The following is a 72,089-nucleotide window of genomic DNA, read 5'->3' on the forward strand; positions in this document are numbered from 1 at the left end:
TAATTATGTTCTCTGGTTTTCTGATCACCCTGCACCAGAAACATGATGCATTATAATATACTTCATAGGATAAGCATACCTTATTTTATTGCACTTTGTTTTATTATGCTTTGCAGATATTTGGGTTTTTTTTCTCATAAGTTGAGGGTTTGTGGCAATCTTATAATCAAACAAATCTATTAACATGATTTTTCCAACAGCAAATCATCAATTTATATCTTTGTGACACATTTTGCTAATTTTCATAAAGTTTTAATCTTTTTCATCATTGTTATATTCACTATGTTGAGCTGTGATCAGTGACTTTTCATATTACTATTGTAATTGTTTGGGGGTGTCACAAATTATGCCCATATAAGATATCAAACTTATTACATGTTATTTGTCTACTGAGTGCCCCACGAACCACTTTTTCCCGTCTCTCTCCCTCTCCTCTGGCCTATTCCTGAGAAACAACGTTAAAATTAAACCAGTTAATAACCTTACAAAGCTCTCTAAATGTTCAAGTGAAAGAGAGAGTACCACATGTTTCACTTTAAATCAAAAGTTAGAAATTATTAAGATAAGTGAGGAAGGCATGTTGAAAGCTGAGATAGGCTGAAATCTAGGCCTCTCACAGCAGTTAACCTAGTCATGAATACAGAAACAAAAAGTTATTGAAAGAAATTACAAGTATTACTCTAGTGAATGTACAAACGGCAAGAAGAAATGGCAAGAATTATCGCTGATGTGAAGAAAATTTAATCTAGATAGATCAAAGCAGCCACAAACATTCCTTAAACCAAAGCCTAATCCAGAGAAAGACTCTAGCTCTTTTGAATATGTGAAGCCTGAAATATGTTGAGGAAGCTGCAGAAAAAAAGTTGGAAGCTAGCAGACATTGGCTCATGAAACTTAGTAAAAGAAGCTATCACCATAACAAAAAAGTGCAAAGTAAAGCAGCAGGTGCTGATGTAGAAATTGCAGAAAATTATCCAAACAATCTAGCCAAGATAATTGGTGAAGATTAACACACCAAACCACAGATTTTCAACGTAGACAAAATTGCCCTTTATTGAAAAAATACGTCACTTGAGTCTTTAATAGTGAAAGATAAGAAGCCAATGCCTGGCTTTAAAGCTTTAAAGCACAGGCTGACCCTTTTGTTAGTGTGTAATTCAACTGGTGACTTTAAGTTGAAGACAATGTTTATTTATCAGGAAGTCTAACAGCCCTTGAGAATTATGATAAATCTGCTTTGTGTCTGCTGTATAAACAGAATGACAAAGCCTAGATGACAGCACATCTGTTTATAGCATGATTTACTGAATATTTTAAGCCCAGTATTGAGATCTATTGCTCAGAAAATAAAGACTCCTCTCAAAATTTTACCTCTCAATGACAAGGCGCATGCTAACGCAAGAGCTGTGATCAAAATGTACAAGGAGATTAATGTTATTTTCATGCCTGATAACATTACATCTATTTTGCAACCCATGGATCAAGGTATAATTTTGACTTTCAAGTTTTATCATTTAAGAAATACATTTTTTAAGGATATTGCTATCTTAAATTGTAATTCCTGTGATTGATATGGGCTGAGTAAATTGAAAACCTTCTGTAAAGTATTTACCATTTTAGAAGATATTTGAAGCAGTCATAACTTATGAGACCAGGTTAAAATAACCTTAAAAGGAGTTTTGAAGAAGTTGATTTATTTATTACAATTCCTATGAATGACTTTGAAGAGTTCAAAACTTCAGTTAAAGAAACAACTGCAGGTGTGGTGAAAATAGCAAAAGTACTAGAACTAGGATTAGAGCCTGAAGATGTAACTGAATTGTTGCAATCTCATGATGAAACTTGAATCGATGAGAATTTGCTTCTGCATTGGAGAAGAAAGTGGTTTCCTGAGATAAAATTTGCTCCTGGTGAAAATGCTCTGAACATTGTTGAGATGACAACAAAGTATTTGGAATGTTACATAAACATGCTTGATCAATCAGCAGCAGAGTTTGAGAGAATGAACTTCAACTTTGAAAGAAGTTCTACTATGGGTAAAATGCTGTCAGACACCATTGCATGCTAAAGAGAACTCTTTCATAAAAGGAAGTGTCAATCAATGTGACAAATGTTATTGAATTAGTTTAAGAAAATGCCACAGCCATCTCAATCTTTAGAAACCACTCTTATGATTAGTCAGCAGCCATCAATAAGGAGGCAAAAATCTTCCAGGAACAAAAAGATTACCACGGGGCTTAAAGATCAGATGATTGTTAGCATTTTTACAATAAATGTTTTCAATTGAGGTGTGTACATTATTTTTTAGATATCATGTTATTTGCACACTTAATAGACTCTCTAATACTGTAAACATAACTTTTATATGTACTGGGAAACCACACCATTTGTGTGATTGAGTTTATTGCAATGTTCACTATATTGCAATTGTCTGGAACTAAGACCCTAATATCTCTGAAGTTTACATGTAGATTTTTCATGTTTGTTACCTCCCACCTAGCGGATAGTCTACATGAGAAAAATGATTGATAATTCGTATTATTCTTAATTATCAGAAACATTCAAACTTAGGTTGTGTATAATGTGTTTTTGATTGTGTGTATGTGTGTGAAGTAAATATGATGATTTCTAATTTCTTATTTTTTCTCACTAGTAACCTAGATATTAAATGTAAACCTATATTATTTGTTTTAATTTTCATATTCTAGAAGGCTGAAACATTTTTAACAGATATATTTGCATCTTTTTCCATGTCTCAATAAACATCAGTTAATTACTCACCAACCAATGATGTTTTCCTCAGGAACACATCATCTCTAAATCTTGGATAAAAAAGGCTATATATGCCCGTTAAATCATCAGTGTTATAGTCTTCTTGCTCAAATCATTAATATACTACACTTGCTGCATCATTTGATATATCAGTTCCTGAAAGAACAGTGACAAAATTTCTGTGATGTGGGTAATTGTTATACTCTGCTTATAATTGAGAAAATTCCTGCTTTATAGAATTTAAGGTGATCATGTTAGCTACCTTCATAAAACAAATTATTATAGTTTCCTAGTGTCATGGGATCCTCAGGATATCGCTTCACCAGCCAGAACCCTCTGTGTGTGGTGGCACTTTCTGCCTAACTATTGCTTGCACCTGCTGGACTCATTCTACCCACTTGGCCCAGCAGGCTGCGCTTGGCTCTTGCTACCAGCCTGGATCCCACACCTGCCAACATCAAGCTAGGCATGAAGTACTGAGGCATGTGTAGAAGAATGAGTGCAAGGTCCAGCCACTGTGCACAGCCAGGCATGTTGGCTGTTGCAGAGAGGTGGGCAGCTCCAGGCACCAGCACAGGTACCAGTTCTGTGTGAAGCTGCAGCTGGACCAGACGTACTGCACACAGCTTCTGCTGCAGTCACCCACATCTGGATGAGGGGAATGTGGTGGCACCTGGAAGCTTGGAGACATCAGGAACTGCAGAGCCCCAAAGAGGTTGTCACGTCCCTGGCTGGGGAGACCTTCGGTCTGGGCTCCCCAAAGAGCTACAGCTCTTCTCTCTTTCTTGTCACCTGCAATATGACAAGTAGGGAACATGTTTCAGGCTGGTTTGTGTTACAGATGTTTCAGTCGCACCTTTAGGTGGTTCCTGAGTTCTTGTCCTATGTCCAGGAAGAATTAGGTACACAGTCAAATGGTGGGTGAGCAAAGCAGAGAAGAGCTTCATTGAGTGACATAATAGCTCTCAGGAGACCCTAAGTGGGTAGCTCCTTTCCACAGTCCGGTCATCCCAGTGTCTGTTAGAGTCTGACTGTATCTGGAGGTTTTTATGGGCTCAGAAGGGAGGAACTGCTTGCCAATTGGTCCATGGGCTGAACATGAGTGGGCGTGGAAAGGGCACCATAATTTCTTACTTCCAGCAGCAGCCTTCATCTTCAACTGACATATCAGCCCCTAGGCTTTAGGGTGCCCCTAGCTTGAAGATGGGGCTTCATCAGGGATCTGCCTCTTACCACCCAGGAGTCTGTCTGTCTCCTGTGCCATGAACAAGTCATCTATGGCACTCAGGCTGTTAATACCGAGGGGCACCTGCAGGATGGTGCTGAGCCATCCTCAGTCCCCATTTAGCTGCCTTCCTGTGTTCGTCTGTGCTCAAAGTCTGGAGGAGGCTGAGGTGTCATGGGGCTGGTGTGTCAGCCTTGCCCCAAGCATGCACATGTCCAGCCACATCACAATAGTGCCCAGGCTTGGACACAACTTTGCTCTACCCCAGACTGGGTTCCGGGAGTAAGGAGAAGCCAGGCAGCGGGAGCTGGCACTTCTGAGCTTTCAGGAGCAGGGGGACTTCCTGAACCCCCATGAATACAGGGATGCCCAAGTCTGTAGCCACAGCTGGGCAGCTGCAGCAGCATCTGGGAGCACGGTGCTACCACCCTGCCAACTCAGAAAAGGATGGGGCTCCTGCCTGTTCCTGTTTCCTACTGAGTCCGTGGAGCATGCAGCCTCAGCAGTACTTCCCAACTCCAGCAGTGGCTGTGTTGTACGGGCTGAGAGCTGTCATCAATAGTGAATTAAATATTTTGTTATTACTTTTCATTACTTTTTAAATTTTTGGTAATGTTTTTGCATTAAAATCAGTCATTTTCTAATGTCTGTAAATGTGTCAAGTATATGTGATATATTGTGATACATATGTGTGTGAAAAATATATGTGATATATTTTTCTTAAGTTTGCTTCAAGGAAGCAAAGTCATTCATAGGAATTGTAATAAATAAATCAACTTCTTCAAAACTCCTTTTAATGTTATTTTAACCTGGTCTCATAAGTTATGACTACATCAAATATCTTCTAAAATGGTAAATACTTTACAGAAGGGAATTGAACAATGAGAATACTTGGACACAGGAAGGGGAATATCACACACTGGGGCCTGTCGTGGGTTGTGGGAGTGGGGAGGGATAGCATTAGCAGATATACCTAATGTAAATGACAAGTTAATGGGTGCAGCACACCAACATGGCACATGTATACATATGTAACAAACCTGCACATTGTGCACATGTACCCTAGAACTTAAAGTATAATTTAAAAAAAGCATATGCAAAATTTTAAAGATTTTGACATTTATTCATTTATTCAGATTTCAATTTCAATGCCTAGATTTCATTCTAGGCATTAGGGATAGTAATAAAAAAAATTAAAAAAAAATAAAATAAAACCCCATCATCTCAGCCCCAAAGCTTCTTAAGGTGATAAGTAAATTCAGCAAATGCTCAGGATATAAAATCAATATGCAAAAATCACTGGCATTCTTATGCATCAACAGCAGGGAAGCAGAGAGCCAAATTATTAATGAACTCCCATTCACAATTGCCACAAAAAAGAATAAAATACCTAGTAATATAGTTAATAAGGAGAGTGAAGGAACTCTTCAAGGAGAACTACAAACCACTGCTTCAAATAAATCAGAGAGGACACAAATAGAAAAACTTTCCATGCTCATGGATAGGAAAAATCAGTGTTTTGAAAATGGCCGTATTGCCCAAAGTAATTTAGAGATTCAATGCTATTCTTATTAAACTATCACTTGCACTGTACACAGAACTAGAGAAAACTATTTTAAAATTTATATGAAAAGAAAAAAGAGACCAAGGCAATCTTAACCAAAAAGAGCAAAGCTGGAGGCATCACACTACCTGTCTTCAAACTATACTACAAGGCTACAGTAACCAAAACAGCATTGTACTGGTACAAGAGCAGACACATAGACCAATGGAACAGAATAGAGAACTCAGAAATAAGACTGCACACCTACAACCATCTGATCTTCAACAAACTTGACAGAATAAAATAATAAAGAAAGGACTCCCTATATAATAAATGATGTGGGGAGTGCTGGCTAGCCATATGCAGAAAATTGAGACTGGACACCTTCTTTACGTCATTTACAAAAATCAACTCAAGATGGATTAAAGATTTAAATGTAAAACCCCAAACTGCAAAAACTCTAGAAGAAAATCTAGGGAATACTGCTCAAGACATAGGCACATGCAAAGATTTTATGATGAAAACACCCAAATCAATTGCAGCAAAAGCAAAAATTGGCAAATGGAATCTGATTAAACTAAATAGGTTTTGCACAGCAAAAGAAACTACCATCAGCGTGAACACACAACCTACAGAATGGGAGAAATTTTTTGCCATCTATCCACCTGACAAAGTTCTCATATCCAGATTCTACAAGGAACTTAAACAAATTTACAAGAGAAAAACAAACAACCCCAGCAATAAGTGGGCAAAGAACACGAACATACACTTTCAAAAGAAGACATATATAGGACCAACAAACGTGAAAAAAAGCTCAACTTTGTTGATCGTTAAAGAAATACAAATTAAAACCACAATGAGACATCATTTCATACCAGTCCAAATGGCTATTATACAAAAGTCAAACAAAACAAAACAAAACAAACAAACAAACAAACAAAACAGATGCTGGTGAAGTTGCAGAGAAAAAAATGGTTTTACACTGTTGGTTGGAGTATAAATTACTTCAACCATCGTGGAAGACAGTGTGGCATTTCCTCAAAGACCTAGAGGCAGAATGGCCATTTGAGCCAGCAATTTCCTTACTGGACATATACACGTTAAGTCACAAAGCAAATGTTAACAAATTTAAGATTGAAATCATATCAACTATGGTTTCCAGCCATCTAGAATAAAACTCAAAATCAATAGTGGAAATAAAAGTAGAATAGTCAAACTTACATAAAAAATAAACAACACACTGTCGAATAAGCAATACATAAAAGAGCAAGTGAAAAAGAAAATTAGATAAAAAATTTGAGATAAGTGAAAATAAAAACACAACATACCAAAATTTACAGGATGCAGCAAAAACACCCCTAAGAGGGAAGTTTATAGTAGTCACAACCATATTAAAAAAGAAAAAAACAAGATATCCAAATTATCAGGCTAACATTACACATAAAGGAGCCAAGAAGGAACAAACTAAGCCCAACGTTGGCAGAAAAAAAAGAAATAAGATATATTTGAGCTGAAATACATGTAATTAAGAATGGAAAAATGGAAAATAAATCAACAAATCTAAGATGAGGTTTTTTTTTGAAAAGATAAAATTGTCAAATAGCTAGACTAAAAAGAAAAATAGAATAATCAAATAAAATAAAAAATGAAAGAGGCATTGCAACTAATGCCTCAGAATAGAAAAGATTATAAAAGCCTACTATGAACAATTATTAACCAACAAACTGGACAACGTAGAAGAAATTGATATATTCATAAGAACGTATAACCTACTAAGACTGAGTCATGAATAAATATATTTTCAGAACCTAACAATAATGAATAAGGAGATTGAATTAGTAATCAAAACTTGCCAACAAAGAAAAGCCAGCACCAGATGGCTTCACTACCGAACACTTGAAAAATAATTAATGCTTTTTCTTTATAATCTTTTCCAAAAATCTGAAAAGAAAAAGATACTTTCAAACTCATTTTATGAGGGCAGCATTATACTGATAACAAACCCAGACAAACACGTGACAAAAATAGAATGAGAAGAAGAAGATAAAAAACAGTCCAATATTGTTAATAAACATAGATGAAAAATTCCTCAACAGAAAATTGGGAAACTTAATTCCACAGCATATTAAGAGGTTCATTCATCATGACTAAATGAAATTTATCCCTAGAATGAAGGATTGTTGAACATACAAAAATCAGCAAATGTGATACACATTAACAGAATGATGAATGAAGACCACACAAACATCTCGGCAGATGCAGACAGAGCATTTGACACAACTGAACAATAGTTTATGAATAAAAAAGAAAAAAGTCTCTCAACAAAATAGAAATAGAAGGAAATTACCTTAAAATAAGAAAGAACAGCTGAGCACGGTGGCTCAAGCCTGTAATCCCAGCACTTTGAGAGGCCTAGACGGGTGGATCACCTGAGTTCAGGAGTTTGAGACCAGCCTGGTCAACTTGGTGAAATCCCATCTCTACTAAAATACAAAAATTAGCCAGCGTGGTGGCATGCACTTGTAATCCCAGCTACTCGGGAGGGTAAGGGAGGAGAATTGCTTGAACCTGGGAGGCAGAGGTTGCAGTGAGCCTACCTAGTTTGTGCCACTGCACTCCAGCCTGGATGATAGAGCGAGACTGTCTCAAAAAAAAAAAAAAAAGAAAGAATATTTATGAAAAGCCCACAGCTTATCATAGTCAATAGTAAACAACAACAACCAAAACAAACTGAAATGTTCTTATCTAATATCAGGACAAGGCAAGGACCCTACTCTTGCTACTTCTATTCCACATAGTACTGGAGTACCAGCTGAAACCATTAGACAATAAAAATAAATAAAAGTCTATAACACAGAAAGGAAAATCACCTCTGTTTGAAGATGACATGATATTATATGTGAAAAACCCTAAGTACTCCCCAAAATACTCTTAAAACTAATAATTCAGTAAATTTGCAGAATACAAAATCAACATACAACAATCAGTTATCTTTCTGTATACTAACAAAAAATAATTAGAAAAAGAAATTAAGAAAAAGAATCCTATACAGAAACAAGTATATAGAAATAAACAAGGAGGTGAAAGTGTTATCAAAAACTACAAAACATTGATGAATGCAATTAAAAATACACTATTTTGGAAAGGTATGTTGACAGAAAAACAATACTGTTTAAACATTCATGCTATCTGAAGCAATTCACTAATTCAATATAATTCCTATTAAAAGACCCATGACATTTTTTATAAAATTAGATATTATTTTTAAATTCATAATGAGCCATGACTGCTCATTAAAGACTCATGAAGGAGCCGAAACAATCTTGAGGAGAAAGTCTAACAAAGCTGGAGGCATCACATTTTCTTATATCAAAATATATTAAATGCTACAATAATTAATATAGTCTGCTGTTCAAATTAAGACAGATATATAGACCTATGTCACAGAATAGAGAGCCCAAAAATAAAGCCACAAATATACAGTCAACTGATCTTCAACAAGAATGCCAAGTACATTCAATGAGGAATGTCAGTCTCTTAAATAAATGGTACTATGAACACTGGATATCCACAAAAGATAAATAAAATTTTATCCTTACTATTCACTACACAAAAAATCTACTCAAAATAGATAAAAGTCTTAAACATACGACTTGAAACTATAGACTTCCCAGAAGAAAATATAAAGCAAAAGCTTCATAACATTGGTCTGGACAATTTTTTTGAATATGATCTGAAAAATACAGACAACAAAGCAAATACAAACAGGTGGAATTGTGTGAAACAAAAAAAAAAATTCTACACAGCAAAGAAAACAGTCAACAGTGTATAAAGGCAATCTATGAAACAGGAGACATACTGTCAAGATATGTATCTGATAAGGGGTTAAAAACCAAAATATTTATATAACTGTGACAATAACAAAAAGCAAAAAAAAGAAACCCAAATTAATAAATGAAAAAATAAATGGAAAAATACCTGAAAAAACATTTCTCCAAGGAAGTTACACACATGGCCAATCAGCTGTATGATAAAATGCTCAATATAATTAATCATCAGAAAAATCTGAACCGTGATGATATATGAATTCACAACTCTTAGGATGTATTTTTTAGCACAGATGCACACAAGCAAACACACACAATTGTTGGCTTGGATATGGAGAAATCAGAACTCTTGTACACTGTAGGTGAGAATATAAAATATTGCAGACACTATGGAAGCAATGTAGAGGTTCTTAAGAAATTAAAAATAGAAATTCCACATGGTGAACCCCATCTGTACTAAAAATACAAAAATTAGACAGGCGGTAGGGGCATGCGCCTGTAATCCCAGCTACTCATGAGGCTGACGCAGGAGAATCGCTTCAGCCTGGGAGGCGGAGGTTGCAGTGAGCCGAGATCCTGCCACTGCATTGCCAGTCTGGGTAGCAGAGTGAGACCCTGTCTCAAAAAAAAAAAAAAAAATAGAAATTCCATATGATCTAACAATCCTGCCATATGTGACAACATAAAAAAACCTTCAGAAAATAATATTAAGTGAAATAACACAGAGGCAAACACTGCATGCTTCCACTTCTGTAAGGCATCTAAACCAGTCAAACTCATAGAATCAGAGAGTAGCATGTTGGCTTCCAGTGACTAGGAAAAGAGAGACTTGGGAGTTGCTGTTCAATGAGTATAAAGTTTTAGTGAAACAAGATGCATAAATTCTAGAGATCTGCTGCACAATGTTGTGGCTATACTTAACAGTATTGTATTTTACACTTAAAATATATGCTTTTTATTTTAAGTTCAGGGGTGCATGTACAGGTTTATATAGGTAAACTTATGTCATGGGGTTTGCTGTGCATAATATTTTATCACCCGGGTATTAAGCCTAGTGCCCTGTAGTTATTTTTTCTGATCCTCTCCCTCCTCCCGCTCTTCAGCCTCAAATAGACCCTAGTGTCTTTTGTTCCCTTCTATGTGTCCATGTGTTCTCATCATTCAGCTGCCACTTACAGATAAGGACCTGCAGTATTTGGTTTTCTGCTCCTGCGTTAGTTTGTTGAGAATAATGACATCCAACTCCATCCATGTCCCTGCAAAGGACATAATCTCATTCTTTTTTTCCTGGCTGCATTGAATTCTATAGTGTATAGGTACCACATATTCTTTATCCAGTCTATCACTGATGAGCATTTAGACTGATTCCATGTCTTTGCTATTGTGAACAGTGCTGCAATAAACATGTGCATACATGTTTCTTTATAATAGAATTGTTTACATTTCTTTGGCTGTATACTTAGTAATGGGATTGCTGGGTCAAATGGTATTTCTGTCTTTAGGCCTTTGAGGAATCACCACACTGTCTTCCATGATGATTGAGTTAATTTATGCTCCCCAAAGTATATAGTGTTTATTTTTCTCCCCAATCTCTCCAACATCTTTTTTTTAATTTATTTTTTATTTTTTAATAATAGCCATTCTAACTGGTGTGAGTTGGTATCTCGTTGTGGTTTTAATTTGCATTTGTCTAATAATCAGTGATGCTCAGCTATTTTTTCAAATGATTGCTGGATGCAGGTATATCTTCTTTTGAAAAGTGTCTGTTTATATCCTTTGCCCACTTTTTAATTTTTTTCTAGTAAATTTGTTTAAGTCTCTTATAGATGATGAATGTTAGATTTTAGCCAGATGCATAGTTTACAAAAAAGTCTTCCACTCTGTAGGTTGTTTGTTTAATCTGTTGATATTTTCTTTTGCTGTGCAAAAGTTCTTTAGTTAGATGTCATTTGTCAATTTTTGCTTTTATTGTAATTGCTTTTGGAGTTTCATCATGAAATATTTGCCCGTGTCTATATTCTGAATGCTATTGCATAGTTTGTCTTCCAGGGTTTTTATAGTTTTGGGTTTTACATTTAAGTCTTTAATCCATCTTGAGTTGATTTTTGTATATGGTGTAAGGACGGGATCCAGTTCTAGTCTTCTACATGTGGCTTTGTACAGTATGGCCATCTTAACAATATTGACTGTTCCTATTCATGAGCATGGAATGTTTTTCTATTTGTTTGTGTCATATCTAATTTCTTTCGGCAGTAGTTGTTTGTTTGTTTGGTTGGTTATTTTGGAGATCTTTCACCTATCTATATTCCTTGGTATTTTATTCTTTTTGTGGCAACTGTGAATGAGAGTTTGTTTCTGATTTGGATCTTGGCTTGGCTCTTGCTGGTGCATAGAAATGCCAGTGATTTCTGCACATTGAATTTTCATCCTGAGACTTCTCTGAAATTATCACCTTAAAAAGCTTTTGGCCCGAGACGATGGAGTTTTCTAGATATAGGATTATGTCATCTGCAAATAAAGATAATTTGATTTCCTCTCTTTCTATTTGAATACACTTTATTTCTTTCGCTCGCCTGATGGCCCTGACAAGAACTTCCAATACTATGTTGATTAGGAGTGGTGAGAGGGCATCCTTGTCTTGTGCAGGTTTTCAAGGGAAATCTCTCCAGCTTTTGCCCATTCAGTATGATGTTGACTGTGGGTTTGTCATAGATGTCTCTTTTTATTTTGAGGTATGTTCCTTCAATACCTAGCTCATAAAGAGTTTTTAACATAAATGAATGCTGAATTTTATCGAAGGCCTCTTCTGCATCTATTGAGATAATCATGTAGATTTTGTATTTAGTTCTGTTTATATGAAGAGTCACATTTATTTATTTCCATAGGCTGAGTCAACCTTGCATCCTGGGGATAATGCCTACTTGATCATGGTGGATAAGCTTTTTGATATGCTGTTGAATTCAGCTTGCCAGTGTGTTGTTGAGGATATTTGTATTGAGGTTTACCAAGGATATTGGCTTGAAGTTTTCATTTTTTGTTACATCTCTGCCAGGTTTTGGTGTTAGGATGATGCTGGCCTCATAAAATGACTTAGGGAGGAGTCCCTTTTCCACAATTCTTTGAAATAGGTTTAGTAGAAATAATACCAGGTCTTCTTTTTTATGTCTGGCACCATTTAGCTGTGAATCTATCTGGTCCTAGGCTTTGTTTGGGTGGTAGGCTATTTATTACAGCTTCAATTTTAGAACTTGTTATTGGTCTGTTCAGCAATTCAATTTCTTCTGGGTTTAGTCTTTGGAGGGTATATAATTCCAGGAACCATTTCTTCTACATTTTGTAGTTCTTGTGCATAGAGTTGTTCATAATATTCTCTGATGGTTGTTTTTATTTCTGTCAAGTCTGTGCTAATCTCCTCCTTGTCATTTCTGATTGTGTTTATTTGAATCTTCTTTTTTCTTTATTATTGTAGCTAGAATTCTATTTTGTTAATTTGTTTCAAAAAAAGTACTGAGATTCTTGATTCATTATTCGTTTGAATGCTTTTTATTGTGTCTGTATCTCTTTCAGTTCATCTCTGATTTTCATTATTTCTTGCTTCTGCTAGCTTTGGAATTTTTTTGCTCTTGGTTCTCTTGTCCTTTTAGTTGTGATTTTCAGGTTGTTAATTTGAGATTTTTCTAGCTTTCCGATGCGGGCATTTAGTCCTATACATTTTCCTCTTAACACTGCTTGGGTTTATCCTAGAGATTTTGGCATGTTGTATCTTTGTTCTCATTAGCTTCAAAGATCTTCTTGATTTCTGTCTTAATTTCATTATTTGCCCAAAAGTCATTCAGGAGTCATTCAGGAGCAGTCATTATTTGCCCAAAAGTCATTCAATGTAATTGTATGGTTTTGAGTAAATTTCTTAGTCTTGATTTCTAAGTTGATTGGACTGTAGTCCAAGAGATTATTTGTTACACTTTCAATTCTTTTGTGTTTTCTAAAGAGTGTTTCACTTCTGATTGTGCAATCAATTAAAGAGAAAGTGTCCTGTGGCAATGAGAAAAATGTATATTCTTCTGTTTGGGGTGGAGAGTTCTGTAGATATCTATCAGGTTTATTTGATCTACTGCTGAGTTCATATCCTAAATATTTGCTAGTTTTCTGCCTTGATGATATGTTTAATATTGCCACGGGGGAATTAAAGTGTCCCACTATTATTGTGTGGGAGTCTAAGTCTCTTTGCAGGTCTGTAAGAACTTGCTTTAAGAATCTGGGTGCTCCTGTGTTGGGTGCATTTATATTTAGGATAATTAGATCTTCTTGTTGAATTAAACTCTTTACCATTATGCAGTGTTCTTCTCTTTTTTTTTTTGTTTAAATTCTGTTTTGTCAGAAAGTAGGTTTGAAATATGTTTTTTTTTTCTGTTTTCTCTCTGTTTGGTAGATTTTTCTCCATTCATTTATTTTGAGCCTATGTATGCCATTGCAGGTGAGATTGGTTTCTTAAATACAGCATACCAATGGGTCTTGGTTCTTTAACCAGCTTACCACTCTATATTTTTTGATTAGGTCATTTAGCCCATATACATTTAAGGTTAATATTGATATGTGTGGATTTGATCCTGCCACCATGATGTTAGCTGGTTATTTTGTAGACTTGTGTATGTGGTTGATTTATAGTGTCACTAGTATGTGTACTTCAGTGTGCTTTTGTAATGGTTGGAAATGTTTTCTTTTTTTTCTTCTACATTTAAGAAAGCTTTTGTACCTTAAGAAGCTTTTGTAAGGCAGGTGTGGTGGTAACAGATTCCTTCAGCCTTTGCTTGTCTAAAAAATATCTTATTTTTCCTTTACTTATTTGGCCAGATGTTGAATAATGGCCCCCAATCTCTTCTGGCTTATAGGGTTTCAGCTGAGAGGTACACTGTTAGTTTTATGGGCTTCCCTTTGTAGGTGACCTGATCTTTCTCACTATCTTTCTGTAACGTTTGTTTTTTTTTCATTTCTACCAAGAAGAATCTATAATTATGTATCTTGATGATAATCTTCTCATGGAGTATCTTACTGGGGTTCTCTGCATTTTCTGAATTTGAATGTTGGTCTCTCTAGCTAGGTAGGGAAAGTTCTCAGGGATGGTACCTGAAATATGGTTTCCAGGTTGATTCCATTGTCCCCATATCTTTCAGGCACTCCAGTTAGTTGTAGATTTAGTCTCTTTACAAAATCTCATATTTTTTGGAGCTTTCGTTCATTCCTTTTCATTCTTTCTTTTTCTATTTTTGTCTGCCTATCTTAATTCAGAAAGCCAGTCTTCAAGCTCTGAGATTTTTTTCTTTGTTTGGTCTATTCTGCTATTAATACTTGTGATTTCATTATGAAATTCATGTGGTATCATTTCCAGCTCTATCAGATTGGTTACATTCTTCTTTATACTGGTTACTTTGTAAAGTAGAGTTCTTTATACTATATTTTGCTCCTATGATAATTATCATTTTTGACTTTCTTGCTTTTGGGTTACAATATACTTGTTTAGCTTAGTGAACTGCATTTCTATCCATATTCTGAATTTTACTTCTGTCATATCAGCCATCTTAGCCTCAGCCTGGTTCTGAACCCTTGCTGGAGAGGTGATGTGGTCATTGGATGAGAGAAGGTACTGTGGCTTTTTGAGTTTTCAGCATTCTTGCAATAATTTTTTACCTTTGTGGGCCTGTCATCAATTTTTGAGGTTGCTGACCTTTGCTTATTTTTCTTTTTTATCTTATTTAATTACCTTGAGGGTTCATTGTGATATAAGGTGAATTCAGCCAATTGGCTTTGTTTCTGGAAGATTTTGGTGGACCAACGTTCTGTTCTCAACTCCTGGACCACGTGGTTTAACTCCAGTGGACTTCTATTGGGTCTCAACTTTGTTTTCTGGCTCCTCAAGGTTTTGAGTCTTCTGAGCTGCAGTGGCCCAGGTGAAGCAGCTGCAGCAGAGTACTAGTGAATGCAGAGGTGTCTGCCTCACTATGGTTGCTCATCACGAAGGCTGAAGCAAGGCAACTGGAGGAGAAGTGGAAGGCCCCTGCTGGAGACTGTGTGCTGTTACAGTGGAGGTGGTGTTGGATTAGGGTGGGTTGCTGGGCAGCACAATTCTGAGTCTCTTCTCTGTGCTCCACAAGTTAAGAGTGATCACTTAGGTTATGGGAGGATTTCCTGTTCTCTGTGCAGCTTTAGCACAAGGGTGGGGGACTGGCAGGGTCAGGGCTGTCTGGTTCTGTGCCTGCCAAGGCTACGTCTGCAGATGCTGTCAGTAGGGGGGAGGGGTGCAGTAGGAGGGTGTACTGCACTCCTGTGTGCTGCTGGGGCAAGTAAAGCTAAACTCACTCATGCAGATTTGCATCAGCACAATGGCATGGGAAGTTGCTGTGGACTCAGGAGAAGTTGCAGTCTTGGGAGAGAATATGTAGACTGGGTGCATGGCTATAGGGGTCACCTTGCTGGAGTTCTCCAATCAGGCACAGTCCACTGCTGCAGAAGCTATGGTGTGAGCCCCCAGGGCACCAAGGACTACCCTGTAAGCAGTCATGGCCAGGCTGGGGCCCTGGGTAAGGGCAGAAGTCCAAGGAAGGCTCAAGTTGAACCAGCCTTGTCTGATGTGCAGAATTGCCCTGAAAAGACCAGCTTTGCCAGTTCCCCTAGGGCTAAAGTCTGTTATGTGACCAAGTTGAGCCTAAAGAGATGGCCATTGATGGCCACACTTTGCTATAGATGCTCCCACACCAACCCCTCTTGGCTTCACATCAGCTGGCTTACTGTTCCACTACTTTGCTTGTCTCCTGGAGGATCCATACCAAAGAGGTGCTGGTCAGTAATCACTCAATGCAATCATCCCAGGATGGAGACGCTGTTCTGTGGGCCCAAGTCAGGGGTTCCCTGTTTTGTGAGTAGCAGTGTGATGTGTGGGATCCATGGGAGATGGTTGGGCCTCCTCTTCCTGAATCAACTGGAGCTTGTTGGGGGTGTGAGTATGGCATTTAGGGTCTTTGCTCCTTTGGTAGTCTGAGGGTAGCAAGGTAAATTCCACCACAGAAGCTGTGGCAGAGAGGCTTTCAGGGGCCCCTGGAGGCTCTGTCCAGGGAGTTTCCAAGTCTCTAATAGCTCAATAGTTCTGGCAGGGAGTGGCTAGAGGCCCAGGTTTGGGAGATCTGCCTGGTGAGGAGATATGGGAACAGGCAACCACATTACAATCTGGTCACTTTTCTGTAGGGCTGCTGCAGTATGCTGGGGGCCCACTCCAGTCCCTAGTTGCCTCAGATTTTCCAGTACCTGAAGGTATTACCAGTGAAATCTGAGAAACGGCAAAGATGGCAGCCTGCCCTTTTTCCGAATAGCTCTGCACCAGGGAGGTACAGACCTGTTGCTGGCCCAAACACACCTCTAAGAGGTGTCTGGAGACCCCAGTTGGGAGGTCTAACACAGTCAGAAGGACTGTGTTAATACCTTGGTGATGGGTTGATAGCTGCAGCAAAATACCATGGCACATATTTACCTATGTAACAAACCTTCACATCCTGGACATGTATCCTGGAACTTAAAATAAAACAAATACAATGAACAACAACAACAAAAATAAATTATTAATAAATGACAACTGAACGAAGAAAAGAAAGAAAGAAAGAGAGAAAAGAAGGAAGGAAGGAAGGAAGGGAAAGAGAGACAAGGCAGGATGATGTCCCACCCAGGAGAAATGCAGAGCCAAATGAACCTCCCAGGGAAGTGATGAGTCAATGTGAAGCCCCAGGTAACATGCTTCTCCCACAGATCACTGCAACCCTCGAGTCAGGAAGTTCCCTCATCAGCCCACTCCACCAGGGCCTTAAGTGTGACACACAGAGCTATGTGGAGTCTAAGTAGAGCAGCTGACCACATTTTCATAGAGCAGCTGTACTGTGCTGGGGGTACATATCAGCCCCTGGTCACCTTGGAACCTCCAAACCTCAAAGGCAGGATTGGTTAGGTTGCCCAAACAGCAAAGATGACAGCCTGCCCCTTCCCCAGAAGCTCTATACTAACCCTATACCTGAAAACTCTGTCAGCTGAGAAACACCAGTGGCGGTACCCAAAATCCCTGTTGGGAGACTCTGCCCAGTGATGAGGAGCAGGGTCAGGGATCCACTTAAAAAAGCAGTCTGCTCACACATTTTTGTAGGGCTGCTTTGCTGTGCTGGGCTATCACTTTCACCCCAGTCATCTTGGACTCTTCAAAGCCTCCAAGTTGAAATTGCTAAGTCGCCCAAACAGCAAAGATGGCAGCCCACACCTCTTGCAAGCCCTCTCCCAGGGTGTTTTCAAATCTCTAGTGGCAGGAGAACACTGATTGGGGTCGCTAGAAGCCCCTGTTTGGAGGTCCTGCCCATTGGGGAGGAACAGGATCTGGAACCTGCTTAAAGAAGCAGTCTGGCCAAGTTTAGGTAGAGTAGATTTGCAACAGCTGAGGGATTCCTTCCACCCGCCCCCCGCCCAGTCCATCTGGACTCTCCAAAGCTCAAAGGGCAGAACAGCTAAGTTGCTCAAACAGTAAAAATGGCAGTCCTCACTGCACACTACCCCTCTGCACCCAACCCCAAGCTCCATCCCCGGTAGGCACAACACTGCTACCATGACTGTCTGGAATTCCAAGCCAGTGGGTCTTATCCTGTGAGGTGTTGTGAGGGTGGTGCTTGCAGACTGTCACTGCTTGGCCGCCTGAATTCAACCTCTTTGCTAGGAATATGGTCACATTCCTAACCTCCCACTTTGCCAGAGCTACAGCTACTTTTGCCAGGAAGCCCAGAAAGCTGGGGTATCTAAAACTCCCAGGTCTCTACACATGCCTGAGCTGCTCCTCTGCCTAAACTCCATGTAGCTCTGTGTGTCACACTTAAGGCCCTGGTGGAGTGGGTTCATGAGGGGACTTCCTGACCCAAGGGTTGCAGAGATCTGTGGGAGAAGCATGTTACCTGGAGTTGCACATTCACTCATCACTTCCCTGGATCAGGGAGGTTTGCTTGGCTCTGCATTGCTCCTGGATGGACCATCATCCTGCTTGCTTTCTTTTCTTTCTTTCCTTTCTTTCTTTCTTTCTTGCTTGCTTGCTTGCTTGCTTTTTCTTTCTTTTTCTTTCTTTCTTCTTTCTTTCCTTTCCTTTTTTTCTTTCTTTCTTTCTTGCTTGCTTTCTTGCTTTCTTTCTTTTCTTCCTTTCTTCCTTTCTTCTTCCTTTCCTTGTTCAAAGGTCATTTATTAATAATTTATTTTTGTTGTTGTTCTTCATTGTATTTGTTTTGTCTTAAGTTCCAGGATGCATGTCCAGGATGTGCAGGTTTGTTACATAGGTAAATATGTGCCATGGTGGTTTGCTGCAGCTATCAACCCATCACCGAGGTATTAAGCCCAGAATGCATTAGCTATTTATCCTGATGCCCTCCCTTCCCTATCCCAACAGGCCCCAGTGTGTGTTGTTCCCCTCCATGTGTCCATGTGTTCTCATTATTCAGTTCCCACTTATAAGTGAAAACATGTGGTATTTGGTTGTCTGGTTCTGTGTTAGTTTGCTGAGGATAATGGCTTCTAGCTGCATCCATGTCCCTGCAGTGGACATGATCTCATTCTTGTTTGTGTCTTCATAATAATCCACAGTGTATATGTACCACATTTTCTTTATCCAGTCTATCATTGATGGGCATTTGGGTTGATTCTATCTCTTTGCTATTGTGAATAGTGCAGCAATGAACATATGTGTGCATGTATCTTTAAAATACAATAATTTATATTCTTTGGGTATATACTCAGTAATTGGATTATGACAATATTAACCTTAAAAGTAAATGGGCTAAATGCCCCAATTAAAAAATACTGAATGACAAGCTGGATAAAGAGTCAGGACCCATCAGCATGCTGTATGCAACAGACCCATCTCACTTGCAAAGACACACATAGGCTCAAAATAAAGGGATGGAGGAAAATTTACCAAGCAAATAGAAAGCAGAAAGAAGCAGGTCTTGCTATCCTAATTTCTGACAAAACAGACTTTAAACCAAAAAGATCAAGAAAGATAAAGAAGGCTATTACATAATGGTAAAGGGTTCAATTCAACAAGAAGAGCTAACTATCCTAAATATATATGCACCCAATACAGAAGCACCCAGACTCATGAAGCAAGTTCTTAGAGACTTACAAAGAGACTTAGACTCCCACACAATAATTGTGGGAGACTTTAACACCCCACTGTCAATATTAGACAGAGTTTCAAAACAGAAAATTAACAACAATGTTCAGGACTTGAACTCAACTCTGGATCAAGTGGACGTGACAGATATCTACATAATTCCTCACCCAGAAACAACAGAATATACATTGTTCTTTGTACCACATTGCACTTACTCTAAAATCAATCACAGAAATGGAAGTAAAACACTCCTTAGCAAATGAAAATAACTGAAATCATAATAAGCAGTGTCTCCGACCACAGCACAATCAAATCGGAACCCAAGATTAAGAAAATCACTTAAAACCCCACAACTACAGGGAAATTGAACAACCTGCTCTTGAATGACTCCTGAGTAAGTAATGAAATTAAGGCAGAAATCAAGAAGTTCTTTCAAACCAGTGAGAACAAAAAGACAATATAACAGAATCTCTGAGATGCGGCTAAAGCATTGCTAAGCGGGAAATTTAAAGGACTAAATTCCCACGTCAAAAAGCTTGACAGTCCTCAAATTGACACATATATTGCAACTAAAGGAACTAGAGAGCCAAGTGCAAACAAACCCCAAAGCTAGCAGAAGACAAGAAATAACTAAGATCAGAGTGGTGCTGAAGGAGATAGAGACATGAAAAACTATTCAAAAAATCAACAAATCCAGGAGATGTTTCTTGAAAAAATAAAATAAAATAGACAGCAGTCTAGACTAATAAAGAGGAAAAGAGAGAAGAATCAAATAGACACAATAAAAAATGATAAAAGGGGATATGACCACTGACTCCATAGAAACACAAACCACCATCAGAGAATACTATAAACACTTCTATGCAAATAAACTAGAAAATCTAGAAGTAGATAAATTCCTTGACACATACACCCTCCCAAAGATGAACTGAGAATAAGATGAGACCTATAACAAGTTCTGAAATGGAGGCAGTAATAAATACCCTACCAATCAACCAAAAAAAAAAAAAAAGCCCAATATCAGATGGATTCATAGCTGCCTTGTCTTTCTCCATTCTCTGTGTATCAGTTGCTTCCTTGATTAGTCCCAAGGCAAGTATCTGAATGTTTCAGCTGAAGGTGCTGTATTTACTCACTCCATCTGTTTCTCTCCACAAGAGCCATGCATATGAGCTGCTTCTAGTTGGCCATCTTGCCCACTCCCCCACTTATAATAATTTTCAAGAGTATACCTCATATTAAGTGATTTTGCTAACACAAGAAATACTTCTGAGATGTTGCAGATTTGGTTCCAGGCTACTACAATAAAGCAAAACATGCAATAAAGTGAGTCACACAATTTGTTTTGGTTTCTCTGGCACATAAAAGTTATGTTTACACATTGCTGCAGTCTATTAATTCTGTAGTGGTATTAAATTCAAAAAAAGTATACACCTTAATTAAAAACACTTCATTGCTGAAAGTAGTAACACTCATCTCAGCCTTCAGTGAGTTGTAAACTTTTTTCATGGTGGAGAGTCTTGCATCAATGTTGATGGCTACTAACTCATCAGAGTAGTGACTGCTAGTAGTTGGCGTGACTGTGGCACTTTCTTAAGGGTAAGAAAACAATGGCATATGCCACATCCACTAACCCTTCTTTTCACAAAAGATTTCTGTTTAGCATACATTTTTGTTTGATAGCAATTTTCCCATAGTGGTACTTCTTTCAAAACTGGAATCAATCCTCTGAAAGTCTAATGCTGCTTTATTAAGTAAATTTAAGTCATATTCTAAATCTATTGTTGTCATTTCAGCAATGTTCACATAATCTTCACCAGGAGTAGATTCAATCTCAAGAAACAACTTTCTTTTCTCTTCCATAAGAAGTAACTCCTCATGTATTTGTTTTATCACGAGATTGCAGCAATTTACTTACGTCTTCAAGTTCCACTTCTAATTTGAGTTATCTTTCTATTTCCACCACATCTGCAGTTATTTCCTCCACTGAAGTCTTTGTTATAGGGCCAACAGGTTCATATGCCCACTCTGCAATAATAGACCAATTACAATGAGACATTATGTTTTGCAACAAAGAAAGAGTATAATAATTGGAGGGCACTGAGAAGGAAGATAGTTGGAGGCCCTCAAACTTACCTCCTCAAGGAAATCTGGGCTGGAGTTTTTAAGGGGATAATGGAGGGTGATGGACTGAGAAACTGGAGTCATAGATTAGTCAGGATAATGAAGATAAAATCAGTAGGAGTTGGAAACTGCATTCTTTGCTGAGTCAGCTCCTTGTGGGGTCCTTGAGATCAGCTGGCATCAGGGAGGTCCCTCAGACCAGCTGAGTCAGTAGTTTCATCAGTATGCTGGACCTGAAGGAATACCTCAAAGAGAAAACCACATTTCAAAATGTTTAAGTTATTATCTATAGAACAGTTAAGATGAACTTTAATCTTGTAACAATGTCTGCATAATTCTAAGACAATAGCCAAAAAACTATTAGGAAGTGAGTCAGAGAGCAAGCTAATGTAATAATTAATACTGAATGTACTACAGGCTTGGTTTACTTTTGTTTTTTTTTCTCCTCCCTTTGCCCTTGATTAATTCAACAAAGTCTATAGGAATAGTTTCATCTTGAAACTCTCTAAATCATACATGATGGTTGTAAGAATCAACACGTAAATGCTATATCATAAATGAACCTTTAAAATATTATGCTAAGTAAAATAAGCCAGCCATAAAATATCACATATTGTATGATTCCATGTATTTAAAAAATGTCCAGAATAGGCAAATCTATAGAGACAGAAATTCAAGTAGCAGTTGCCCAGGATAGGACAAATGCAGAAAGAAGGGGTAGGGAGTAAAAGGCTAAAGATTATAGGGTTTATTTTTAGGAGATAAGAGTTCTCTAAAATTGACTCTTACGGTAGAAGCACAATTCTGTGAATATACTATGAAACATTAAATTTTACACAATAATTGATAATTTGTATGATATCTGAATTATATGTCAGCAAATTTACAAAAGTTTTTGAACCACATTTAGCTATTTTATCTTTAGTTCTGTGTCAAAGAGACTGCAGGAACATGAGCCTCTCACTGCTACTCTTATGCACACTATTCTGAAATATGTTACATGAGTCAGGTGATGTGTCCATCCAAGATCATTGATATTAGCTGAATTACAGCACTTAAAAATCTAGGGCTGGGTGCGGTGGCTCACGCCTGTAATCCCAGCACTTTGGGAGGCCAAGGAGGGCAGATCACAAGGTCAGGGGTTCGAGACCATCCTGCCGAATACAGTGAAACCCCGTCTCTACTAAAAATACAAAAAAATTAGCTGGGCCCGGTGGCAGGTGCCTGTCTGTAGTCCCAGCTACTCAGGAGGCTGAGGCAGGAGAGTGGTGTGAACCTGGGAGGAGGAGCTTGCAGTGAGCTCTCAAAAAAAAAAAAAAAAATCCAAAAAGAGCATTAAACTCACTTGTGTAAACAGGTCACCTACCTTTTATTTGTCTCTTTGTCATCTACATGCTCAGACTGTTAATATAATGTATTTACTTTGAAGTGTAAAAGTTACATTTTAACTTCTTGACTGATTTATACTGGATGTCATCATGAGAAATGACAGAAAGGAGCAGCAACTGGAAAACAAGCATTGCATTGCATCAGGATGTCTATGAAATGGACTTCAGCTCTTCTGCTGATACAGCTGAGCTGTTACTTTAGCTCTGGGAGTTGTGGAAAGGTGCTGGTGTGGCCCACAGAATTCAGCCACTGGATGAATATGAAGACAATCCTGGATGAACTTGTCCAGAGAGGTCATGAGGTGACTGTATTGGCATCTTCAGCTTCCATTTCTTTTGATCCCAGCAGCCCATCTACTCTTAAATTTGAAGTTTATCCTGTATCTTTAACTAAAACTGAGTTTGAGGATATTATCAAGCAGCTGGTTAAGAGATGGGCAGAACTTCCAAAAGACACATTTTGGTCATATTTTTCACAAGTACAGGAAATCATGTGGACATTTAGTGACATACTTAGAAAGTTCTGTAAGGATATAGTTTCAAATAAGAAACTTATGAAGAAACTACAGGAGTCAAGATTTGATGTTGTTCTTGCAGATGCTGTTTTCCCCTTTGGTGAGCTGCTGGCCGAGTTACTTAAAATACCCTTTGTCTACAGCCTCCGCTTCTCTCCTGGCTACGCAATTGAAAAGCATAGTGGAGGACTTCTGTTCCCTCCTTCCTATGTGCCTGTTGTTATGTCAGAACTAAGTGACCAAATGACTTTCATAGAGAGGGTAAAAAATATGATCTATGTGCTTTATTTTGAATTTTGGTTCCAAATATTTGACATGAAGAAGTGGGATCAGTTCTACAGTGAAGTTCTAGGTAAGTAACTTTTTCGATTGGTAACATGAAGATCTAACTTTCTTGTACCTTTGAAGCTGAGTTTGTATAAAGCCATAAAGTCAGGGTAGTGGGGTATTTTTGTAATGAATTTATCAAATGAAATTGTAAGATGATCTACCAAACTCACAAGCACTATAGAAAATGTAAATTATAGGATCAGTTAAAACTCTGTGGCCATCACTCATACAGAAGACTCCAGGAAGTCATAAACCTGTATATTAGTGCACCTAAGATTTCTTTAAGCAATCACATATCTGTTTTATTATACATTTTTTCACCTTAAAAAAAAAGTCAGACTTATTCAGAAACATCTTGCTGAATGCATACTGGTAGATTGAGTAGTTACACATTTTTCTAGAACTATCTATATAACATTGCAGAAATTGTTTTTTCTTGTATATCTCAGTCTCATTATTTAGTAATTGCAATATGTACCCATGTTACTAGAAGGTTTCCTCCACAGTTGAGAGAAATGATGTCTCCATTTCAGAATCAAAAACCAATGCATGTTATTTGAAGTTTCCAGTGTTTCTATTCTCCTTCACTAAAGGATTGGAAACCACTCATTTTAAGGCTAATCATCTTGTCAAAGTGTGAACATTAAGTTACAACTGTATAGTTTTTTTTGAAACTATGTCTCGTTATTTAAAAATATGAGCCAAATTAAGGTTGAATGCAAATTTCTGTTTCAATAAGTTCTCAAAATTTTCTAGCTGTAATTTGCAAACATATTTACCTAAAAACTAATATTATTATGAGGTTAGCATGACTCAAAAGCAGTAGTAGGTACAAGGATTTCAGCCATCATTTCAAAATAATCAACAGTTAACTTGAAGAACCAAAGATAAAAGATTAGATTAATGAATGGGAAATTAGACTATTTGTTAGAAAATTGTTTTTATGGGTATGGTAGAATTAATTGATCACGGAGCTCAAAGAGTGGTTTATACGTATATCTGCTACTATCGAAGGTTTACAAAATAAAGAAATGGAGATTAATTCTCTATGGCTTGTTTGTGATTGTGAATATACTGATGTGACATGAGGGATGCAGTTTTCCCTCATGATTCTCTCACCACTTTGCCTTTCTTGTAAATACACATGGATAAAATATATAATACATAAAAATTAAATTATGCCTATATATGAATGTATGTATATTTTTTTCAAGGCACAAACACTTTGCCTACATTTTTGCCCACGTTATTCTAACTTCTTTCAGAAAATTACCTAGTTTAATTATCTTGTGTCATCTATCTTTTCTTTTTTTTTTCCCCCCATCAGGAAGACCCACTACGTTATCTGAGACAATGGCAAAAGCTGACATATGGCTTATTCGAAACTACTGGGATTTTCAATTTCCTCACCCACTCTTACCAAATGTTGAGTTCGTTGGAGGACTCCACTGCAAACCTGCCAAACCCCTACCGAAGGTAAACTATTACTGTTTGTTTTTTCTGCTTTGAAGTTTCAGTACGAATGGTTCTATATTCATTCAAAGTGTTTGACTTACACTGGAAGAAAGATGGAAGTGGGAAGAGTAAAGCAGATACCAATTAGAAACTGACGTACATGTTGATACTATCACAAGTTTATGAATTTCATCATTATTACCAATAAAGAGGGATACTAAAGAGACTTTGAAAATAGGGTTGGTAAATTAAAGCTTTGATTATGCAACATATAAGAAGGTACTGGCCATTCATTCAAAGAATATTTATAAAGAGATTAGCACACACCACAGGTAAGTGTATGGGACCCAGTTTCTATCCCAACACACCTTACATTCTATTTTGAAAGATAGAATATATGCAAGTAATAAAAACTGTGTAAAAACTATTATCTCCAGAGAAAACCCAATGCTAAGGAAGCATCCAGTGTAGATAATAGAGAGTATCCTGGAGTCACTGATATTAATAATTTAGATGAGAGCTGAACTATATGCAGGAATAGGTAAAAGAATGAAGAAGAGAAATAAACACAAAAAGAAAAGCAGGTAAAGTGTTCAGGACAGTTCTCAAGACTCAAAGTTTAGTTTGCAAGGAAGATACTGAGGAAGAATCAGATGATGCTGATAGGCAAGATAAGAGCCAGATACTCCTCAGGAGTTGAAATATTTATTAAGCACATTTAGGGACTACTAAAAAGAGCTAAGAAAAGAAAATATGTGATAAGATTATATTTTTTAAAAAAAGATTCCAAGATGTTCGATGGATTAAATTGTGGAAGGGCCAAACTAGAAAGAGCTGACCATTGAGGAAATTTTGTATGAATTCAGGTAGCAGATGATGGAAAAATGGACTAGAAAGTGGATAGAATTACCTATGCCTACTTTTACAGTAATATGACTAACTTCATATTGTGTTGTGTGGAAAAAAGTTAATACAAATAAACCACTTAAAATGTCTCTGGCATATAGTTAGTGATTCAGAAATATTGTTTTGCAATTATGGTTATTTTTGTTATTACTAATACTATGAATTACTTAACATGTGTAAGTCACTTGAGATATTATTCCTCGTTTAATAGAAACTAATTATTCAGCATTTCAAGATTATATTCTCTAACAAAGTCCTATGGTCTTCTATATGACAGATACCCTGTAGACTTGTTTAAAATAAGATATCAGTTTTGACAGTAAGATGAGCAAACTGAAATTGTAAAATTCTACCACAAGTGACAAGGATCTTCATCAGTATTCTAACTTATAAGAAAATAATCCCTTACCGATGTAAATGTGTGATTCTATTAATATTTGCAGCCAGACCCAGTGTTCACTTGATTTTACTAAAGCATTTGAATCATTCTGCGTTGAGATCCCAGAGGTTTACATCTTAGCCTAAACATACCCTATTAGAGCAGGTGTTTTCTGCCTTAAGACAAGCAACCCAGTAAAGCTTCCTGGGATAGCTTGTGTCTCAACATCATAGGTGCCTGACAGAGAAGCACAGAAAAAATGAACAACGCATGTATAATAAAGACCAAATAATTTCTACCACTCGTATCTGAATCGTGCCCTCAGTTTACAATAACAAAAGAATTCTGTCATCATATAACATTATATTCTTTATGGAGGAATATAAGAATGTAATATATTTTAAATTGATATCACCCTTCTAAGAAATAGGTAGAAAGTAAGCATTTTTCTTACATTATGTAATCTCTTAAGAGATAATTTTTGCCTACCTCCTTATTAACAGCAACATGAAACTGATATTTTATTCCATGGTTAAAATCCAATATCTTTGTTGAATGCAAATTGTATAGGCTTTATATGGTAACTCTCTAAAGAGACAAAAGCTGACATAAGACTAATGAAAATTCTGTCCCACCCTATCCTACTCTTGAAAGATTTCCCCACTCACATTAAGGGAAACTGACAGTGCCAGTAAGAGGGGGAAGAGAGTACGAGATGTAGAGGGATAAGAAAAAGATTGAGTCATAGTACATGTGATAATTACTAATACTAGTTGTTGTTACTAACTTGTAGAAAGCTTTGAATGCAAGTCAATGGTTGTGAAAGCCATTCTCTAATTGTTTATTATGTAAAATAACTGCAAACCCAATTTGCTTTCTATTCAATTAAATATTAGATTCTCAGATAATTTATGCATACTTTAAGAGAAAAGGACACTTGGCAAATGTATTAAGTATTAAAAATGCATATAGCCATTGGTTTTGTAATATATTCACATGAAATCATACAGAGAAAAAATAAATCAAGATGTACATATTTAATATTTATGGAAAATATTCACAAAATAAACATCAAAAGTAATCAAACATCTGAAATTAAGGAATAATTAAAAACATATACTAGATGCATACTATAGCATTACAATAATTTTATCAATAAAATATTCAATTACAGTCAGCTATAATACAAGTAAGGTGAGGTAGAAAATTATAGATATTACAGGCTGACACGTTTTTTGTAGGAGGAAAACGTATATACAATCAGAATAAAATTGTCTAAATAAATGTCACAAGTGTACATTGAGCTATAAAGATAGAACAAAAGCCATGATGAAAACATATGTAGTTTACAAGGTGACATCTATCGACAAAAATTTTAGAAAAAAATTATTTTCTTTTTAGAACTTGCACTACTTTTATAAAATACCTTACATACATAGTGTATTATTATTTTAAAGTTGTCACAGAATGGGAAACAACCAGTCCACATCAATAATGAATCCCCTTTAGGGATTATATTAGTTTAACACTGGGTGGATGAAGGCGGCTCTGGACATCAAGCCACGGAAACAAAACACTGAACGTAAGTTACATCAAATGTGGCTACAGGTAACTGCAATTACGCACAATACCCGGATATCCTATGTATTACCTTGAATAGCAGAACAATGACTCTAACATCATTAACACTGATGTCTTAAGATTAAAAATCATATTTTAAAAAATGCTCAGCCATATGTGGTCTGCAAATAAACATTTGGAATCTTTTTTCTTTGTTTTGTAGAGAATACTTAAGAAAAAGTTTTACCCCAATGATTAAATCTGAAAGTATTTAAATTTCAAAATTGGCGTACATTGGGGAACACAGGTCAGAATGATTCCCAGTAAATTCCAGCCAAGTACATCTTCACTAAGATTTTTATGTAGTGTGGGTGATCTACTCAAGAGGGTGACCAAATCTCTGCAGAAAGTTCTGGCAGTCTCTCGCATTCTGGTGCAAGTGCTGCTGCCTCTGAGACACAGCAAAATGATGATGAGAATTCCTCACATGCAGTTATAAATAGCACATCAATTTAACAGTGTGATTTCAGGGAAAAATTGTTCCACTTAAACAATCACCTGAAAAATATAATCATTCGACTATGTAACTACATACTGTACGATTCTGTATTACAAATGAGAATACAGAATTATTTATAGAAATTTATAGAAATTCCAAACCACAACAGCAGACTCCATAATGTCAGTGATTCTTAACCACCACCTTTTACAGCTACTTTTTTTTCTCTTTTGAAAAAAGACTGGAAAACTCTGACAAACTTTAAGTGAAGTGTAAAGGATTATAGAATAAGATAAATGTAGGTTTACGTAATCCCAGCTGTGAGTAACTTTTCCTCAGTGCTCAGAGTCAGGGAAGTCAACCACTAATGACTTCAAACTAAAATAATTCTGTAGAAAACCTGCCTAAAATAAGCATATGTGATTTAGCGAGCAACAATATAGCATTAAAGCCAACTGCTGCCACTTTAAAGAACCTATATTAGTACTTATAATATGATAAGTGAAGAGTTTGGGTATCTCCTCAAATACTGTGTAATAGCTCTATTTCATTTCTCCCTTTCACAAATGCACACACATACACACACACATATTTACACAAAGACCCTTAACAGAGGCAACCTATATCATATTATACATATTGCAAAAAAAAACTGAGTAATTGAGTCAGTTAAAAAACATCCTTTACTCCAATAATTCCTGATAATACTTGATTTTCTCTCTTTTTATAACAATTCTTTCACAGTGCTTGCTGTGCTGATAATCTATTATGATAGAACAAATTCTTTTTTTCACAGGAAATGGAAGAGTTTGTCCAGAGCTCTGGAGAAAATGGTGTTGTGGTGTTTTCTCTGGGGTCGATGGTCAGTAACACGTCAGAAGAAAGGGCCAATGTAATTGCATCAGCCCTTGCCAAGATCCCACAAAAGGTAAGATAAAATGTTTTAATGGTGTAAAAAACTACTGAAAGAGGCTGTTAAAGTTTGTAAAGAACCCAATTGTAGAAACTTCCTGCCTATATATTTAGCTGTTGGGAAAGCACTAATTATCTCAGATATTAATTCAAAATCAAAAATATGTATGGAAGATGATAAACTCATACAGAGGGTGTTTTTCATTGGTAATTAATTTGGCATTAATATTGTGATCAGGAATAAATACAATTAAGAGTTGCAGGTAAAGTTTTGGTATTATCATGATATTGGGGTCAGGTAAGAGCTATCACCAAATTCTGCCCCTGTGATTTGATCCTTTTGTTTAAGAACTCCTGAGGGCGATGTACACCCTACAGATGTTAGAAAATGTTACATTTTAGTGAGTAACTTCACTAGCACAATAACAATAGCAGGTATTTCAAAAAGGCTGACATGCATCATGCAGTTTAGTGTTGCCATGTTACCCAGCCTCGTGTACTTCCTGTACATTTTGGAATAGGCCTATTCAAGTGATATTCAGGGTACTATTCAGAGAAAGGAAGGCCTAGGCTGTCAGACAGACAGCTAGCGTAAGGATCCGCAGAGCTAGGCAGATTTGGAGAAAGAGAAAAAGCAGCCTGCTTTGCTGGACTGGACCCAGCCAATGTCTGAAGTAGGCAGATGAAAGAGAAAGGGTGGAGATGGATCCTGCTCTGAGGGTGGACCCTGTGTAGTATAAAATGTGGCCCCACAAGGACGCTGCACTATGAGATTAACAACTCCTCCCAATGGAGGCAGCAGAAGGAAATATAGGAAGGACTCAAGCAGAAGGAAGCCAGGCAGGGGAACAGGTTCAGATGCCCCCTCCATAGAACATAGTAGGAACATATTTTCTTTTATATAGAATAAAATGTGTATTTGTCAATTACTTTTTAGTTCCCTGCCTGACATATCCTTCTTGTAATGACCTATGCTAATATTTTGCCGAAAACTCAAAGTTACTTTAACGCTGATGTAACAAATAGAACTTAAACACCGTAAATTATTTTTTTTAATTTATAAGGATTCCTTGGGGGTTCCAAAATTAGTAACTTAAACATAAAAATGTCTCAGCTATAGCAAAACATATGAATCACTGTTGTCAAAATTTTGTAGCACATTTTCTAAGTGTTAACAATCAATTGACCAAAATTCAGCAAAATGCAATTTTGAATTTATTTAAGAGTTGTATTTTTATTTATGGTACCAACAGGTTCCTTATTTCTACATTGACAAAATATCCAAAATTAGCAATGCTGAGAATACTCTGAATTTGTGTCAAAAATTGTCACTTGAAATTTTTCTTGGAAGTAGTTCTTGATAATTTGTAATTTCCAAGAAGTTATACATGCTACCTTTGCAGCATTAATTGACTTCTTCTAAGTAGCTTATTTTATAGACTTGCATTTTTGTCAATCAAAGGACATCAAACTCTGTTAAAATGACTTATAGATAAGTAGATATAAGTGAACTACTTCCCATATTACTCAAAAAAATGAATAAATTAATATTAAATTTGGTAGATGAAAACTCATAAAATACATTTAAAAAAGCATATAGGTCATTAGTAAATTGTTGTTGCTTTTTCACACTAGAATTATGACTACCTAAAATTTTTAATGCATATAATTATTAAAATTTTTTATCTTTTTAAAATTAAGTTTTATTTTTTAACTTTTAATTTCAAGGGTAAATGTGGAGGTTTGTTACATAGGTAAACTTATGTCTTGGGGTTTGTTGTATGGACTGTTTCATCTTACAGGTAGTAAGACTAGTACCTTTTAGTTATTTTTCCTGATCCTTTCTCTCCTCCCAACCCCCACCCTCCAATAAGCCCCAGTGTATGTTATTCCTCTCTATATGTTCATGTGTTCTCATCTTTTAGCTTCCACTTATAAGTGAGGGCATGTGGTATTTGGATTTCTGTTCCTGTGTTTGTTTGCTAGGGATAATGGACTGCAGCTCACTTATGTTCCTGAAAAATACATGATCTTGTTCTTTTTTATGGCTACATAATATTTCATGGTGAACATGTACCACATTTTCTTTATTGAATCCATCATTGATGGGCATTTAGATTGATTTCATGTCTCTGCTATGGTGAATAGTTTTATATAGAATAAAATGTATATTTGTCTGTAATAAACATACATGTGCATGTTCTAATTTGCAGTCCTTTAGATACATACCCAGTAATGGGATTGCTGGGTTGAATGGTATTTCTGCCTCTAGGATTTTGAGGAATCGCCATGCTGTCTTCCACAATGGTTGAACTTACAGTCCCTTCAACAGAGTATAAGCATTTCTTTTTCTATACAACATCACAAGCATCTGTTATTTTTTGAGTTTTTAATAATGGCCATTCTGACTGGTGTGAGATGGTATCTCTTTGTGGATTTGACCAGTGATGTAAACCTTTTTTTCATATAGTGGTTTGCCACATATAGTTTTCTTTTGAAAAGTGTAACAACTTTTTAAATACTTGAACTTTTCATTGATTATCTTATTTGTCTAAGCTACTATTTTGAAAAATCATGATTTCCTTATATACCTAATTATAAAATTAAGGAAATGAAATATGAGTATTCTATTTACATCAGTCTGAGTAGTTCTTGTTACTTAACATCCCTTGTTCTTCTCATTGTTAATCTCTTTAGATTTCTAACATTCTATGACTTTTGAGTTCCACTCATGGAATAAGATATTTTCTTCACTGTAACAGGTTCTGTGGAGATTTGATGGGAATAAACCAGATACTTTAGGACTCAATACTCGGCTGTACAAGTGGATACCCCAGAATGATCTTCTTGGTAAGTCTCTGAAGAACAAATACTGAATATATTAGTAACAGATTATTAAAGTGTTAATAGTTATCATGAAACAAGCTTACTGAACATTTGTTATGGAAAAACTTAAAAATAAAATGAAACTTCTTTATATTTATTTTCCAGTCCCGGGGGAAAAGAATAAATGATAATTGTTGTCATTTTATGATATGCACCCACATTCTTTATAATCAGAGTCAGAGTATCTTTATTTCAGGTGTTATTACCTCCCACAGAATTTTTCTGGCACTTCCTGGGTTGTCTTCTTTTCTCATATTTCTACAACTTTACACCTGTTCTTTCCTCCTCTGTACGGTTATTTCAAATGTCACTAAAAGTAACAGCTCTTCTGCTATCACCAGGGATGCTGCATTTTCTGTAGGATTAAATCCCTAATCTTAATCAAAAAGTGATGACACATTTCATAATGAAATGTGACCTGTCTTTCCTCAATTCTAGCACCACCACCACCTCACTGCCTGCTGCCTTGCACACCCTACATATCACACTCCGTGACTGTACTTAAGAGAACACATTCTGGCTGGGCACGGTGGCTCACGCCTGCAATCCTAGCACTTTGGGAGGCTGATGCAGGTGGATTGACTGAGCTCAGGAGTTCAAGACCATCCTGGGCAACATGGTGAAACTCTGTCTCTATTAAAATACAAAAAATTAACTGGGCATGGCTGTTTGTCCCTGCAGTCCCAGCTACTCAGAAGGCTGAGTAGGAGAACTGCCTGAACCCGGGAGATGGAGGTTGCAGTGAGCCGAGATTGCACCACTGCACTCCAGCCTGGGTAACAGAGGGAGACTCCGTCTCCATTAAAAGCAAAAAACAAAAAAACAAGAACACATTCTTACATGTCCATCCCTTTTCTGTGCTTTTTTTCTTTTCTGCACATGATGTTTCCTTATCTAAATTGCACCTTTTTGTTAGTTCAACTGGTAATCTTGTATTATTTTTTTCAGTCTGAAGTTAAACACACCACATAGCCTTCACTTACATCTCCAGCAGAAGTAGGCGTTCCCTCCTCTGAAGTCTCAAAAGCAATTTTAATTCAGTTCAGTGTGTTATCTAGGAAACACCGTCACATTCAGATTCTTCCATTGTGCATTTCTCATTTTATTCCTATGAATAATTTTGCTAAAATTCATCCAATCCTAGGTCACCCAAAAACCAGAGCTTTTATAACTCATGGTGGAGCCAATGGCATCTATGAGGCGATCTACCATGGAATCCCTATGGTGGGCGTTCCATTGTTTGCAGATCAACCTGATAACATTGCACACATGAAGGCCAAGGGAGCAGCTGTTAGTTTGGACTTACACACAATGTCGAGTACAGACTTACTCAATGCACTGAAGACAGTAATTAATGATCCTTTGTGAGTATAACTTTTTTTTTACTCGGTGGTATTTATAGATAGGTTCTCTTGTGAATAGTGAGTATGACTTTTATCCTTTTTATAAGCGACTGATTTTGAAAGAATTTAAATGATTTAAACAATCTGAAATCTGCTTTTATTTTTGAGTGGTTATTTAAAAATTTTATTTGAACCACATACATTTAATGAATAATCAATTATTGAAATAATTTTCTACACAAAAATAATTTTAAAGTGATATAGATAAGAAGACATTTTAAAATAAATTTGACGTAATCAATCCACAGTAGAAAGGAAAGATAAACTTGACGTAATATAATAAAATATTTTAATTCAATATCTAAAATGTCTCAAAGTATATTTGTTTTCTCACTGAAAAATTTATTTTTATTATCATTATTGTAGCAGACTTGATAATTAAATTTAATTTCCATAGCATAAAACCGACCTATTTAAGTATAAAATCCAGATATATTTAGTATGCTTACAGTCATGAAGCCATCACCATCATATAATTTTAGAACATTTGTATCAACGTAAAAGAAGCCATAATGGTATAGAAGTCACTTCGCATGATCCCTTAGCCCTAGGCTAACACCAATTTGCTTTCCTTCTCTATAGATTATTCTCTCTACATATTTCGTATAAACTGAATCATATAATTTATGATGTGTAAATGACTTCTTTTACCAAGTACAGGTTTTGTTGTTTTTTTATGGTTTTTAGCTTTATTTATATTGTGCGTATTAATAGTTCATTTATTTTTGCAGCAATATATTTTATAATATGGGTATGCCATATTTTATTTGTCTCTTTATTAGCTCATTCACCTTTTGATTGTTTCCAGTTGTGGCTATTAGGAGCATTGCTACATGTTTTTGCATGAACGTGATTTCATTTCTTTTGGGTAGATATTAGAAGTGGAATTTCTGGCTCTTGCAGGAACTGTGTGTTTATGAAAATTGCCAAACTGTTTTCCAAATGCTTGTTCCATTTGTCATTACCACCAGCAGTACAGGAGGGTTCCAGTTCATCCAGATTTTTGCCAACACCTGTTATTATTTGTCTTTTTGTTATACCATTCTTGGTGGGTGTAAAAAGACCTCTCATTGTAGCCTTGGATTGCATTTTGATTATGGCCAGAGATGCTGATGTTCTTTATATGTGGTTACTGACCATGCATATACATTCTTTGGAAAAATGTCTATTTTAATCTTTGAAACATTTTAAAACTTTGATATTTGTCTTATTATTGAGTTTTATATAAGAACTATTTATGTATTATGGATACAATCCCATATGAGATATATAATTTATAAATATTTCATCTCATTCTTGGTGCACTAACATTTTACATTTTTGATGATGGTCTTTGAAGCACACAAATTTTATTTTTAGTGAGTAAAATTTTTGATAATTGATTTCTTCATACTCCAAAGAAAGCAATGCGCAAAATGCCTTGCCCAACCCAGCTACTATCAATTCAGCATTCATAACTACTATTAATAATGTTTTTATGTAAAAGGGGCTTCACCTAAAGGAATACTTTAAAAGTACTTTATCACAAAGAAAACAGAAGGATAATGAATGATAAAGCTACCTTTAAAGAATCCAGGAAATAATTGGAAAAGAAACATAAAACAGGTTAGACAAATAGAAAAGAAATATAAAATAAGGTAGTAGATTTAAATGTGAATATACAGATACTTCCATTAAATCTAAACTGACCTGAAAAATAAGACCAAATAATGAGTAAGGACATAAAACATTTGAAGAACACAATTAACAATTATAATGTTGTAATGTAACATAACACACACACACACACACACACACATATATAACTCATACATATGTATTCTATATATCAACTGGAAGGCATAGTTTTCCAGAGCATGTTGAATAGGTAATAGTTATTTGACGTTACATGGGGAGGGTCATAAATCAAGATTCAGTATGTATGAAAAGATTCAATATCATAAAGAGTATAAGATCCAGCCATAGTGAATGTGAGAAATTATAAAAATGATAACTAAAAGATCTTTAAATTTTGAATATTAAATACACTTTAGAATATTTTAAAGTAAAAAAGTAAATCATAATTATGCACGCACTTTTATTTCAACAATTCCACTCTCAGTTATATAGGAAAAGATATGTATAAATTTGTAAGCCTATTGCTATATACAAGAATGTTTATGACAGAATTATTAATAGTGCCCAAAAATTGTTGGCACTCAAATGTCTATTGATTATAAACTAAAAAGATAATCCGTGGTATTCTCAATCAACGAAATACTACACAGCAACAGAATTAAACCAACAACTGCTACATTAAAAGAAAAGACACTTTGGGAGGCTGAGGCAGGTGGATCACGATGTCAGGAGTTCGAGACAAGCCTGATGAACATGGTGAAAACCTTGTCTCTGCTAAAAATACTAAAATTAGCCAGGCATGGTGGTGCGCACCTGTAATCCCAGCTACTCAGGAGGCTGAGGCAGGAATATTACTTGAACCTGGGAGGTGGAGGTTGCAGTGAGCCGAGATCATGCCACTGCACTCCAGACTAGGTGACAGAGTGAGACTCCATCTCAATAAAAGGAAAAAAAAAGGAGTATATATTACATAATTAATTTAATTACATAAGCAAGCAAAGCTGAAGTATGACATTTGAAGTCAGGTTAATACTTAATTGGAGGACAAAAGCAGTGACTAAAATGGTCCAGGAAAAGAGAATTCTTCTAAGAAGATTCTGATACCCTCTATCATGATCTGAGAGATAGTGGTATCTTCACTTTGAAATAATGTTTAAGATGATCTTACCTTATTGGGCTGTTTCACTTAGTGTATGTACACTTATGTTATGTGTTTTATGCTTAAATGTGTATTTTAGAAGATGTATAATGTATTTTAAGATTATAGGAATCAAATAAGTTCAAAATAAGCACAAAAAGTAGAGGAAATCCTAGGGGTTCTATTATAGTGTGGCCAGGAAAAGCCTCTCTTATTGGTAACATTTAGAGGGTTGCCTCAAAAAGAGATAGAAGCATGCCTTGAGTTGTTGCAAGAAAGAATACTCCAAGTGTGGGTAGAGGGGACGCAATGTGTAAGATGCTAAGACAGGAGCTTAAAGAAAAATATAAGGCCAATGTCCCTAGAAGACCTAGTGTGCATGGGAAAGTGGAGAAGAGCTTGCCAGTGTCTGATAATGCAGGATACTGAGGACCAAATAACAGAGTTGGATTTTATTCTTGATATGATGAAAAGTCAGGCAAAAGTCTTAATCAAGGGAGTATCACAATCTGACTTTTATTTCAAAAATAATCATTCTGGCTGCTGCGTGGGAAACAGTAGGACACAAAGAGTAGAATAGAAGCAGAGCACGTGGCTATGAGGCATTTCACCCACATGACACAATTCCTCTTTAGAAACTTAAAGATGATAATTCTCAAATTGTATTTTAAGGTGTATATCTTTCACCACTTAAAACGGCTCATGATGCTGACCATGATTTTATATGCCTGCTGGAGAACTAAAGGAGTGTAACTGGATATTTCACAACACAAAGATAAATGCTTAAGCAATGGGTAGCCTTTCTTCATGATGTGATTATTTCACACTGCACCCTGTATCAAAACATCTCATGTACCTCATAAATAAATACCCCTACTATGTAACCACAAAAACTAAAAATTAAAAGAAAATAAAATTGCTCATATGTTCTCTGCCTCAAATAATTAACTTTCTCACCTGACCCTCCATTTTTACTTTAAAAATATTTGTCAATTATGAAATTCCAATTTAAAAGCCAAACTTTCTATGATGACTCAAATTAAAATACACACATTCTATGTCAATTCTATGACATTTACTTTGAATGATTTGGCACTTTAAAAACCTTTCGTGGACTTGATGTGCTCAGGCAAATTAACTTACCTTCTCTTTTTTTGAGAGGGAAGTCTCACTCTGTCACCAGGCTGGAGTGCAGTGGTGTGATTGTGGCTCACTGCAACTTCCGCCTCCTGGGTTCAAGCGATTCTCCTGCCTCAGCCTCTCAAGTAGCTGGGACTACAGGCACGTGCCACCACGCCTGGGTAATCTTTTTTTTTTTTTTTCCGTATTTTTACTGGAGACGGGGTTTCACCGTGTTAGCCAGGATGGTCTTGATCTCCTGACCTCGTGATCTGCCCGCCTCGACCTCGGAAAGTGCTGGGATTGCAGGTGTGAGCCTCCGTGCCTGGCCAAATTAACTTACTTTCAATGTTGGTACTTTTCTGCTTATCGTTTAGATATAAAGAGAATGCTATGAAATTATCAAGAATTCATCATGATCAACTAGTGAAGCCCCTTGATCGAGCAGTCTTCTGGATTGAATTTGTCATGCGCCATAAAGGAGCCAAGCACCTTCGGGTTGCAGCCCACGACCTCACCTGGTTCCAGTACCACTCTTTGGATGTGATTGGGTTCCTGCTGGCCTGTGTGGCAACTGTGATATTCATCATCACAAAATGTCTGTTTTGTGTCTGGAAGTTTGCTAGAACAGCAAAGAAGGGGAAAAGAGATTAATTACGTCTGAGGCTGGAAGCTGGGAAACCCAATAAATGAACTCCTTCAGTTTATTACAACAAGAAGACGTTGTGATACAAGAGATTCCTTTCTTCTTGTGACAAAACATCTTTCAAAACTTACCTTGTCAAGTCAAAATTTGTTTTAGTACCTGTTTAACCGTTAGAAATATTTCATGTCAAGGAGGAAAACATTAGGGAAAACAAAAATGATATAAAGCCATATGAGGTTATATTGAAATGTATTGAGCTTATATTGAAATTTATTGTTCCAATTCACAGGTTACATGAAAAAAATTTACTAAGCTTAACTACATGTCACACATTGTACATGGAAACAAGAACATTAAGAAGTCCACTGACAGTATCAGTACTGTTTTGCAAATACTCAGCATACTTTGGATCCATTTCATGCAGGATTGTGTTGTTTTAACTGTTGTTGAGGAAACTAATAAATAATTAAATTGTATAGAAAGTCTCTTCCTCTTGATATTTTGAGATGATTAGTGCTGCTTGGCTTTTATTGTGCATCGTGCTTCAACGTCATTTTTTTTCCTAAAAGGTATGATAAAAATGCTTACCATTTTAGAGCTTAAGTCATTTCCCAGCGAAAAGTATGTGGAATTAGAAATATACCAACTCCTACCTGGTTTCTACTACAAAATGAACTAATTTTACAATGCGTTTGGTTTTTTGAGCCAATTCTATTTTTCTGTTCATTTGAAAATATTCATCTTTTTTATTCTTTGTTTTTTAGGTATTTCAATAGCTTTTGGGTGACAACTGGTTTTTGGTTACATGGATAAGCTCTTTAGTGGTGATTTTTCAGATTTTGGTGCACTCATTACTCAAGAAGTATACACTGTACCCAGTGTGTACTGTTTTATCCCTCACCTCCCTCCTACCCTTCCCTCTGAGTTCCAAGAGTCCATTATATCATTCTTATGCCTCTATGTCCTAATAGCTTAGGTCCCCCTTATAAGTGAGAACATACATTGTTTGGTTTTATATTTCTGAATTACTTCACTTAGAATAATGGTCTCCAACTCCATCCAGGTTTATTTTGTCCATTTTGATGGCTGAGTAGTGTATATATATATATATATAATATATGTGTGTGTGTATATATATATTCCCCAACTAGTGGCTAAAGTAAATGTGATATTTATATATAATATATATTAGATATATATAATTATATATGTATGTGTATATATAATTATATATGTATGTGTATATATATATAATTATATATGTATGTGTATACAAACACACACACACACACACACACACACACACATATATATATATATATATCTCACATTTTCTTTATCCACCCATTGACTGATGGGAATCTAGGCTGGTTCCACAGTTTTGCAATTGTGAATTGTGCTGCTATAAACATGTATGTATATGGGTCTTTTTCATATAATGACTTATTTTCCTCTAGATAGATGTCCAGCAGTGGAATTGCTGGATCAAATGGCAGTTCTACTTTTAGTTATTTAAGGGATATCCATATTGTTTGCCATAGTGGTTGTACTAGCTTGCATTCCCACCAGCAGTGTAAATGTGTTCCCTTATTACTACCACACCAACATCTATTATTTTTGGATTTTTAAACTATGGCCATTCACCCTTTGTATATCTTCTTTTGTAAATTGTCTATTCATGTCCTTAAGTCACATTTTGAGGGATTATTTGTTTTTCTCTTGCTGATTTGTTTCAGCACTTTGTAGATTGTGGATATTAGTCTTTTGTGGGATGTGTAGTTTGTGAAGATTTTCTCTAACTCTGTGAGTTGTCTGTTTACTTTGCTGATTATCTCTTTCGCTGTTCAGAAGCTTTTTAGTGTAATTGAGTTCCATCTATTTATCTTTGTTATGGTTGCCTTTGCTTTTGGGTTCTTGGTCATGAAGTCTTTGCCTAAACCAATGTCTAGAAGAGTTTTTATGATGCTATCTTCTACAATTTTTATACTTCCAGGTCTTAGATTTAATTATTTGATTCATCTTGTGTTGATCTTTGTATAAGGTGAGAGATGAGTATCCAATTTCATTCTTCTACATGTGGCTTGCCAATTATCCCAGCACCATTTGTTGAATAGGTTTTCCTTTCCCCACTTTATGTTTTTGTTTGCTTTGTCAAAGACTAGTTGGCTATAAGTATTTTGTTTTATTTCTGAATTCTCTATTCTGTTTTATTGGTCTACATGCCTGTTTTTATACCAGTACCATGCTGTTTTGTTAACTATAGCCTTGTAGTATAGTTTGAAGTCAGGTAATGTGACACCTCCAGATGTGTGTTTTTTTTGTTGTTGTTGTTTGTTTTTTTGCTTAGTCTTACTTTGGCTATGTGGACATCAAAGCTGAGAATCAAATAAAAACCTCAACCCCTATTAAAGCATCTGCAATAATAATAATAATAATAATAAAATAAATACTTACAAATATACTTAACCAAGAAGGTGAAAGTTCTCCACAAAGAAGACCACAAAACACTTCTGAAATAAATCATAGATGATGCAAACAAATGGAAACACATCCTGTGTTCATTTGTGGCTGGAATAAATATTGTGAAAAAGACCATACTACCAAAAGCAATCTATAAATTCAATGTAATTTCTGTTAAAATACCATCATCGTTATTCACAGAACCAAAAAAAATTCTAAATTTCTTGTGGGTTCTATTCTCATTTTTCACCTTTAATGACAAATGTTAAGTTCTTAATTTTTGGTTGTAATAATATAGGAATTTCATTATGAAGGGATTAAGTGTATTTTTAATCTTGCTAAACATACATGTACATATACATGTCCATTTATTTTAAAATAAGACACTGCATCATTTAGTTACCTAATAGATAGGTGGTAAAATTCAATGTGTTTATTGAAGACAGTTTGAAATAATAATTATATTCCACATACTATACTTCAAATAATCCTCTTTAATTTTTCTCTTTTTCCACAGGGTCTTTTGATCCATTTCTTCTCTAAATATAAAATAGAAGCATGAAATCTTTTAGGATGACAAAAAGTGTACAAAGTATACAATGAGTTTATAAATTTTGTGGAAAATAGCTAAATCAAGCCATAAACCTTCTTTAATATACACATCAGGGAAGCACTTTATGATAAAAGTGGTCCAGATGGACAAAAACTTAGTTGTCTTTGCTGGTAAGAAGCCTTACTATTTACTAATTATCACACAAGTATTCTCCAGTCTAAGGAATGATTTAAATATAAATATTATATATATATATATATTTCACTACATATGTATATATATTTATATATGTATATATAATTCATGACTATATATATATATATATATACACACACACACAGTATAACATTGATGCTAGAGAAATTATAGGAAAAGTTTATAATAGAATATTTCATACAAATCATCCAGGAACTGATACATGTATAAACACAGAACTAATATAGTGCCAAAGGTTAATAATGTTGTTTTATCATGCTTATAAACCTCTGTTTATTTACATTAAACCTATCCTACAACACATGTAACAATAGATTGATATCCATTGTTTAGTGACAACTACAAAACAACAACCAAAAAAGACAAACAAATCTAATAAAAAGTTGATGAAAGTATGAATAGGTAATTCAAAGTAAAAATGGCAAATAACATATCAAAGATGATAAAGTTACTGATGCTCAATTAAATAGAAATAATGCCAATAAATTATTGCTATAAAAACCCCAAATAGAAGAGTCAGCATAACATGGTGGTTAAGAGCTGGCACTCTGAATTCAGGTCACCTTGATTCAAATCTCTGAGAAATCACTAAATAATGGTGTGGGTTGGACAAGGTATTTAAACTTTATTTGCCTCAGCTTTCTCACCAATGAAATGGCAATGTTGGTCACAGTATTATCTACCTCAGGGGTTGCTGAAAGAAGGAATTCACTAATATTGTAAAGCACTAGAAACAATTTTGTATACATCAAAATAAAATTTGCACTCTTATAATTAAATAAAAAAATTTCCACAACAAGTTTACTGTTCATAAAATTGCGTAGTACAGGCTAGGCATGGTGGCTCACACCTGTAATTCCAGCACTTTGAGAGACCAAAGTTGGTGCATCACAAGGTCAAGAGGTCAAGAACATCCTGGCCAACATAGTGAAACCCCATCCTTACTAAAAATACAAAAATTAGGTGCGCATGCTGGAGTGTGCCTGCAGTCCTAGCTACTCAGGAGGCTGAGACAGGAGAATCGCTTGAACCCCAGGAGTCGAAGGTTGCAGTGAGCTGAGATCACGCCACTGCACTCTAGCCTGGTGACAGAGTGAGACTCTGCCAAAAAAAAAAAAAAAAAAAAAAAAAAGTAAACCAACAGATACACAAAAAACATAGTACAGTTTGAAAACATGACGTGTTTGTAATGTAAATAATAAAAATGACATAATTTACTATTTCAAATATGTGGGAATTAAATTTATAGCATAAAGCAAGGGCTAACACACTATGGCCTTTTGGTCAAATCTGGCCATCCACTTGTGTTCTTTTTTAAATAATTGGTTAAAAATTTTTATGCCACAAAATTAAACACTTTAACCATTTAATGTGTACAATTCATTGGCGTTTAACATATTTGCAATATTTTGCCACTACCACCACTCTCTAGATCCAAAGTATTTTGTCACTTCAAAAGGAAGCTTTATACCCATTAGACAGTCATCTTGCATTCTCCCAACCTCCATCTCCTGCAACCTGGCATTATCTGTTGGCATCATTCTATAGCCTAGTAGATAATGTTTTTTTAAAGGCAAATAGGTACATAACTTCAACAAAGTGTTTTATTTTTCCTTATTTTTACATCTCCTATTTGTTCCTAAATGAAAATTCTGTGATGTATAAGAATTAGTTATTATGTCCTAGTTGCTCTGTTATTAAATATATTCAGCAGTGTTGTGATTTATATTGTTACAGTTTCTGTCCAATTTTGTATTGAAGTCTGTCCCTTGAGAATTGCAATAAACCAAGCTCTGATGGAAGTGAGGAAGTGAAATTCAGATGTGTGTGTCAGGTAAAATACAATGAAATGTAAAAGTAAAACCAAAATGCATGAAATAGAAGAAATGTATTACAGTTCCTAGAGATATTAAGGATAATGACATAAAACGGACAGAAAATTCAGAAGTGGCAGAGAGCTCAACCAGCTGCCTGGAAGTGATAGAGAGAATCCCTGTGTGGGGGGCTGTGGGGGTGCTTTTCTTAAGGTCTATGAGCATTATTTCCTAGTCTTGTCTGCCGGAGTTGTGGAGTGGCTATCTTAAGAAAACACACATGAAGAGGGAAAATTATTATTTGATTCTGGTGTTGACCATTAGGTTATCTCATGGTAATCAGCTCTGTGGTATGTTGCATTTCTGGGTCAGTGGGATGAGAAACAAGTGTACTCTGTCACAAACAACTACACAAGGAAGGGAAGTTTTCACAAAGCCAAAAGTGACAGGCTATGACTTGCTCTTAAACAACTCAAGTTAAGTCTAAAAATGGATGTGGAATCAATAACTATATTCAACAAATGTATGACAAGAAGGTAGAAAAGGGATGGATCCAGCAGGACCCAGGAGACAGCCCAAAGACTGTGAGTGCCCAAACTGTGAAAGTGGGAAAGGAGATCATCTGCCTTTGAACACACACTCTTACCAGGAAACCTAAAGTTTCAGACCACAGAAGTTGACCTGACCTGGAGCTGAGTCAATTAGAGAGCAGAGTGAAATACAGCGGTACAGGAAGCAGCGGGAAAAGCCCTGTGGATTCTCTGGGTTTCCAGGGAAGCCATTTCTGTCTTTGTGGACTTTCTGGGTTTCCAGGGAAGCCATTTCTGTCTTGTCTCACAGGGGTCCTTGGGGAGGGCTGCCAGAGGAACTGGGAAAAGACCACAGGGAGAAGGAAACCTCCAGCTGAACTTTGCAACAATTCCAATAGAATGCAAAATCTCCTGGTCAGAACTCCAGAGAGTATGTGAATTGGTGTGTAGACTCAACAGGTGGGGAGGTGTGAACACCCTGCTTGCTTTCTCAGCTGGGAGGCTGGTAGCCTGGAGCAAGCTCTCAGCCCTGCTCACCCATTGACTGGAAATAAAGTTGGTGCTGTTGGTAAGCGCATGGTGGAAGTGAGACCGGTCTATTGGGTTGCATGGGTGCTGGGTGAGGCCTGTAACTGTCAGCTTTCCCCCACTTTCCTGACAACCTGCATGACATAGCAGAGGAAGCCATAATCCTTCTGGGATTATAACTCTATTGACCTGGGAACCACACCCCCAACACCCACAGCAGCTACTACATCAAGGGAACACCCTATGACACAAAAGAATCTGAACAGCAGCCTTCAGCCCTAGATCTTCCATCTGACATAGTCTACCCAAAAGAGAAGAAACCAGAAAAACAATTCTGGTAATATGACAAAACAAGGTTCTTTACCACCCCCAAAAATCACACTAGCTCACCAGCAATGGATATAAACCAAAAAGAAATCCTACCTGTTGTATTAGTGTGGCCTGGAAATGGGACATGGAGTTAAAGGAAATTATTTTGGAGGTTTAAAATTTAATGACTTCCCTGCAGGGTTTCACACCTGCATGGGGCCTGTAGCTTCTTTGTTTTGGCAAATTTCTCCCTTTTGGAAGAGGAGCATTGATGCAATGGATGTACGCTAATGACATCTTGAAATTAACTAACTTGTTTTTAATTTTACATGTCATAAGTGGAAGGGCCTTACTTTGTCTCAGATGAGATTTTGGACTGTTGACTTTTGAGTTAATGCTGAAATGAGTTAAGACTGGAGATTGTTTGGAAGGGATAATGATATTTTGCAATATGAGGAGAACATGAGATTTGGGAGGGGACAGGGGCAGAATAATAAGGTTTGGATTTTTGTTCCCACCCAAAATACATGTCGAATTGAAGGAGTGGCCTGGTGGGAGGTGACTGGATCATGGGAGCTGATTTCTCCCTTGCTGATCCCTGATCCCATGATAGTGAATAAGTTCTCATGAGATATAATGGTTTAAAACTGTGTGGCTCTTACCCTTTCACTCCTACTCTCCTGACACCATGAGAAGATGGTTCTAATTTCTCCTTTGCCTTCTGTCATGATTGTTAAGTTTCCTCCAGCCTCCCAGTCATGCTTCCTGTTAAGCCTGCACTACTGTGAGTCAATTAAACCTTTTTCCTTCATAAGTTATAGTCTCAAGTAGTTCTTTAAAGCAGTGTTAAAACAGACTAATAGAAAGAGTATCTGCAAAAAAAAAAAAAAAAAAAAAAAAAAAAAGCTAATGGCACACTTAATAGAAAAGCCTAAATGATTTTTTTTTTCCTAAGGTAAAGAACAAGAGAAAGAAATCAACTCTCTTCACTTTCATTCAAAATTGATTTGGAGATTTTGGCAAGACCATTAGGCAAAAACATAAAATAAATCAAATCCGTATTGGAAAGGAAGATAATAAAACTATCTTTATTGGTATATGGAAAGATCTTATATACAGAACATCTTAATGAATCCACTATAAAAGTATTTGCTCAAAAAAAAAAACAAAAATTTTAGGACATAAGATCAATATATTAAAATCATTTGTATTTCCACATAATTGCAATAAATTATTCTATATGATATTAAGAATAAAATTTTACATAAAATACCACCAGAAAGAATAAAATACTTAGGATAACTTTAACAAAAGAAATACAAAATGTAAATTGTGAAAATTACTAAAAATTGTGGAAAGAAATTAAAGATCTAAATGAATGAAAACATATCTCATATTCCTGATTTGAAAAACATTATAGTAGCATTGCCTTTATTTGCCAAATTGATACATAGATTGAACCTATCAAGACCCTGTCATGGCCCCATCAAGACTTCTGTTGGTTTCTTAGCATACACTCACAAGCTGATTCTAAAATTCATATGGATATATAAGAAATCTAAATATAACCAAAGCCATTTTGGCAAAAAAGAACAAAGCTAGAAAACATAAAACAAATCTACAGTAATCAAGACAGTAGGGTACAGGTATACAGTGAGACGCATGCACCATTTGAAAAGACTTCAGAATCCAGAAATACAGCCACACATAGGGTCAACTGATTTTTGACAAGAATGTCATTGTATAGACAATGATGAAAGTATAGCCTCTTTAACAAATGCCAATGAGCAAACTGATTATTTATGTGCAACAGAATGAAATTGAACTTCTTCCCTCAAACCATACACAAAAATGAACTCAAACTATATCAAAACCTAAATTTAAGAGCTAGAATTATAAAAATTTTAGGAGAAAGAATATGAGTATAACTTTGTAACCTTGAATGTGTCAAGGTTTTTAGATATGACACCAAAAACAGAAGAGACAAAATTAAAATTGATAAATTGGACTACATCAAAATCAAAACTTTTGCACATCAAATAACACGTGGCACAATCTCTGCTTATTGCAGCCTAGACCTCCTGGGCTCAAGGAATCCTCCCACCTCAGCTTCCCAAGTAGCTGGGACTACAGTCACGCACCACCATTCATGGCTAATTTTTGTTTTTTGTTTTTGTTTTTGTTTTTGTTTTTGTAGAGACAGGATTTCACCATGTTGCCCAGGCTGGTCTTGAACCACTGGGCTCAAGTGATCTGCCTGCCTTAGCCTCCCAAAGTACTTGGACTATGGGTGTGAACCACCATGCCCCTCCATTGAATTGTCACTTTTAATATGTAAATTGTTATTATATATGTATAATAGTACATATATAATATGTAAATTGTATGTGTACAAATTTTTTACACACAGAATGAATCTTGAACCATGATATCTAATAACTGCTGATTCAGCTGTATAATTACTTTATTTCCAGTTCTGTGTCAAGAAGACTGCAGGCAAGGAAGCCGCACACTTCCCACTGGTCTTGCCACTTAAAATCCTCTTACATGACTTAGGTTTCTAGCATATTCAAGTTTAACTTCTACTGGGGGGTAAACCACTTTTAACAATTTAAGAGACATTAACATGCTCTTGTAAGCATGAGGCCATCTACCTTTTCTTTATCCATTTGCCATCCAAAAACTGTGATTGTTCATATAATGTATTTACTTTGACATTGCTATGGTTTGAATGTATTCCTTCCAAAATTCAGGTGTTGCCAATGGGACAGATTAAGACTAGGGGCCTCAGAGAAGTGATACTGCATTCCTTGTGAATTTTAATGGCGGTCCATATAAAAGAGTTTCATGGCAGTGCACGGTGGCTCACACCTGTAATCCCAGCATTTTGGGGGTGGGTGGATCACCTGAGGTCAGGAGTTCGAGACCAGCCTGGCCAATATGGTGAAACCCCATCTCTACTAAAAATACAAAAAAAAAAAATAGCTGGGCATGGTGGTGGGCACCTGTAATCCTAGCTACTCAGAAGACTGAGGCAGGGGAATCACCTGAACCTGGGAGGTGGAGGTTGCAGTGAACCAAGATCGCAGCATTGCACTCCAGCCTGGGCAAGAAGAGAAAAACTACGTTACGGAAAAAAAAAAAAAAAAAAAGTCTTCATGCAGCATTCAGCGGGCTTGCTATTCTGCTTTTCTACCATGTGAGGCTGCAGTGTTGGTTACTTTTGCCCTTCCACTTTCCACCATGTGAGGATGCAGCAAAAAGGCCCTCTGTAGATGCTAGTACCTTGGTCTTGCATTTCTCTGCCTCCCGAACTGTGAGAGATCAATTTCTGTTTTTTGCAAATTATCCAGACTCTGGTATCTTGTTGTAACCAGAAAAACTGTTAAATACAGATGTGAAAAGGTTTTATTTTAAATTCTTGATGATTTCTCCTTAGATATAAGCAACAGCAATGGCATAGAGAAGAGTAGTTCAAAGAGATGCATTGCATTTAACCAGAGTGTCTATGAAATGGACTTTGGTTTTGCTCCCCCTACAGTTGAGTTGAGTTGTTACTTTAGCTAGTGGAGTTGTGGGAAGGTGCTGGTGGAAGAAAGACATTGGTCAATGTTAAGTGAGCACTGGATGAATTTGTCCAGAAAGGTCATGAGGTGACTGTCCTAGAGCTTTATCTTTCATTTTCTTTGATCTTGACAAACCATCTAGTATTAAATTTAAACTTTTTCTACATATTGCACTACGAAAGATAAATTGTAGAAAGTTTTTACAGGATCAATCAATGCACAGATAAAAGGTGTGCCCAAAGATACATTTGAACGTATTTTCCACTACTGCAGAAAAACTTATGGGCATATGCTTGATTAAAAAAAGAAAACAAAACAAAACAAAAAATCCAACACACACAAAACCTCAGCTGAATTAAATGTAAAGGAGTTTAGTTGAACAATAAATATTTCACGATTCAGGCAGCCCCCAGAATCACAGCAGATTCACAGAGACTCTAGCACAGCCACATCATGGAAAAAGATTTTTAGATCCAAAAAGGGAAATGATGTCCAGAAATTGGAAGTCAGGTACAGAATGGCTGGACTGGTTAAAGGTTGAACACTCAGCAGCGTATGAATGATTGAAGTGTGGCCTCTGGGATTGACAAGACTCAGTTATTTTTATAGGTGCATATTCCTAAGTTAGGTTTTTGATCTTGTCTATCTGTTAAGCTAGGTTGCAGTTTGTCCACAAGGACTCAAATATAAAAGCATGGAGTCCTTCTCAGTCTATATTTAGTTCACTTTAACAATTCCCCTTTTTGGTCATTTTCTCAATTATGAGAGATTGACCAAAACTTTAGTTATTGATGTCACTCTCACCATTGTAAATGTATTTATTTGGTCTTGAAACCCACTGGGAAACAGAGAACAGTGAGTTACTCAAAGTTAGGAAAAAGGAATGAGTAAAGGGTACATTTTTATGCTGGAACATCGTGTTTAAAGGAGAAAAACAAAACCTGGTCTGTTCTAGGATCTGTGTTTCCTTAACGTCTTAGTTTAATTATATCACATTTGGCACAAGTGACTCTCCATTTTAGTTTGGTTTGGTCTGTTGGGGCCTAGGACAAGAGCTTAGTTCAAAATAATGGTTTCCCATAATTTTGTTAAAAAAAATTCCCCCTTTATGATCAGGTTGTCTCTTAGGTAAGAGTGTGACCAAAACATAGGGCTTAGCACCACTCTCTACCATCATTTTGGGTTTCTGGTCTCAGTACAATATTGAAAGGTTATGAGATCCTCACGGTTGCACATTTCTTTTGGCTCTTGTCATTCCAATTGAAGAGAGACCAGACTAAACTGCCAATATTCCTTGCTTTTAAACTTTACCTAAAGTAACCTTACAGGTTCTCTGAAAAAGAAAAATTTAAGATAGTTCGTGGAGGAAAGAGAATTAAAAGTGGCTAAGGTCACCCAAATATCAATCAGAAAGGCTCATCCCCTAAGCTAGGGATTAAACCCTGAATCTAGGCTGCCATTGTGAATAGAGAAACATGGCCACATGGTTACAAGGTCAAGCTCCCAAGGACCTAACTGACCAGTGTGCTAAGCCACCTTGTACAGCAGGCTTAGAAGGTTTTAGGCATGCATTTTTTCCTAAGGTACCCATCTTTATGAAAGAATAATACAGAAAGACACAAAAAGCACACCAGATTCACTACAGCTTAAGACCAACCTCAGAATTCTTTTTTTTTGTATTAATCAAAATGTCACAGAGGAGATAAACAGTGATTTTTACCATTCATTTAACCAGTTTGCACAGAGAAAAAGAGGGAGAATAGCCAGAAATCTGACTGCTAATAAATTATTATTACCCTTTTGCCAGTGATACAGGTGTTATTAAGAAATCATTTTTAGGAAGATAGTAAGGGTAAAGGTTCTCAGTGGAAACTTTCCTTTAATAAGAAACAACTCTCAGGCCAGGCACGGTGGCTCACGCCTATAATCCCAGCACTTTGGGAGGCCGAGATGGGTGGATCACAAGGTCAGGATTTTGAGACCAACCTGGCCAATACGGTGAAACCCCGTCTCTACCAAAAATACAAAAATTAGCCTGACGTGGTGGCAGGCAACTATAGTCCCAGGTACTGTGGAGGCTGAGGCAGGAGAATCTCTTGAACCCCGGAGGTGGAAGTTGCAGTGAGCCAAGATCGGGCCACTGCACTACTACACCCTGGGAGACAGAGCGAAAATCCTCCAAAAACGGACAAACAAAAAACAAACAAAAAAAACCCAAACAACCCCCAAACTATCTCTTTCCTTTTTTCTTTTTTTTTGACACAAAGTCTCACTCTGTCACCCAGGATGGAGTGCAGTAGCACTATCTCCACCTCCCGGCTTCAAGCTATTCTTCTGCCTTAGCCACCTGAGTAGCTGGGACTACAGGTGCTTGCCGCCATACCCACCTAATTTTTGTGTTTTTAGTAGAGACGGGGTTTCATCATCTTGGCCAGGCTGGTCTCAAACTCCTGACCTTGTGATCTGCTGTCCTCAGCCTCCCAAAGTCCTGGGATTACAGGCATAAGCCACCTCACTAGGCCAAACCATCTATTTTCTAACAGAAAAGGTGGCTTAAAGGGCTGGGCTGGCAAGCTTTGATATGCAAATGCCAACCATTAGAAACTGGATTCACTCAACAGGGTGATTCTCATAGTCTTTTTCTTGTCACCACGTGTAGGAAGTGTCATGGCCACCTCCAGATAACACCTTGTGTTTGGAACATCATGGTGAACTGCATTTGCATATTAAAGCCCTACGGTGGGAGGGCCAGGTTTTTCACAGGCTACATAAATGAATACCTGGTCAAACCAATCCCCTGGGCAGTGTGGAAACCAGACACCACCTTTTCCAGCATCCCAACGTAAGTAGTCACATGTCCACCACACGCAGGATTCTCTCTTTGTTCGAATTGCCCCTCCTTCTGTCTCTGAAGAGGGGAGCTGTTTTCTTCTTCTTTCCTTTTTTCTCACCTATTAAACTTTTCACCCTTAAAAACACTCCACATTTGGCCGTGTGTTTTTATCTAAACTGGCACAAGACCAAGGACCCTGGTGTTACTCCAGTCATCAAAGCTGTGTCACCAGTATGCCAGACTTCCAGATTTTCTTTCCCTGAGTGGTCCTGGTGACCCAGCATGCCACATGATCACCCTGGGGGCCAAGCTGCATCATGAAAGAAAATTACCTTTTTTCACTCTGGTCAAAGCAAAATATATGTAATAAAACATAGACATTAGCCACTCTGCTTATCACCCAATATCAAACTGTCAAGACTTAAATTTGCCCCCAGATAAGCCCTTTTATCTTTAATCCAACCTCCGACTAGGAGTTTCAACAACTAGTCTCTTGGCAAGAGGGTTGCCCTGAGTAATAGAAAAGATAGGAAAGGAAAAGCAGAGACAGAAAAGTACTGCCTGTAGCAGTGTGGGAAGGTAAAGAGTTCAAGGAGGCCACAGCTAGACCCACCCATTGCAGCTGACATTGAATCAAAAGTTTAGGTAGTTACTCTTCAGTCATGAGGGGATTTTTTCCAGTGGTTCTGAGAGGTGAAGCCAGCTGGACTTCCTGGGTTGAGTGGGGACTTGGAGAACTTTTCTGTCTAGCTAAAGGATTGTAAACACACCAATCAGCACTCTGTGTCTAGCTAAAGGTTTGTAAATGCACCAATCAGCACTCTGTAAAAACGCACCAATCAGCGCTCTGTGTCTAGCTAAAGGTTTTTAAGTGCATCAATCAGCACTCTGTAAAAATGCACCAATCAGCGTCCTGTGTCTAGACAAAGGTTTGTAAATGCACCAATCAGTACTCTGTAAAAATGCACCAATCAGTGCTCTGTGTCTAGCTAAAGGTTTGTAAACACATCAATCAGCACTCTGTAAAAACGGATCAATCAGCACTCTGTAAAATGGACCAATCAGTGCTCTGTAAAATGGACCAATCAGCAGGGTGTGGGCAGGGCCAAATAAGGGAATAAAAGCTGGCCACCTGAGCCAGCAGTGACAACTTGCTCCGGTCCCTTGCACACAGTGGAAGCTTTGTTCTTCTGCTTTTCACAGTAAATCTTGCTGCTGCTCACTCTTTGGGTTTGCATTACCTTTATGAGCTGTAACACTCACTGTGAAGGTTTGCGGCTTCACTCCTGAAGTCAGCAAGACCACGAACCCACCGGGAGGAACAAACAATTGCAGACGCGCCACCGTTAAGAGCTGTAACACTCAATGCGAAGGGCTGCGGCTTCACTTCTGAAGTCAAGGGAGACCATGAACCCAATGGAAGGAAGAAACTCTGGACACATCTGAACATCTGAGGGAACAAACTCCGGACACACCATCTTTAAAAACTGTAACACTCACCACAAGGGTCTGTGGCTTCATTCTTGAAGTCAGTGACACCAAGAATCCACTGGAAGGAACGAACTGTGGACACAGTTCCATCAGCTATCAAGTTTCCCTTTTTGGGGAGGAAAAAGCTCCCCGTGTCCCATGGTTTTGTGCATGCCTAATCCTGTCACCCAAAGCAGTCAGCAATAAATGTAAGACAGATTAATCCAAAGAAAATAGCAGTTAACATCCCATAGTGTCAAACCAGTTCTCAGCCAAAAGGGACTTTACTGAGAGCCCTCATTTTTAAATGTACTTCAAGGCATTTTTGTTCATTCAGAACATTCCACTGTAAGTTACCTTTAGTAAGATTTTGTCATTTCTGGAAGACTTTGCTGCCTCCCAGGTGTCATGTATAAGCAGGAAGGAACTTAAGGATCCCATTTTTATCTAAAATATTGGCTTTACTCTCAAATTCTCTTGATTAACTTAGCCAGTGATTTTTTTTCCTACCTAGGCATGTAAGAAAAATAAAGCAAAGGGTGGAACACAAAAATCTCTGTAAATTTTCCAAAGCCAAATTTTGTAACCCCTGCCATATAACTGCTTAACTAGTTCCATTCTGCCCCAGTCAGATATAAGAGGCCTCTAAGTATATCCAAGCCAGTAAATTCCCAGATCAAATCCATTTCTGAACCCAGCCCAGTTTCTGTCACAACTTCCAAACCCAGTTTGGATCAGAAATGTTTTCAAAGAAACTTAGAGAACTCAAAACACAAATCTGTGGAGTTCCAAAATCCCAGAGAGCTTAACCACAATCCCCAGCCACTCTGGAGATCAATGGGCACAAGTGGGCCCTGCAAGTACTTTTCTTGTTCACTAAAAGCTCCTGGGGGTCTCTAGAAGCTCCACTTCAGATCCTGCTTCTGATGTCATCTGATAAACTAAAAACTTCAGCCAAATTAAATTTAAAGAAGTTTAACTGAGCAATGAACAATTCAAGAACTGGGCAGCCCCTAGAATCACAGCAGATTCATGGAGACTCCAGCACAGCCACGTGGTGGAAGAAGATTTATAGACAAAAAAGGGAAATGATGTACAGAAATAGGAAGTTAGGTACACAACAGCTGGATTGGTTAGAGGTTGGCATTTGCCTTATTTGAACAAAGTTTGAACACTTAACAGTGTATGAATGATTGAAGTATGGCCGATGAGATTGGCCAAGACTCAGTTATTGTTACAGGCACATACTCCTAAGTTAGGTTTTCAGTTTTGTCTACCTATTAAGGTAGGTGGCAATTCATCCACAAGGACTCAAATATAAAAGTACAAAGTCCTCGGGCCATATTTAGTTCACTTTAGCATGCTGATTGTTATGAAAATCTTCGTAAAAATTTGGTTTTGAACAAGAAACTTATGAAAAAACTACAAAAGTCATTGTTTGATGTACTTCTTGCACATGCCATCAGTCCCTGTGGTGAGATGCTGGCTGAGCTACTTAAATCATCCTTTCTTTACAGTTTCTGCCTCTTTCCTGGTTACGTATTGGAGAAGTACAGTGGAGGACTGCAATTCCCTCCTTTCCACATGCCTGTTGTTCTGTCAGAATTAGGGAACCAAGTGTAACATATATGGAGAACGCAAAATGTATATGTAATTTATTTTGACTTTTGGTTCCAAACATTTAATGAGAAGAAGTGGGATCAGTTTTACAGTAAAGAACTATGTATGTTCTTAATTGATAGTATAAAGTTCTAACTTTCACGATGCCTTTGAAGATAAAGTTATATAAATATAAAATCAGAAAATTGTGTTTTATAGGCGAAATGATGAAATAAAAAGACAAAATGATTATTTTCCAAACATTATGGAAAGGCTGATGTTATATGATCCATTAGAATCCTGTGGCCATCACTCACACAGGACACTCTAGAAAGTTATACAACTATGAATTGAAGCAATATGGATGTCTGTGAGCAATTAGATATACAATTTACCATACATTTATTTTCATCTCATAAAAATTCAGCAGACATCTCCCTAATTTTTTGATAAAGATACAAATTCATGAGGGACACATATATTTGTAGCACTTCTATCTATGTAGCGCTGAGGAAACTGTTTTACCTTGCGTACCTCAGTCTCCTTATTGAAAATGAAAATATATATTTCATATTACTTAAAGGATTATTTTACTAGTAAATAATATATTGTCTCTTTCTGATACTCAAAAACCTCTTAATAATAATAGTACAATTTGAGGTTTATAATAGTCACACATTTTTTATTAAGTCCTAACAAATCTATTGCAAAAATAACAGATGTAAATGTAAACAATTATATTTGCTCTGGAATTAAGTAATCTTAACATCAGGAAACAGCTTTCCCAGGAGTACTCAGTCTATGTTTCTACTATTTATCAAGCACGTCTTTGAATCTTGGTTTTTCAAGATACCAGAAATTCAGACATTCTCTCAAAACCATTTCATTCCCTTGGGAAACCAAGGTTTAAAGACATGCTTGCTAAATAGTAGAAACATAGACTGAGTACTCCTGGGAAGGCTGTTTCCTGATGTTCAGATTACTTGATTCTAGAGCTAATATAATTGTTTACATTTACATCTGTTATTTTTGCATCTTTTGAGAGAAAAACAATACATGTTCAATTCTATGGTGGGTTATTTCAATAACTACGGTTGTGAATACACCTATGTAATGTTACAGATGTAGTCTCCTCTCACTGTACCTTTTATAAATATGTGTGTGTTTATGTGTGTGTATATATACATAATATAAACAACACAAATTATTCATGTAAGTTATAAGTATATTTGTTTTATCAATTATTAGACATTTTATGTATCATTGACTGCATTATTCCAACTCCTTTTAGAAAGTTACAAAGTATATTCACATGAAAATTCTAGTAATATTTTGTTTTTTATTTTGCTGATTCTGGGAGACCCACTACATTATCTGAGACAAAGGGGAAAGCAGAAATGTGGTTCATTTGAACCCAAGGGTATTTAGAACTTCCTCATTGAAACTTACCAAATTTTGATTTTGTTGAAGGGCCCTATTACAAACCTGCTAATCCCCTGTCTAAGACCAATATATTTATGTTTACTCTGCCATGCTTCCTTTGCATTTTCAGTGAGGATGATGCTGCATTCATTCTTCAGAGTTTTGGCTTGCAGTGAGATTTGGGAAATGAGGTAAAGTAATCTGCCAATTTGAAACTCATATATTTTTATACCATCACAAATGTCTGAATTTTGTTATCATTACAGAACAAAGTGGTATGACTTTGAGACATTAGCAATAGGGTTACTTAAACTAAGGCCTTCATTATTCAACATATAAGACAGTATAAGTCATTCCCTCAAAAACTACTTATAAAATGATTGAAATACACCAGAGGTAACTGCTGGATTTGCAGATAAACAAATTTAGGCACAGTTTCTCCTCCCATACACTTTAAGTTCTATTTGGAATGACAGAAGAATAAAACATGCCATAAAAATTGCATGAAAAAGATTTTAAAAAGGAAAGACCACAATGCTAGGGAAATTTTCAATGGGGAAAATAGAGAGTAAACCAACAACGTTGATAATAAAAGCAAAACCTGAATGATGTACAGAAATAGGTGAAGAGATGAAGGGAAAAGGAAGACATGGAAAGAAAGCAGTAGAGTAGTAATGACAGGTTAGTTCCCAACACTCCAAGTTTTGTCTGGCAGGAAGAAGTTGAATACAGAGGTAGATTTCTCTAGAGAGGTAATTTGGAATCAGATATTCCACCAAGGGCGTTGGAGAGCCAGAGAAAAAAGTTGAGCTAGGAAGGTATATTATTAAACTTCCTTAAAGAAGAAGGAAGAAAAACCATTTAAGATGCAGTGCCTAGATTGACTTGCAGAAGGGGCAAACCTATGGAAAGAAGAAGCATTTAAGACATGTAAAATATACACCGTTTTGCAATAAGATAAAAAGGATGAAATGCTGAAATTGTCTTTCAAGGATTGAAACTCTTCACCAGCATTCTAACTTAAAAGGTACACTAGTTCTCAACAATGTAAATGTGTTGCCCTACCAATAATTGCAGCCATATCCAATGTTGACTTGCCCTCACCCCATAATTAAATTATCGTCCGAGATCACAGATTTGTACATCTTATAGAATAAAAGTGATGGTTTACCTTATCAGAGCTGGTGATTTATGCTATATGCCAAACCTATAAAACACTTCAGTAAAGCTTCCTTGGAAAATGTGGGTCTTGACATCATACCTGCCTGACAGAGAAACACAGAGAAAATGTACACTGCATAAATTATAAAGATCAAATAATTTTACCACTTGTATCTGAAAACTGTCCTGAGTTTCAAATTCCAAAATAATTCTGTCAGCATATAGGATAATATTCCTTAGAAAGGAACATAAGAAAATAAATTTAAATATTTCAAATTCATATCACATTTTTAAGATATGTAGAAATCAATAAATCTTTACTATCCTGTTATATGATCTTTTAAAAAATTCTTTTGGTCTACCTGTATATTAGCAGTGACATAAAACTGAAATGTTTTTAAATTGTTGAAATCTTGTATCTATTTTGACTGTATACTGTTTAGGCTATGTATGGTATGATGACTTTCACTGGTCCAAAGTCTGAGGCTGTATTAGTGAATGTTCTATGTAATATATCCTTATACTTGAATGATTTCCCAATTCATACAAAGGGAAAATGACGGCGCCAGTAGGAGGAGCAGAAAGAGGTTGAGGAAAAAGAAGGTAAGGAGAAGGATGAATAGCACTTTAATGATGATAAATAGTTGAACCCAAGTCAAAGATTGTGAAGTCTGTCTTCTTATTCTATGTTAAAAATATTTTTGCGTGTCAAAATTACTTGCTTTTCCATTAAACATTCAATGCTCAGATAATTTTTTCCTTTTTTATAAAAGAAAATGGCATTTGGCAAATTGCATCTAGAGTGTTAAAAATACTTATACTTTTTGGATATATAAGATATCATATAAAACTATACAGAGAAAAAAGAGAAGCAAAATTAACACTTATAGCAGTTATTTACAAAAATAAACATTGGAAGTATCCTAAATACCCAATATTAAGAAATAATAAATAGCATATACATATCAGAATATTACAATTGTTTTGTCAAAGAATCTTTGATAACACTAAAACAGCCATTATCAATGTTTAATTGGAAACAGAGCAGCAAAGAAAATAAATATAAGATCACCTTGTTCTTGTAGAATAATACAAGAAATATATGGTGGGTTACAATTTTCTAAATGTATACAAAATAATATACATTTAGTTATAGGAATAAAGACTAGAATAAAAGCATAAAGTGTTAAACAGGATATCTGTGTATGGAGTGACTCTTACTTTTTCATTCTCTTTCAATTTTCTTACAACACACTTGCATAATTTTCATAAGGATATCACAGAAAGAGAATGAACTTTCCATGTTAGTTATTAACCTTTAAACAGAGATGACATACTGCAACACTGTAAGTTCCACCCCTAAATGGTTTTAGGCAGGAAACCATTGAGATGAAACATTGAACACAGGTTACTTTAAATGTTGCCACAAGTAACTGGAATCATACAGAATACTTGTTTTATGTGGGTGATATAATTAGTATAGTGACCTTCATTTTGAAACTAATGTCATAAGGTTAAAATCACACTTTTGAAGAATGCTCTGGACAATACATATTTGGCACAGTGAAAGGCTGAATGGTTTTTCCTTTTATCTTTTTCCTTTGAAAAATTGTTTTTAAAGTAAGCTTTACATCCATGATTTATATCAGAAAGTACACTTTTTATGTTCAAAGGGTTTGATCATTATTTTACAGAAAGTAAAGATAAATGGTGAATGTAAAACACAAGGAATAACAAAAAATGAGTATACAGTTTTGACAGGAGAACAAGGAAACTTTGGCTTCTCCATATTTCTTTTTTGGTGGGAAAGTACATCAAGTAACATGGGAATTACTCGTTTACAGAAAGAAATTGAATTTTAAAACTCGTAAGTAGAAGGGATCACAAGTAAGAATAATTCTCAAACAAATCCAGGAAAACAAGTCTTTAGCAAGAGTTTTCTGAAGCGTGAAGTGAGCTGCTCAAGAGGGTGACCGGATCTTTTCTGGAGAAAAGCCTGGTGGACCTCTCCCACTGAAGTGTGCGTGTGCATCCTCCCCATAGGACATGGTGAGGTGGTGATGAGAGTCCCTCGAAGCCAGTTGTACATAACACATTCTATGAGGGTGCCAATTTTACAGTAAGATATCAGAGTAACAGGTGTCACCCATAAACAAACCCAGAAATATGTAACTATACATGTTTACTTATGGATTATCAGTAGGATTTTGAGGACGAGTTCACAGAAATTCAAAACCATACACCAGTCAAAACCATGCACCAGGCTTCGGGATGTCAGCATTTCTTACCTTATGTGATGAAAGAGTGATTTAGAAGGAAGGTTTGGGAAATTCTGACAAATTTTAAGATAGGTTAGAAATAATTATACAGTTGAGAGAAATATATAATATCTTCCCAATCATAAGTGACTTTTCCTTAGTAGCATAATCAGGGAAATGAAATTATAATGACTACATTAAAGTAATGATTTAGAAAACCTCCCTGAAATAAAAACAAGTTACTTAGGAGAACAATAACAATATAAAATTAAAGAGAAGTAAACAGTGGTAGTCTTCCTAAGAATCTATATTAGTGATTACAAGAGCTTGGTTCCCATATTTTTAACTGTATCTTTCCCTCACTACTGTGTAAAGATACTAATTTATTTCTTACTTTACATACTTAATCAAATACATACACACACACATGCACATGCACACACATAACTACAGATTAATAATAGAGAAAATTGATGTTGTATAACATAAGTCTTTCCAAAGGAACTGAGTGATGTCGTATTTAGAAAACTGGCACTACTAGAAGTCAGTATGGAGGTTTCTCAAAAAATGTTAAAAATAGAATTAATATGTGATACAGAAATTCCACTTCTGAATTGTATTAATAAGAATGAAAATCAGGATCTCAAAGAGATATTTGCACATCTATGTCCATAACAGCACTATTACAAAAGCTAAGAGCTGGAAACAATCCAAATGTCTATCAAGGAACAAATATATAACAACTGTAACTACTATATGTTATATACACGAAATAAAATTTTACTCAGCCTTAAAAAAAGGAATTGTGACACATGCTACAATGTAGATGAAGCTTGATGTCATTAGACTAAGTGAATAAATCAAAAAAGACAAACACTGTAATCCACTCATATAAGGTATTTAAACTGTGAAATTCATAGAAAAAGAAAGTGATTAGTAGGTAAAAAGGAGAGCATAAAATGGAAAGTTGTTGTATATTAGGTATAGAGTTTTCGTTTTAGAAGAAAAAAATTCCGAAGATTGATTGCATAGCATTGTGAATATATCTAGCATTCTCTGTGTACTTAGAAGTGGTTATGATGGAACGTTTCATGCATGTTTTTACCATAGCCACTCCGCTAACAATTCTGGCTGATACTTGATTTTTTCTACTTAGTTTCTTGTAGCAATTCTTCCAATAATGTTGGCTGTGTTATTGCTCTTTTGTGACAGAGCAAATTATTTCTTCATAGGAAATGAAAACTTTCCCAGAGATCTGGAGAAAATAGCATTGCATCGTTATCTCTGGGGTCAATGGTCAGTAACATCACAGAGGAAAGGGTCAATGTGATTGCAACAGCCTTTGTGCACTTCTCACCAAAGGTTAGATAAATTGCCTGAGTGATGGAAAACTACTGAAAAGAGCCTTAAACTCTGTAAAGGGTTAAAGGATAAAAATTTCCTGCCTGACAAGTTAGCTTTTAAGATAATTTGAATTCACCTCAGATGTCAGTTTAAAAACAATGTCTATGACAGATAATAAAATGGTAAGAGTTTTTTTGATGAACAGTACTTTGGCATGACCATTATGATCAGAAAGGATATATAATGAAGAAGTGCAGTGTGGCATTCTGGTATTATCATGGTATTTGAGGCAGGTAACAGATATCACCAAATTCTGCCCTGTCATTTGATCACTTTGCTTACAGGAATCCTGAGGGCACTCTATACACTACAAATATTATCAGAAAGGAGTTATATTGATGGCTAACTACACTAGCACAATAACAATAAGTAGGTATTGAAAAAAATCCAAAATGTATTATGGGAGTTTAGACTTCCCATGTAATCTGAGCCTCTTTACTTTCCCTAATTTTGAAATAGACCTATTCAGTGTGTTGTTCAGGGGACTATTCAGAGAAAGAAAGCCCACGGCTCCCCACCTTGAGTCTAGGCACCCACTCAGCCAGGTAGATTTAGAGAAATAGAAAAACCAACCTGGCTTGATAGACTAGACATTGCCAACGTCTGAAAGGAAGGTGTAACAGAAAGGAAGGGGATTGGATCCTGCCCTTAAGGTGGACCATGTCCAGTATAAAATGTGCCCCCAAAAGACTCCACTTCTAACCCATGTATTTATGCTATCACCCACTTGAAGAAGAAGAGGATATAAGAAAGAGTCAAGGCCAGGTGTGCTCGCTCATGCCTGTAATCCCAAGACTTTGAGAGGCTGAAGTCGAAGCATTCTTGAGCCCAGGAATTTGAGACCAGCCTGGGCAACATACAGAGACCCTGTCTCTACAAAAAGTAATAATAATAAAAAATAGAAGTGTGCAGACGTGCATGCCTGTAGTCTTAGCTATTCTCGAGGCTGAGGCAGGAGGATTGATGGAGTCCAGGAGTTTAAGGTTACACTGAGCTATGATCACACTCCTGCACTCCAACCAGAAAGGCAGAGTGAGACTGTTTCAAATAAAAAAAAAAGGAAGAAGAAGAAGAAGAAAGAGAGGAAAAATCAAGCAAGGAGAGAAGTTCAGATGCTCCAACCCCTAAAATATAGTAATAACTAACTTTCTAATATGTACAACAAAACTATGATCTTTGAATACTTATGAAAGACTCTTTATTTTTATATTCTATATAGCTTTTTGTAATTACCTATACTATTTTTTGTCTGCAAATCTGAAGTTATTTTTAACACTCACATAAAAAATGAATTTTAAAAACTTGTAAATTATACACTAGTCTATGAAGATTTCCTGGTAATTCCAAAATCAGTACCTCATTTTGTTACTAGGCATGTACCAAATGGCTTAGCTATAGACAACCACATTAAACACTGCTTTCAATGCTTTGGACTATGTCATCAAAGACTTAACAGTCTTTGAATAAAATTTAGCATCATTGCATTTTAGAAATTTTTTCAGCAGTATTATTATTTATAAGATGCCAATCATTCTTACCCAAATCTAAAAATGTCTATGCTAACAAATGTAATAATATTATGGATATATGTGAAAAATGCCACTTGAATTTTTTTCTCTTTATATGTAATTCCTAAGCAGAATTAATTTATTTCTCATACAGAGAGGATTGCATAGATTTGCTTTCTTTGTAAATCAAAGGATGTCAGACTCTAACTATGGAACAAGTGAATATAAGTAAACTGTCTCCCATTTCATTATTTTAAAAATCAAAAAGCTTAATAATAAATTTGGAAGATGACAGTAAGTATAGTACACACATTAATTTTAAAAGTGTGGACCATTATGAATTTGTTACTCTTCTTCACACTAGAATTATGACTAACAATTAAATACTTGAATTTTTCATTTATTATCTCAATTGTTTAAGTCACTATGTATGAAATATTATGATTGCATTTAAACTGACTTAATGTAAAAATAAGTCCAGGAAATATAGTTGTTCTATTTACTTCAGACTTCCAGTAGTTCTCATTAATTAACCTGTCTTATCCTCATTTCTTTGTCTGCTATGTAGAAGACATTTAGCAGGGATCTCAGTCTTTAGAATTCTAACAAATATGCTTTAATTTGAATTTGACTCAGAATAAAGTATTTTCTTTATATAAATTATTACATGGACATTTGATGACAGGAAATCAGATACCTTTGTACAAATACTTCGCTGTGTAGTGGGTAGTCCAGAATGGCCTTGGTGAGACTTTGAAAACAAATATTGAAAACATGGCTAACAGCCAATCCTGATGAAAATACTTCAACAGAAAACAAACAGACTCACCATTTATCATTTAAAAACTCAAAAATAAAATCTAACATGTTTATATTTATGTTCCAGTCCTGGGGAAAATTACAATAAACTATAACAGTTACCATTTTTTTATACACAGTTACATTCTTTATGGCCAGAAACAAATTATCTTTATTTCTATTTCAACTGTAGTTACCTCTTAAACAATAAAAGTTCAATAATTTTCTAGGTTGTCTGTCTCCTAATTCAATCATTACAAACACCCTTTCTCCTTATGTAGGGATATTTCAATTGCAACTGAAAAATAACAGCACATCTATTATTTCCAGCAACTGCATTTTCTTTGGGAAAAAATCCCCAGTCTTTATCATGAAGTGGTAACACATTTCATACTGGAGTAACGCCTATACTTCTCTTTGGTGGTTTTAGTGGAAATATTTATCAGAGGTTCTAGGCTAGTGCATAAGTTTTAAAATAGTCAAAAATGAAATAAGAGGAATTGCTGAAGATGGAATAACAAATTATAAGGAAGACTGAGAACAAAGTTGAAGCAGGGAAGCATAAATATTATTAGAGTATTAACTAATTTTCAGCATGTTTATGCCAGTGTTTCAGCATGAGAGTTCATCAAATGTTATTTTTCTGGATAAATTTTATTTGGTATATTTAAAGTTACGAGGTGATATTATCAGATACAAATAGATAGTGAAAAAGTTACTATAATGAAGCAGGTAAGCATGTCAATCATCTCACATTAGTTACTCAATTTTTTTATTGATTTTAAAACTCTCCCAAAATGCTTTATTTTCAGTAAATTGGCATGACATAATCAATCACTAGTTCCTCTTCTATTTAATTATAAGGATATAATTTTGACGCTAATATTTTTAATCCCATCACTGATGAAGTGTAGACCACTACGCCTTTCAAATTTCCCTGTTTAAAACAATTGAAAAAATAAGATACTAGTATAAATGTGACCATACTCTTTGCTATTGTAGTTGTGGTTGCTTTTGTCTTATTTGAAATAATTATAAAATAATGGACTTGAAAGGGATAAATTGGAATATTTCTGGTTAACAGCCAAAATGTCTGAAACCAGAAATTTGTTGTTTTTAAATTATCTTAGTACACACAATAATTTTACTTATGCTATTTTATCAATAGTTATATTAATAAAAATTAAATAATTTTAATATTTACTATCATGTTTTTAATATTAATTAATTTTAATGAACTCATTCTGGTGTTGAAAAAGAAAGATAATTTTTGAATAGTTAACACATATTGAATGTATATGAAATGACTTGCATCGTATTGGTTCTTTGTACTATGTAACTTCTTGATTATAGTTTTTTACAATTGTATTAAAAACATAAATCAGGATTAATGTCACCATCTGAAAAGCACAATCTTCCAACTGTGATTTTTAAATAACAAGAGCAGAAGTTACCTCCATTGCTATTGCTATAGTGCTATGCATTAGCACTTCACAGTTTTAACTTGGTAAGCATATACTTATATCCATCCTTATTATTTGTCTATTAGTCCATAATTACTTCAACACTAAATGCCTCAAAGCATTCAATACAATGCCTCAAAGTAAAATGTTGACACTTCTTAAATTCTAAAACCAAAATACAAGAAAAAACAGTAGTAGTAGCAAACATTTACTGAGAATCTCTTTATGATGAGAATAATTTTACCAAATATTCTAAGAATCATTGCATGGCTACTCACAATAACCAGGTAAGAAAGATATACAGTTCTTATTCATTCAATTTAACAATAAAATCTAGGAAGAGATGTGCTTTTTTTACTTATAGTCAGTATATATATATAATTGAGTAGAGTATATTTTTCAGTATTTTATTATAAAATTTACATACAATGAAATACGTATATCTTCACTACACATTTTTTGAGTTTCAACAAATGCTTACACCTCTATAAACCCAAACCCCCTAAGACATTATTATCACCACAAAAATGTCCTTTCATGCCTCTTCCCAGCCCAACTCAGCCCTTGCTTCCCAGAAGAGTTTGTTTTAGAACATCTTATATATGAAATTATGCATGCAGTAGGTACTCTTTTGTGGCTAGTTTCCACTCAGCCTAACATGTTTTGGATTCATTTGTATTATTGCGTGTCACAGATGTATATGAGTACACTGCATATTCTGCACCTCCGTTTGTTTATTCATTCTCCAATCGATGGATACTTGGATTGTTTCTACAGTGTCTTGTGAGTGGGAGATTTTGCTGTTGTCATTTGTTTGTTTATGAAGTCTAATTTATTATTTTATTATTTTTTCTTTTATGGTATTTCTGTAATCTAAGAAAGCTTTGCCTGCTGCCAAGTAATCAAGGGAGATGGCTCCTGTTTTCCTCTAAAAGCTTTATGTTTGGGTTTGGCAATCCTTTTGTTTTGTTTTGAAACAAAGTCTCTCTCTCTGTTGCCCAGGCTGAAATGCAGTGGTGACATTGAGGCTTAGAGTAACCTCCATCTCCTAGGCTCAAGGGATCCTCTCACCTCAGCCTGCTGAGTAGCTAGGACTACAGGAGCACCACCACACCAGGCCAATTTTTTAAAAAGTTTTTTGTAGAGACAATTTTTTTTTATTTTTTTTATTATACTTTAAGTTCTGGGATACATGCGCAGAACGTGCAGGTTGGTTACATAGGTATACATGTGCCATGGTGGTTTCCTGCACCCATCAACCCGTCATCTACATTAGATATTTCTCCTAATGCTATTTCTCCCCTACCTCCCCACCCCCTGACAGGCCCCAGTGTGTGACGTTCCCCTCCCTGTGTCCGTGTGTACTCAATGTTCAACTCCCACTTATGAGTGAGAACATGCGGTGTTTTATTTTCTGTTCTTGTGTTAGCTTGCTGAGAATGGTGGTTTCCAGCTTCATCCATGTGCCTGCAAATGACATGAGCTCAGCCTCTTTTATGGCTGCATAGTATTCCATGGTATATATGTGCTACTTTATGCAACCTACCATTGATGGAAATTTGGGTTGGTTCCAAGTCTATGCTGTTGTAAACAATGCCACAATAAACATATGTGTGCATGTGTCTTCATAGTAGAATGATTTATAATCTTTTGGGTATATACCCAGTAATGAGATTGCTGGGTCAAATGGTATTTCTTGTTCTAGATCCTTGAGGAATCACCACACTGTCTTCCACAATGGTAGAACTAATTTACACTCCCACCAACAGTGTAAAAGCATTCCTATTTCTCCACATCCTCTCCAGCATCTCTTGTATCCTGACTTTTTAATGATCACCATTCTAACTGGCATGAGATGGTATCTCATTGTGGTTTTGATCTGCATTTCTCTAATGACCAGTGATGTTGGTCATTAGAGAAAGATACATGCACTTTATTTTTCACAACACTTATTTTAAAAAGAACCCATAGAATGAATCCTATACATAAATTTCAGTTGCATCCATTGGATGGAATAATATGTGACCATTGAAGGTGGCAATAGATACAGAAGTACGTGGATGTGCAAAGATGTATTTTGTTATAGCTAGTGAGGAAAAAAATCAGTTAAATTATACATACACACAAACATACTATGGTCTTGTTTTAGCAAAAAATATGTACAAAATATTAAATTCGTAATTTCTGAGCATTTGAATTTTAAGTAGTTTTTTTCCTTTTTCTTATCTGTGATTGCTGCAGTGAGCATGTACAAAACTTTTAGTAAAAGTTTATTATTAATGGAATAATCCTTGGGAGGAGAGGAATATGAATCTTGCACTGATAAAAATAATTTCTTGCTTCCTATTTTTTATCATTATTGTGTGTATTGTTATCTTCTTTGAACTTTTAGTCTCTTCAGAAGTAAAAAGGGAATGTTTTTACGTTTCCAGATTTTATTTTCTATATATTTTATTATGTACATGTTTTTCTTATATATTCATTCAATTTATGCAAACAATGATAGATTAATCTTTTCATTTTAATTGTATTCTTTAAAAATAAACATAACACATATAAATAATTACTATTGCAAAAATATTGCCTTATAGGAGTTCATTTAAAAATATTGAACTCCCCAACTGTATTTATCCATTCTTTCATTCCATTTATTCATCAAACCTAACCTGAGTACCTATTATGTAGCAGACATACTCTACTATCTTTCAGGACCCTTCTATCCTTAAAAACTTCATGTTTACCTGCCCTGCCTGCACAAGCTGAGAGATTTAAAATAGGAATATTGGGACTTAATCTCCTTGAAACTTTATCTCCCACCTTTCAAACAAAAGTATTTCTGAAGTTAGAAAACAGTAGACTATAACCTTTAACTGCCCTTTCAAAAATTTATCAGTCTTAAATACTACTATTTATTATTGGAAAGGCGGATTTGCATATATTCTGTAAGTGTAAGTGTTGAATAAAATGAGCCATATGTATTCATTTGAAAAAACATTTCTGCATTGCTTGAAACTTACTTTAAAAATAGGAAGTAAGAATCAAAAAAATTAATGACCAATTATTTATTTAATTAAAATTAAAGTAACAAACTATACATTTTAAATTTTTGTTAAACTTATTAGCTGTTAAACAGTAATTCAATTTTTCCCTCATGAAATTCCTTATTTTACTTTGTCATAATCTTACCATGAAGATCACTCTGGGATATCCAAACATAGAGCTGAGTATTGGCACCTAATGTAGTTGGTTTCTTTCCTTTGAATCTCCATAAAACCTGAGGAAGAAAATGTATGCATTTCACAAGTTAAACCACAATATAATAGCATTTTGAGTTTTCAGAGCATTATAATTCATACAATCCACTCTATTTCAGATGATATTTGAGACAGGGATATATAAGGGTCCTTTGTAATCACTGAAAGAAATAGTAGGATTGTTGACAGTCAAAAGGGTGTACACTATTCAACTATTAAGTATACCATTTATTATTTTGTTTACTGCAAACTCAAAGCATCGAGGAGATTATATAAATAACAACAAAAAAAGCAGTCTTGGCTAATTTGTCAGCATATGGAAGTTAAATATTCTTGTGGACACACAACTGCTGTGTAAATGTAAATCACTTGGCCATTCTAGCTCTATTATCAAATTCACAGTTTCCCAGAGATAAACATTGCTTTGGCTTTTGTCCGGTTTTGGATAGTTGGTTGTCTTTTCTCTTTATGCTTCATTCTCTCCTTTATTTCATTTATTTTTAATCAAAAAAGAAAGAGACAGAAGTTACCTATACTTCATTGTTCAAGGTTGAATTTTGTTTGTATTTGTACCTTAATTCCATACTTTTTTCTTTCTGGAAACCTATATGAAAATCTTACACTTGAAAACAAAGGATTACATAGATATTCTGAACTCCCAAAAAGAGAATCTCATAATCAAAACTAATTTCACATTCCTAATTAGCATACTGGCTTTTATTGAGTGTTTTGAAATTTAAACATAAAATTTAAAAAAATAACCCTCTAGGCTAGTGTATAAATAGCACTAACTAAAGAGAGGAAAACTAGAATTACAGTAATAAAATTAATTGAATATCATAAAGTATTACATGCAGGTTGTTAGACTGTAATATTAAATTCATAATTGCCTTGTAACTATAGAAAACTCCAGTTCATTAGAAAGACTACATAAATCTAAGCTTCTACTTTTATGTTCAAATACACTGAATAGAGCTCCTATACAATCAAATATGTTGAAGATAATATTGAGCATGATTCTTCTCTATCTTTCTTATATCATCCCCCCATGTTTATGTTCCTTTGAGCTAGTATAGTTAAGAAGTTTCCTTTGGAGTCATCAGAATAGGTCTTAAGATTTCAAATCCTGCAACATGAAATAGGGACTTAATGCTTTATTTTTATTTTATTATTAACAAATGACAACCAAGAGATGTGTTACTAAAGTAATAGCAAAGATCACTAGACAAATAATCAGTTGTGCCCACATACACTACCATAATACTTTCCAAATTGTTACATAAATCTAGTGCCTGTTATGCAAATTGAAAAATGAGATTCAAGTTCCAGGTGGAAAGCCATACTTTCTCCATTGTGTGAATAGTTTCTTATAAGGATTGGAGGTTGTACTGACTTTTTGTGGAATCTGAGCCAGGGCTGAAGTGATAAGATCAGCTTTTTCTTCTGTAAGGTTTTGCACAACTGACTCCAGAGAAAACACAACACCGTCTTCATCAGAGCTCTGGGCAAATTCTTCCATTTCCTCCAGAGAAAAAATTGTCTTCATTATAAAATGCAATACCACATAAAATAATATATTTTATGTATACTTTTAAAATAAAATTTTGAAGTTGTCATATATATAGTTATATTGTCCCTATATTCTGAGATGCATGTTAGAACAGAAATTATAAAGTTTGTGTTAGAAACATATAGCTTCAGTATATAATACTTATTTACTAGAAGAAGCACACAACCCGATAATTATACAGAACATTTAAGTGAGAAATGTCCAACTCATTTAATATTTGGTAGACATCAAATTCTAAAAACAAAATGGTTTGCAAACTCATAAAACTATTTCAACCATATCAAGTGTCCATTTGTTAACACTTTCTGATGTCAACAAAACAATAAAATTGTAAAAACCCAACATCAATTCCTCCACAAAAGTATAACTAGTAGCTATCCAAATACACAAATGCCACTCTGAATTCACCAGATCTCAAGAAAGAAGGAGAAAACCTCAAGACTCACGGACCTGAGAAAACTTATGATTGGTAAGATGAATAATTTTTTTGGACTGTACCACTCCCCTTCCACACACCAAAATGACACCACTGTGAGGTAACTTCCTTTCACCTGCAGTTATCGAAATGGGAGGAGGAAATTTCGAGTGGACATTTAATTTCTTCATGGGTCTGTAAATTTTGGGGGAAAGCCCACATTTGTCCCACCCCACAGGAGGTATGAAGAGTGTTCAGAGGGCTGAACCACCTGGGGTAAATTGGAGACAAAAGTGAGAGTAGTAATCACAGTGAGTGGCACACAGATCTTGGCATCTGCTTTGTGTACCTAGCTACAGGGATGCCACACTGAGGAGTTTGACCAGAAGGATAGCACTGCAGGGGGCAAGATCTAAAGGAAGGTCTGAATCTTTGACAAGATTTTTTCCAATTCCCAGGTAATCATGTGGAGATTTTCCATGACTGGGAAACAAGTATAAGGTTTGAAATCAAGTTCCCATGATTGTTTAGTTTTCTCCCAGACCTAGAAATCACTGCAAGTCTGGGTTTAAGTTCCAGTGCAGCATTTAAGTTCAGATGCTCACAATAAGTCTCCCAAGACTGGAAAACAACATTAGAGCAAATATTGAGTTTTGGTGCAGTATTAAATTCTGGTAGCAAATATTCAGTCCTTGCCCAAACAAAAAGCAACTGGTAGCAAGGAATTAGATTCCAATAATAAATAGTAAAGGTTGAACAACACAAGAATACACCTATAAAAGCTAGAACATGTGGATATCTCTTTAAATATGGAAACAGCAATGTACAGATGAAAGGAAACACAACACTGCTAAAAAACAACAGAACTCACCTAATGCAGTAGGAGAAATAAACATATATAACATATCTGACAGAGAATTCAGAGCACATCTTTTTATAAAAGAGCTCAGGAAACACTGAAAATATAAAGTTAAAAAAATTGGAAAATATTTAAAGATCAACAAGAGAAAAGTTGTTTTTTTTAAATACAGAAATTGAAAAAGCTTCAGCTAGAATAGCTACAAAAGAGATGACTCAAATAAATGAAATAAGAGATGAAAAGGACACATAACAACTGATACACAAAAATACAAAGGTTTATAAGAGGCTATTACAAACAAGTACCTGCCAAAAAATTAAAAAATCTAAGGTATACAGACAAATTTTTAGACATGTACAAGCAATCAGGATTGGATTATGAAGAAATAGAAACATGAGCAGAGAAATAATGAGTAACAAAATTGAAGCAGTAATAAAAACTCACATAAAAATGTACTTTATTAAAAAAGTTAAACCATTTTTCTAAAATGTTTCCTCCAAAACATGAAGGAGAATTGAATGCCTTTAAAAATAGGGTTTTATGGCTGGGATAAGGATCACGTTGATACCAAAACCAGAAAGAGGGAGTAAAAAAATAAAAAATAAAAAATAAAATACAGAAAAAAATCTGTAGGCCAACTTTTCTGATGAACATAGATGCAAAAATTCTCAACAAATAATAGCCAATCAAATTCAACAGCCCATCAAAAAGATTATACACTATGATGAACTGGGATTTATCTCAGGGATGCAGGAAAGTTTAAACATATGCAAACCAACAAATGTGATACATAACACCAAGAGAATTAAGAAAAAAACATATTTTTTATGTCTGTAAAAAAATCTTCTAATATACAACAGAATGATTTTAACAGAAAATGCCGTGTTACCAGGATAGGGCAAGCTTGAATGGAGGGTGCCTAATGTGTATAAACATCCTTTTATGTCGGTGACAGTTTTGGATCTAGATTGAAGTGATAGTTACACAATACTGTGAATGCCACTGAATTGTTCACTTTTAAATGGTTAAAATAGTACGTTATTTTATGTAATTTTACCTCAAATATTGAATAAAAACATGTAAATATGTGGCTGACCAAATTTTGCCCAGAGGACCCAATTGATTTGTCAGCCCTTGGTGAATTAAATTATCATAAATTTAATTCTGACATATTTAAAATAGCAAATGCTGTCATTTTTATCATTTACATTTGAAGCATGATACATTTAAAAATATATGAGGCAATTTAGGTAAGGACTCAAATCATTGTGGAAACTTTTCTGTCTACTTAATAATTATTATAATTAATGTAAATTTAGTTTGTTACATACAGCAACTGTAGTGCTTTACCAAGTTAATGCATTAGTCCTTTCATCAGCCACCTGAGGTAGATAATGGCATTACTCCATCTCCGTTTCACTGATGGAAAATTTGAGGCATAGAGTTGAGGCAACTTGCCAAACCCCACATAATTCTGTAGTGGTTTTGCAGGGACTTGAATCCACGCTAACTGGTTGCAGAGTGCAAGAGCTCTTAACCACTATGCTATGCTGACCTCCCTTTCTGAGTTACAGTTATTTTCAAAATGTTACATTTATAGTTTTCATTTTCTTGCCTCTATATTAATTGTATATTATTATGAATGTATAATTAAATTTTTAGAAATATCATTTTAGTTATC

General features: G+C 35.7%; 1 protein-coding gene across 2 annotated transcripts; it reads left to right on the plus strand.

Moving 5' to 3' along the window:
* Positions 1-23,132: 23,132 nt before the first annotated feature.
* Positions 23,133-38,903, plus strand: UGT2B4 (UDP glucuronosyltransferase family 2 member B4). Of its 2 annotated transcripts, XM_009447796.4 has the most exons (6): positions 23,134-23,920; positions 25,226-25,374; positions 29,494-29,625; positions 32,372-32,459; positions 33,640-33,859; positions 38,150-38,903. In XM_009447796.4, the coding sequence occupies exons 1-6, from the start codon at positions 23,200-23,202 to the stop codon at positions 38,424-38,426; spliced, it is 1,587 nt and encodes a 528-aa protein (XP_009446071.1). In that variant the 5' UTR covers positions 23,134-23,199; the 3' UTR covers positions 38,427-38,903. The 2 variants fall into 2 exon arrangements, with proteins under 2 accessions (XP_009446072.1, XP_009446071.1); XM_009447797.3 differs by lacking the exon at positions 33,640-33,859 and having other exon boundaries at positions 23,133-23,920.
* Positions 38,904-72,089: the final 33,186 nt, after the last annotated feature.

This window comes from Pan troglodytes, chromosome 3, assembly GCF_028858775.2.
Source record: "Pan troglodytes isolate AG18354 chromosome 3, NHGRI_mPanTro3-v2.0_pri, whole genome shotgun sequence".
NCBI lineage: Eukaryota > Metazoa > Chordata > Mammalia > Primates > Hominidae > Pan > Pan troglodytes.

Bases quoted from the DNA above. Each gene is read 5' to 3' on its own strand.
- UGT2B4 (XM_009447796.4), top strand. From the start codon at position 23,200: ATGTCTATGAAATGGACTTCAGCTCTTCTGCTGATACAGCTGAGCTGT. The intron at 25,375-29,493 runs GTAAACTATTAC...TTTTTTTCACAG, and splicing joins CTGCCAAACCCCTACCGAAG to GAAATGGAAGAGTTTGTCCA. The intron at 29,626-32,371 runs GTAAGATAAAAT...TCACTGTAACAG, and splicing joins TTGCCAAGATCCCACAAAAG to GTTCTGTGGAGATTTGATGG.